Source organism: Neltuma alba, unplaced genomic scaffold (genome assembly GCF_004799145.2).
Source record: "Neltuma alba isolate B1F8T4 unplaced genomic scaffold, ASM479914v2 tig00012402_pilon, whole genome shotgun sequence".
NCBI classification, from domain to species: domain Eukaryota; kingdom Viridiplantae; phylum Streptophyta; class Magnoliopsida; order Fabales; family Fabaceae; genus Neltuma; species Neltuma alba.
The window spans coordinates 1-60421 of record NW_021636895.1 but is presented as its reverse complement, the minus strand read 5'-3'; the positions used below and the strand labels follow the sequence as shown (position 1 = coordinate 60421).

Sequence of the window (60421 nt, the reverse complement as noted above, 5' to 3'; positions counted from 1 at the left end):
AGCGACACATTTTTCCTAAAACACCATAATCATCTTTTTTAATACCCTTCTTCCTCTTCTACTTGATTATAGTTGGGGGAGTATCCATAAGAGTAATTTAGAGAAAAATATGAGAAATGAGTTTTATATTTAGAACCAAAACCAACTCAAGAATTGGGTCTTATATTAAAGACCGGAGGAGTACATTATATAATAAATAAATGATTATAATTCACAACAAGATGAATGAACTCTTGGCTCAAATGAAGCACGTGGCTCGTCAACATGGGGCTTCCCCACTTCCCTACCAGAAAGGATTTGAGAACCTTTCTAAGGGTGGTCAAAACGCAGCGTTTGGAACCCATTCTGTACATTTTTCCCCCCAAATAAAAAAAAAAAGGGTCATTGTTTTGGATCAATTTTTCATTTAATGGGTCTGGACTTCGTTTTACATGGGGCATAAACTTGCCGCTGTTTTCATTCTTTGGGCCGTGCAAGATTCCTAAAAGCCCACAATTTTTTTTGTGGCAAGAACGAGGGCTGAGCCCAATATTAAATTAAAAACTCAAGGGGGATTGAATCCCATACAATCATTGGACAGCAAAGTTCCCAAATAAGAAGGACAAGAGTCTAAGATAGAATTAGAGGAAAGCCCTTGCTTAGCTAGAGTATCAGCTAGCTGATTTTGTTCCCTGAAAACGTGAGTCACCTGCACCTCCCACATGAAATTGAGCATTTTCCAGATCTGAAAGAGAGGAAGGCTGCTACTATTGAGTGTATCTTTGGTTTGCACCTTTTCCACCAAGATTTTTGAATCTGATTCTAATATGATTCTTCTGAATCCCCCCCCTCAATTTGACACAACAGCAGAGAATACTGAGATAATCCCCAGCTGCCTGCTGGCATGGAACGCAGCGTGCTGTTGGTAACAGAGATAAAAAGTGTGGGGCCCAACAAATTCACTTCACTTTAAGCAATGTAATTAAATAACTGATAGTACCTCGAATATGATTGTTTTCAATAAGAGGATATCTATACTCTAGCACAAAAATTCATCTCTCTCTCTCTCTCTCCCCCTCTGACCTTATGCCACTGAAATACCATTACAATCTGATATGAGACAACAACTTGCATTAGCATAGCTAATCTATAAAAGATACGCGGTTTAGGGTCAATGATCACTTGGTAAAATTACTATCTCTCTTTTCATTCTTTTCCCGTTTCATTCTACAAGCTAAGCCAAAAGGATAAATAATCATCAATTAGTAATTATCTTTTGGCTAGTACTATTTTAGTTTTATTTATAAGTCACTTGTAAACAAATAATTGGTTCTTAAATATAAATTACTTGTAAGGTAATTAATAAGCTTTTTTCAATTTTATTCTTGTTAATGTAGAGAGAGATAAAGTAAATAAGTGAAAGAAAATATAAAACATTTTTAATACTATTTTTTTGTGAAGATTTTTTTTTTAATGAGAGTAAATGTGAAAAAAGTTACCTATTTAACACGTTTATTGGTTTGTGGGTTTGTGATATGAACATCTCATTAATAGTAACAAAGTGGTAGTTAATACTCTTCTGTCCTAAATATAAGACTCTTATATTAATGTGTATAAAGGCTTTACATTTAAGACCGGAGGAGGAGTAATATTATTTCCTACTTCTTTACCGCGGCTGAAGATCTACAGGCAAATAGTGGTCTACCCTGTACCAGAAGACAGGTTTGGCACATGATTCAATGGAACAAAATTGAAGAAGAAATCTATGTACGGAACTTTCTCCTCAAAACTGCTAAATATAAACAAGAGGTAGTGGGAATGGGAAACTAGTTCAGTGATTTTGTAGCCAGTCCTGAATTGCACTGCGAAGAGCGTGGTTTGGCACAATTTCACGATGTTTAAGCTTTGCGTTTGTCATGGGTGACGTGTCCTGACCACTGTCGAGCCATCGTCGTACCGCCTCACCGTCATATGAAAAACCATCCGCTGCAATATGCGGATCCAGCATCAGTTCCTGTAAGGTTTGACCATGGCAACAGTTGCAAGTTTTTAGCTTTTAATTTTCATTATCCAGCTCTAAAGCAACCTCTCTCAAAGAATCAGTATGATTAAAAGACGTGTTATCAAAGTGAAAAGTTACCTGAAGGATTGGACAGATAAAACATGAAGGAGGCTGGTCAGACCCTTTATAACCCAGTTTAAAGGAAAAGGAATCCGTGCCTCCACAAAAAGCAGTCATTGCTTCCAGTATCGTCCAGACATCTGAACGAAGATCTGGTCGGTTCTTTCGATTCCACTCACAACACCTTAGAGCCACACGAGCCAACTGTTCAGCTTGCACATATGGCCAGTCTCCAGCCAAAGGATCCAAGAGGGATTTAAACTTTCTAGTGTCTAGTGCGTATTGCACTTCCTTTGCTATCCCCATGGCTGGTCTCCCAGTCAGCAATCTTAATAATATGATGCCAAATGAATAAACATCTGATTTTAGCGTAAGATACCCAGAGGTGAGAAATTCGGGGTCCATGTAGACTAGAGTACCCTTTGGAACAGTTCGACAACAATCTGTAGTATCATCACCTGAAGTCCCAATATTGGATAATATGCGGCAAATTCCAAAGTCACTAAGCTTGCTAACAAAGTTAGCATCAAGTAGAACATTAGAGGGTTTCAAGTCTCCATGCACTATGGAGTGAGGTCTATGGCAATGAAGGAAGATGAGAGCAGAACAGAGCTCAGCAGCAATGCGAATTCGAGTTTGCCATAATAATGGAGCCATGTTATCCTTGCAATTGAGACGGTCTTCAAGGCTTCCATTTGGTAGATACTCGTAGACAAGAGTCCAGGATTCTGGGCAGGCTCCTACGAGGGTGATAAGGTTGGGATGTCTTAGCTTACTCAATACATCAACCTGATACAGAATCATAAGTATGATCAACTTAACTGCCAGTAATATTTGCATTCAAGAATAGTAAAGGATAGGTTCATTTCAATGTTGGATACCAAAACCAGCTTTAGATATTTCAAAAGGTTACCAAAAATGATTCATCATACCTCCTGTTGAAACTCTGCAGGTCCTTGCGATTTGTTGTCTGCGTGCAACATCTTTATGGCCACTTCGGTTTGACGCAAGGTACCTTTATAGATATTTCCATATCCCCCTTCTCCAATCTTTAGGGATGAATGGAAGTTTCTTGTTGCATGTTCAATCTCTTGAAAAGAGAACTCTGAAAACGACTCAGGCCCATTGACGCTTGAAACCTCTCCTTGTTTTTTCCTCAACTCCTCAGCCTCTTTCAATGCATCATTGCGCTGCATCTGTAACTCATCTCTTTCTTTCTTGTATGTTGTCAACAGATCCACCATAGATATAATCTTCTGCTCTAACTCCCTTACCATGAATACAGATGATTCAATTTGACTCTCTAAAGACAGCTTTTGATCAAGGGCAAGTCTTAGTTCTTCCTTAACTTTGTCTCTGTTGCCCTTCACCCCTTCAAGTTCTTCTCTTTCTTTTTCTAGCGCTTCCTCGACTCGTTTCCTTTGTTTGAGTCCTTCTTTATACAAGCTTTCAGATGTTTTGGCCTGCCAAAGTGCCAATTGATCAGTATAAGCAACAGACTAGATCAAAATCTCATATAGGCATTTAACATGAACTGGAAAGCAACCCAAATTGATGCCAGGGCATTTAAATGATCTTTATCATCGACTCTTTTTCGGGTTAACATGATTGTTTTATATGCCTAAGAAATGTTACGCCTTATTTTCATTCCGGCCCAAAACATGCCCAAAAAAAGAATGTGCAAACTTCAGAGATAATGAACATTTAACTACACACATTATGCAGAAGACCATTTGGTCTGGTGGCACGAGATGTGCCCTTGGTGGCACAAGGCTTGGGGTTCGACCACGAGCTATTAATCAAGCTCTTTGCCTACTGTCCAAGTCCAAAAAAAAAAAAAACTACACACATCAACCGTGAAACAATCAACAAAGGCCCCAAAAAAGAGGGGAAAAGCTCACCCTCCGCATAGCATCAAGTGCATCTTTTTCAGCTCTCCCACGCCTAAGTGTTTCTTGAAAGGCATTCCGCCTAGCAGTCTCAGCTTCATACATGGCTTGTTCAAGTTGATAGTAGAGAGAGTCATCCATTCCTCCATCCTGTCAGTGTTCAATCAGATAAAAAGTCTCAGGCTGTTTCCCCCATGTGTCAACGCAATGCACATTCTCCACAACAAACAAGTATTGGTGGAAAAGAGTTACATATAGGATTACCAGTACGCTAACAGGAGATGGACGATGGAGACTTGCTTTAACTGGAGAAAATTCACTTGATTCTATTACATTTTCACTCCCCTCATAAATCAATTTAGGAGTCAATGCTGCTTCAACAGCACCACTTTCAGAACATGTTGATAAAACTGAAGGACTCTTTCTTGACAGCCCGTCTGCTTCTATACCCAATATGTTACTTGGACTGGAAAACCGTTCTGTGTCAGGAGAAGAAAAGGTCTCTATTCTCCCTTCATGCCCAGAAATGGCAGACCTTGCTCTGGGAAGTAACTCCAGCCTTTTCCGATCATTCTGCCCCACCGTAACAGATTGAGACCTCAACTGAGGTGCACGCACAACTTCAGGGTTTGGCCTCTGTGGCGGCAAAGGTGATGCAACCTCTTCATTACCATCATCCAAGCAGCGATTTCTGCGTTGATATGGTACTTGATTCAGTATCCAAAATCATAACAATCAAGTAAAAGATAAACGTAACCATAGGAAATTATAAGAGCTTTCTGAAAAATTTAAGCTTTAAGTTCTTACGTAACTAAAAAGTTTCTTATCTAAACTGAATTCTGCATGTGACTTTATATCCTAAGCAGTAAGCACCCATCTAACACCAGGCTTCATTAGTATTTAAAATAGGACAAACCTAGTGTGTATAAGGCGCCCTTTGCAGACAAACCGTATCCGACAATAAGCTGCAGCATGTTCACTTACATAAATGGCTTTCTTGGATTTGAGGTCCGGCATTTTCCTGCAATGTCAGAATATTAAAGATCGTTGATATATTTAACCTAAACAACACTAGTAAATAAAATTGGATCTCTATCTCAGATTCTCAGCAACCTTTGTCACATACAAACTATCACATTTCCCCACTCATCATGAAAAACTAGTATACTCTCTCTGATACTAATATGATATCATCAATGGCTTTTTCCAGCACAATTAACAAAAAGTGGCGTGGATAAGGTTTCCTACCTAGAATAACGATTATCAGATGCTGCCCCCATCACAAGCTCACAGATACCATGCTCAGAGACAAGCTGTACAATACCTTTCTCGATGCATTCCATTTCCATATGCAACTCCTCTGCTTGCACCTGAATCAGAATGTTGGGAGTGGAAAGTAAATAAGTTTCAACATTCGTATTGCACATATATATATACATGGACAGAAAGGCCAAAGACAGTACCCCCATTCGCGAACAGAAGAGAAGATGTTCATTTAGATTCTTATGCATGTTTTGCCTTTCAAGCTCCCTGTATGCTTCAACTTCCTCTTCTTTCAATGAACTTGCTGGAAACTTAGTGCCCACTACAAAACAGAATATATCAAATTGTAAAGGCCAATTCTAGGTACTGAAAACTGTATTATTAATTATTCGTTTCACAGGAAAACTAAGAGAGATTAATTAGCATTGCCTAAGAAATCTGCAGAACAAGGCAGTGTAAAACCATGAATATATCAAACAACAAGTCCATATACGCAAGTACTAAACGTAAATATATTGCAGACTTACTCAAGGGGATCTTAGTTGCAGGCACATGAACATGGAGGATGCAAATCTTGTTTCCTCCAGAGTTTTGTATAGCCCATGTCAGATTTAACTTGCTCTCTTTCAAATCTTTTGCCACAGTAACATAAATAGTGTCATTAACCACACTTTTGTTAGGCTCCTCTACAATTTCTTCCACCCCAGCCATGTTGCCGGTGACCCCAAAGTCCTGAGAAAACCCCACAGACCTGAAACCTCGTGTAATTGCAGGCACAGCACTCGCCACAGCCATGCTGAAAGATGAAAGATGAAAGATGATAAGTTAAACCACTAAAGAAATCTCAAAGACTTCAGTTGATGACTTGTTTTTCCATTAACCGCCATCACCTTCTATTCAGAACAAAATTATTTAGAAGCTCACCAAGCAATTCAACTCTCTTCCTCCTTTACCCCCAAACCAAGAATATAGTACTTTCTGACTGAACCAACATGATCAAACGGTGCCTATTCTGTCTGCCATACTAAGAAACTTAATCATCAAAATCTGTCAAAACCCCAAGAACCTGTCTCTAAAACCATGAAAACCCCAAAGAAACACTTTTTCTCTCACTTCCATAACGGAAATTCCTCCCTACGCCAAAAGTACCCGACAAATGCAAAACAACAAAAGCAAACGGGTTCTCTCTCTCTCTCTCTCTCTCTATAGAATTTCCCAGACCAAAAAAAGTATAGCCGGGTCTCTGTCTCTAGATTTTTCCGAAACCTGAGTCGACCCCAAAGCTCTCAACTTACTACAAAGGAATCGGAGGAAACCTTGTTTGCCGGTGGGCGTAAGTGGAAGGTTGTGTAAGCTTCAGCTTCGCTTTACAGAAAATCACTCAGATTGAAAAGAGCATACTTGTCTTCAGCTCCAAGCATTCGCGCGTATAAGCAAAAGAGACCCAAATGATGGATATACAATTCCATGACTTTTAGATGTAAACTACAGAAACAATTCCAGTGGGGTCATCCTCCATTTCAACCTGTAAAACGACCCATTTGTCTCCTTTCATCTGGGTTTCTTCTTCATTTCATTTTTGCTCCTTCCAATCCCTTCAGGACGAAACTTCCCAGAAGGCGAGTGGACCCTCCTGCATCAAATGCACATAACAGAAACTAGAAGAAGGCGCCAAACGGGACTTCATCGATGCAATATACTCCTCCGTCCTTAATATAAGACCTATTTAACTAATTTGATTAGTTCAAAGAAGTTAGGTAAGTTAGTTAATTATAAGAAAAGTGACACATTTTTCCTAAAACATTATAATCATCTTTCTTAATACTTCCTTTTCTTCTTCTACTTGATTATGGTTGAGGTGTATCTATAGGGGTAATTTAGATAAAATTGATAAATATGAGAAATAGGTCTTATATTTAGGACCAAAACCAACTCAAGAATTGGGTCCTATATTATGAACCGGAAGAGTATATTTTGTTTTTCAGTTTAGAAATCATATGCTTGCTCCTCTTCGGATATTCAAAGCTTGATTACCAACGTGTGTCTATTAAGTTGTAGGAAGTAAATATTGCTGATCATCTCATATTTTACATAAAAATACCGCACTCAATATAAAATAGGTGGGCTTGCATCATGCCATCTAATATACTCCCTCCGTTCCTTATTATAAGAGACAAATAACCGAATTACGTTGATAAAAAAAACAGTTAAAATTAGTTAAGAACAATCAATGTATAAAAAGTACAATTTTTTTCCAAAAATGCCCTCATTAATAAGGAGAGAGAGCATGAGAGAGAACAATGATAAATTATTAAAAGAAAGAGAAGTGAGAAGGAGAGAGAGTGTGAGTTAAAAACAATAAATATGGATAAAATAGGAAATCAATATAAAAAAGTAGAGACAACTTTTAAGTGTCTCTTATATATAGAAACATGTCATAAGCATCAAATGTCTCTTATAATAAGGAACGGAGGGAGTATCTAGTTAGTACTTAATAACAACTATAACAACAATAATACTCCTCCGGTCCTTATTATAAGACCCAATTTGACTTTTTATTTGGTCCTAATTATAAGACCCAATCCATTTTGTCTCTTATATTTATGCATTTTTTTTCAAAATAATCCTTCTAATAATGATAGTTTTAGCCAATATACTTAATTAGCAAGGATATTTTAGGAATGACAACACTTATTTATTATAAATAACCAACTTAACTTACTTCCTTAATCTCCTCAAATAAGTCAATTGGGTCTTATAATTAGGACCGGAGGAGTATTAAGGGAATATTAAAATATGATATAGAGAATACGGCGGTCAAATAAGAATATGCGTCAGAGATTCCTCATTCCCTAGCCACATCATCGCATAAAACGTCATCAACGTCGATGTCAATGGCCGTGCACATATATTTTATACACGGTAATGTTTGTCTTTAATATAAAATTAGAGTGGATTTTATGAAATTCAACAAGATTTTCTCTCACTTACAAATAATACTCTCTCCGATCTTAATTATAAAAACTAGTTAATTAATTTGAGGAGATTAAATAAGTAAATTGAGTTAGTTATTTGTCCTAAATAAATATTATCTTTCTTAAAATATCCTTGCTAATCAAGTGTATTGGCCAAAACTATTATTGTTGAAAGGACTATTTTGAAAAAAATATCTAAATATAAGAAATAAAGTGGGTTGAGGTTTTATATTTATGACTAAAATAAAAATCAAATAAGATCTTATATTAAGGATCAGAAATAGTATATATGGTTTTTATTTTTTTTAATATTTATAAGATATATATGACACAATAGCTATTGTTGTTAAGAAAAGTGACAACATGCTCATTTTACAAAATATTATAGACACTCGTGCATGAACACACACACACACCCATGTATAATATATAGTAAGAGGCGCAAGTGGGTACATATGTTCCTTTAAATAATCAGTTGGACGTCAGTAATATATTCCTTAGAGAATTATGTAGAAGAAGAGTAGCATACAGAATAATAACAATACTAAAATGGAACTATATTTTAATGCAAACCATATCATTGATGTATGGGTATGTGATGTGAATGCGAAATTTTTTTATACTATTTCATGATTTATTCATGAATAGTGCATTTTAAAAAATAATATCATCATATATGTATAATTTATATAACTAAAAAATATTTATATTATTTATGAATTATAAAACAATGCATTTTATTTCTAAATTTCATTTAACATATAATCACGTCCTGTTTATTGTCACAGAGAACAGAAAAACAAAATATAATATTTTTTAGAGTCACTAAATTTATTTTTATTTTAATTTTGATCCTTCAAGTTTTAAATCATAAGGTTTGATTTTTCAAATTTCTTGCTATCTAAAATATTGACACTTATAATTTAATAAAAGCCTAGACCATGTTGTCTTAAAAAAGCAACAAAACTTATAATTTTAAATTTAAGAGACTAAAATATAGATAAACTCAAAAGATCAAAAATTATACTCCCTTCGTTTCTTATTATAAGAGACAAATAATCAAATTACGTTGATAAAAAAAATAGTTAAAATTAGTTGAGGACAATTAATGTGTAAAATTATACTCCCTCTGTTCCTTATTATAAAAGACATTTGATGTTTATGGCATGTTCCTATATATAAGAGACACTTAAAAATTGTCTCTATTTTTTTGTGTTGATTTCCTGTTTTACCCATATTTATTATCTCCAACTCACACGCTCTCTCCTTCCCACTTCTATTTCTTTTAATAATTTACCATTGTTCTCTCTCATGCTCTCTCTCCTTATTAATGAGGGCATTTTTAGAAAAAAAATTATACTTTTTATACATTAACTGTTCTTAACTAATTTTAATTGTTTTTTTTATCAACGTAATTCGGTTATTCGTCTCTTATAATAAGAAACGAAGGGAGTACTTTTTACCAATAATGCCCTCATTAATAAGGAGAGAGAGTATGAGAGAGAACAATTAAATTTTAAAAGAAAGAGAAGTGGGAGGGAGAGAGAGTATGAGTTGGAGATAAAATAATAAGGTTAAATAAAAAATCAATACAAAAAACTAGAAACAACTTTTAAATGTCTCTTATATATAAAAATATGCTATAAGAATTAAATGTCTCTTATAATAAAAAATGAATGGATGGAGCATTAATCTCTTTTTTTTTTTTCCATGTAAGAAATGAAAACATAACATGGTGACTATTTGCTCGCGGGAGAAGCAAATTTCTAGGAAATGAAGTTCATGGTGCCGACAACTAGTCAGAAATGGGATAACATCGTACAGGATGGCATTCAATTCCTCCCACGCGCTTTCTCGCCCTTTGATTTCTGGCATCGTGTGAAGACTATCCACAAACGACAACTACCTCCCTGTCACTCCCCTTGAATTCATGCATATATGCATATTAAATGCTCTGCAATCATCCTGGCCTACATTATACTACCTCTTCCATCGAGTTAGTTCACAAAATTCAATCTAGTTTTAAATATAAAATATTAATATATTTTGTTATGTTTTTTAAAATATTTTTATTGATTGTAAAAGATTTTATTAAGAAATAATTTCGATAATCCAATATCCATAATTGGGTATAATAATTTAGAGAAATTAACACATATTTTTAACAAATAACCAGTTTAATTAATTTTTTAAATATCATGTTCGTACTACTTATGGAAAATAATCTGGTCTGAGTCATTCTCAAGGTCGCTGATGTTCTTAAAAGTTACTTGCAAGCCAATGGTACTGCATAGAATTGTATTAAACGCAACGCACGTTTTCTGAAGAAAATATGACAGTAGAACAGCGGAGATATAAAACCCAACAGTGGTGTGCTCTAAACCCTCGTCACTTAGGCGTCACACATAAGAATGTTGGGCAGTCATTTGATGACCATTAATTAAACACCAGTTTCTAAATGCTAGAAGAAGGCCATCACCTTTTGAATATTAAAGTCATCAGAATTCATTGCATTTCTTCTTTCTGACTCATTTAGTAGCCTACTATCACATATCGGTACTATAACAAGATTTATCATACTAACATGTGAACATATGTTTAAAATAGCCAATACTTGTGTGCGGAGGCAATAATCACGTTGGGATTGTCAATTGAATGCAGAGACGTTATGTTATATAGCGTGGATTGACTAATAAGCTCAGTTATAAGCCCTGATATTTGATCTTTTGCATCTCTTTCCCAGTTTCTGCCTTTCATTTGTGTTTGAAAAACGTTATATCTCCAAAACAATGCTTGAATCAAAATTTTTTTAAAAAAAGTCAATATTTATTGTGATTTTATTGGGACGTGTGTTGAAAATTTTTCATATACGGTTTCTTAATCAACGGGGGATAATCATCATTGGCTGTGTTGCCGTCTCGTCTCCGATACTGCAGGTTTAAGACGGCAAATGTACCAGCTAAGTGGCTTGCTTATGAAGGTAATGCTATGAAAGTTGGATTTAGTTTCCCTTCACCGTCCGTTGATCTGTGAAATCGGCTATGTGCAGGAGGCGAGATTGAACTCACCATCTCTCATTTGCAAGAGAGTTTTTATATTATCAGGTTACAAGGTTATTGGTCTTTGGCCTTTGCTTTTGTTCCTTTTTCTCTGCTCAGCCTCTAACCATATATAGCATTGGGAGAATTGGTCCCAATGAAAAAACAAACTCATCCAGTCCTAAATATAAAACTTGTTTTGTAGTGTAAATTTAAGACCGGATGAGTACTACATACATCTGATTCTTAATATAAGAACTAGTTGATCAATTTATATAGATTAAGAAAGTTTGTTAAGTTAGTTATTTGTAATAAATAAATATTTTTTTACTAGAATACTCTTGCCAATCATGTATATTAGCTAAAACTATTACAATGACTATCTTAAAAAACATAAATAATTATGAGAGACAAAGTGAATCTGAGTATTATATTTAGGACTACTAGCTCTTATATTAAGAATGGGAAGTAGTTATTACTAAAAAGTTTTAGTGACAACGGCGAACTCTTTTTTTTTGATGAGTAAAAAAACCACATGAGCCTATCACGTCAGATGATAGCTGTCCCTCCTCACAATATCAACGATAAAAGCAGGAGGTTGAGAGAAATAAAAGAAGCCGTTAACACTTTTCAAACCCTCCTTAGCGATAGCGTCTGCGACCTCATTCCCTTCACGACAGCACCATGCGAGGTTGGCATCCCACTCTCTGTTCATTAGACTCAAGATCTCCTGCATGATGACATCTTCCGCTTCCCCAGTCACGCCGCAGTTATGTACTCGCTCCACTAACTCCAAGCAATCTGTTTCTAGCACGATACGACGATACCCACGATCCCATGCAACCTTCAGCCCCCATAATACACCACTCAACTCAGCCATGTAGCTGCTACCTGCATCTAATTTGTACAGGAACCCACCCAGCACATCCCCTTTACAGTCTCGTATCACTCCTCCACAGGCTGCAGAAGCCCCTCGGGGAGACGCGGCACCGTCAACGTTCACCTTCACCACGCCAGAAGGTGGTGGCACCCAACAATTCATGGCCTCCATCCTTGCATTCGTCGGTATTAAAGGCTTGGATCCCCATCTGGCCAAAGCTTGCACCTTTGCAATAACGCAGCGAGGAGCCTCCAGCGCATTTTCAAAGACCCTCTTATTTCTTACCAGCCAGATTTGCCTACACACAATCCCAAACACCACGTTCCAACAGGACCCTTGCACCTCGAACCTTTGAGTCAAGTTCCAGCGAACCCACCCCTTCACATCTGTAAAGGAATAGAAACTCATAGAATAATTACTGGGTAGCATCTGCAGCCAAACTTCCGATGCCTCATTGCAGTCCCGAATTACATGTAGTGTAGTTTCTAATGTACTGCTGCATATTGGACAAAGTAATGAAGAGGACATTCCCCTTCGATGGCGTTCAACGTTCGTCAAGATTTTGTCTTGAGTCATTAACCATAAGAATGACCTGCATCTCTGGGGTACTTGTAGCCTCCAAATCTTCTTCCATAACCACTTTAACGAGGAGTCACCACGTTTACGAATACAATCGTACGCAAACCTTGTCGTAAACTCCCCAGAAGACGACCATTTCCATGAAGGTATATCAGACGTGGCAGTATCAATAGGTAGAGACATAATTGTCGACACCACATGCTCTGGTAAAAACCTCAATAGACGATCCATGGCCCAACGACCACTTCCGTCTGAAAACTCAGACACAGTAACTTCCAACATACTCTCGGACATTGGCACTTTAGCAACCGAACACAGTTGATCAAAACCTGGACACCAGTTATCTCACCAAAACTTTATACTCTTACCATCACGCAATGACCACTTCAGACCTGAAGAAACAGATTCCCAACAGCGCTTTATCCCTCGCCAAGCACATGACCCTGGCTTCCTGGAAACAAACTTGGGAAGGACATCTCCCCCACATCCATACTTCTCTCTCATGAATTTAACCCATAGAGAATCTCTCTTCTTAATCATCCCCCATCCCAGTTTCATCATATACGCATCGTTCTGCTCCTTTGCACTTCTTATGCCTAGACCTCCCTCCTCTTTCTTTAAGCAAACCTTGTCCCATGCTAATAAATGCACTTTTCTATCTGCTGTAACACCACCCCATAGGAACTTCCTGCACCTTTTGTCTATATCACCACAAATCGATTGTGGAAGAGGAGCCGACTGCATGGCATACGCTGGGATGGAGGTCATAACTGAAGAAACTAGCGTTGACCGAGCTGCAAACGAAAGGGACTTTGACTTCCAGCTGCTTAGTCTAGTGTCCATTTTGTCCAAAATATATTGGTACGTGGATTTGGCAACTCTTTTATGATGAATAGGGACGCCTAAATATTTACCCAGATCCGCCGATCGTGTAAACCCCAAGAAACCGCTAATTTCAGCAGCTCTGTTATGGTTTACGTTAGTAGAGAAGAAAATTCGAGATTTGAGATTATTAACCTTCTCTCCGGATGCAACACAAAAATCATCCAAACAGGCTTTAATAAGCCCCGCTTGTTCTAGTGAAGCCTCTGCAAATAGGAACAGATCATCAGCAAAAAATAAGTGCGATACTGGTGTGCCATGCTTACGTAAGCGGAACGGCAACCAACTCTCATTTTCCACTTCAGTTTGAATCAAATGGGCTAGTTTCTCCATCACCAAGACAAACAAAAAAGGGGAAAGGGGGTCGCCCTGTCGTAGCCCTCTAGACGGACTAAAACTGGTCCCATGTCTCCCATTCCAAAGAAGCTTCATGTCAGCAGTAGTTAAACAGGCCTCAATAATATTTCTTACCGTTTGTGGAATCCCAATCTCCATTAAACACTTGGAAACAAAAGCCCATTTCACACGATCATATGCTTTTTCTAAATCTATTTTGATAGCCATGAACCCTTTCTTCCCTTTTTTATTCTTCATTGAGTGAAAGATTTCTTGGGCTAGTACAATATTATCCACCCCCTGTCTCCCCGGAACAAAACTGCACTGGTTTGGAGAAATTATTTGGGGCATAATAGCTCTAAACCGGTTAGCTATAACCTTTGTCAAGGTTTTGTAGATCACATTGCACAAACTAATTGGACGAAAATCCTGAATTGTTTCTGGGTGTTCAACTTTTGGGATTAGAATAATGTTCGTACCATTCACACTCCTAATTTCTGAAGTTTGAGTTGACATTTTACGCACCATATCTGTGACCATATTTCCAACAATATTCCACTGGCTTTGGAAAAACAAAGGATTTAAGCCATCAGGTCCCGGAGCCTTCAGAGGTCCCATAGCAAACAAAGCTTGTTTCACTTCAAAACTACTAATATTGCTCGCAAGGTTTTGTAATATTTCCTCATCAACCTTAGGGAACGTCCTACCAAAGTTGATATCCACACAATCATGGCCATCCTCAGTATACAAGCTTTTAAAGAAAGTTGTACCTGTTTGCATAATTTCCTCAAAATCATACGTCCATTCTCCGTCCTCCTTCTTTATGGCTTCAATGTAATTCCTCCGACGCCTGGTATTTGTCATCGCATGAAAATAACGAGTGTTACGATCCCCATCTGTGTACCATGAGCATCTAGAACGTTGCAACCACATCACCTCCTCCTGCACAAGTAGTTGCTCAAATTCATCCCAAACTCTTTGTCTCTCGATTTCAAGCCATGACGCTACATTCTTGGAAAGTTTCTTGTCCAGTTCCTCCATTCTTCTAAGCAAAACACTTTTTCTCTTATTTATGTCTCCAAAGACTTCCTTATTCCACTGGGACACGTTCTTTGTAAATGAGCAAACATTCTCATTCCACCCACGTGAAGTCACCCAGGAGTTTCGAACACACTCTGAGAAATCATCATGAGAGACCCAAGGGGCAAAGAATCTGAATGGTTTCTTAGCGTTATCGAACTTCTCCCTTTTCTCCATTTTGATCAAAAGGGGGTTGTGATCTGAGTGGAACCGGGGAAGGTGCGCCACAGTTGCATGGTCAAAAGCATCCAACCAACTTGTTGATGCCACAACTCTATCAATTCTGCTAGCACTTCCTCCCCTACTCCAAGTGAATTTGGGTCCATAGAAATCAATGTCAACCAAATGACTGTTCAAAAACCAGTTACGAAAATCCTTATCTGGAGCCGAACGTCGTCTAGCTACCGACACCCTCTCGTCTTGCCGAAGCGTTGCATTAAAGTCCCCAGCAATACACCATTTATTAGTGCCACTACCGGCTATATCAACCAGATAGCCCCATAAACTCCGTCTTTTGGCGACAGACGGATTTCCGTACACTATCGACAAACTCCACTCCTCGCGAGTTCCTTCATTCATGACTCCATGCAAGACCTGGTCATGTTTCACCTTTACCGTAAACTGTACCTCCTTCCTCCACATACACCAAATCCCACCACTAAATCCCTCACATTCTACTATTGCCACTTCATCAAACCCAGTCCGTCGAGCGAGAGTCACTGCTTTTTCCCCTTTCTGCCTGGGTTCCAAGATTGCAATAAATTGTAGCTTATACTTCCTACAAAGTTCCATAATTAACTGTGCAAAGTATTTTTTTCCCGACCCTCGGGAGTTCCATACTAGCATGTTGATCATCATGACAAAACGTTAAAAAAATAGAGAACTTATTGGCACAACGAGGGGCCCACCATGCTCTCCCCTTGATTGTCTATATGCATCCCGTGCTCCACGCCTACTCCAACATTTGAGAGTGGATTAGATCTAACCAAAAATCTATCATTCCCAAGTGCACCCGGATCCAAAAGATCGTCCTCTTTCACCATATGCTCCCCCTCTGTAAGCCCATGCGATGGTGTTTTAGCTCTAAGAAGCCCATTGCTTTGCGGTTCTGAATCAACCTCCATCACATTACAAGCCTTACTTGGCCCCACTTCATCTTTAGTAACTTGATTATTGAGACCCAATTTCTCTTTAGCCCGTAAATACGCCTCCATGGGGTCAACTGTTGTTTTTGGTGGGGCCAAAACAATCTCCTTATTGAACATAGATGGCTCATGATTTTTCTGCACAATTAAGTCCTTCCTCGATCCTCTCACTTTCTCCCTTAAAACTGGCGTGACAGCTGTATCAGTAATACTCACCGGTGTCTTCGCCTTATATTTCTCAACTGGGACCATCTCTAGCGCCGCAAATCGTGACCCCGTATTAGTGCTCTTGATGTCGCGTCCTTCATGCCGCTGGTCTCTCCCCTTCCCATCCAAACCCCCTGCCCGTTTTCCCCTCCACGGCCTTTGAGCCACCATCCAGCCGCCGTACTGAGGGCTTTCCTTGCCTGAGTTCCCTACCTCGTCCACCACCGTGGCAACAACTTCCTCCTCTCTTCTCTGCCTTCCCTCCGAGCAGTGACTTGAGTCATGACCATATTTTCCGCAATTGAAACAAATCCAGTGTAGCCCTTCATATTCAACCTTTTTCTCCTTCCCGTTGAAAAGAACACATGGCTGAAGTGGCTTCGTAAGATCAAGATGGACACATATTCTGGCAAATCTCCCTTTTGTTCTTCCTATGGTATTTTTGTCAATTTTCAGTACCTTCCCTATTTGGCTTCCCACCACATGAAGAATCCCAGTATCATAATAATCCATAGGTAGTTTCGAAATTCTGACCCAAGCTGCTGCAGAAGTTATCACCTCATCGTCGGGGTCAAAGTCTTCCTTCCATGGCTGGACACTGATATAGTGATCATACATGAGCCACGGACCACCCGTTAGCGCACGATCATAAACTTCCCGATTACCGCATGTAACCAGAAAGAATCCAGCACCAATACCTACAGCCTCGACGTCGCCCCACAGTTGCTTTGCCTTTGCCCTCAAAGCATCCTCCCGAACCATTCTCCCTAACACCGTGACAATGAGGGATCGACACCAACGTTTAGCAATTGTGGCCCTGAACTCTGGAAGTAGAACAATATTCGGTCCTTTCGGTGTCTGCTCCACCTTAATCCGTGCTTGCCGGCCCTCCTCGTTCATCCACCACTCATCCTCGTTCTCCTCATCCATAACCTGAGCTCCCACACCCTCCAAACTCTTTTCCTTCATACATGCATCCCTATAAGTCTTCCGCTTTTCCTCCTCCAACTCATCGTCCATCACCTCAACTGTTTCCATCCAACCCTCAACTCGTGGAACAACCGGTCTCCCCTTCGCCACCACGTCTGGTCCCGTCCTAACCTTCTTTCGACTTCGTGCTAAAGCGTCCTCCTCCTCTGATGACGAAACCACCGCCTCTCGCATTCTCTCCGGCTTCGTGACAACGGCGAACTCTGCAATAACAAGTTTTCTACTCATTTGTTATTATATTGAGATTTTTTTTATAATTATTTTTTTGCTTAAAATCTCATAGTAATTCTCCCTGTAGTATTTGGTTTTTCAGAAAAAGAAAACTTGGATTTGGCATCGTATTTGATAATTTGATTCGACGGATCAGGCTTTGAAGTTCCTAGGATAATGATAATAGACTGCTGATTAAGGGTCCGTTTGGATCAGCGATTGGAAAAGCGGCTTATAGAAAAAGTAGCTTATGGAAAATTGAAGTTGGTAAAAGTTAAGTTGGATAAGCTGAATTGTGTTTGGATTGGAGTTCAGACAAGCTAGTTTACAAAAATGATATTGGAAAAAGCTTGTTTGGATTATAGTTGAGTAAAAGTAATTTTGAGGCATGAGTTTTAATAAATAATGAAACATGATTAAAAAAATAATTTCACATAATACGATGAAATTAAAATAATTTAATATGAAGAAGTCATAAAAATTATTTTAAATATAAAGTGAAACATGAAAAAATAAAAATATATTTTTAGGAGCATATTTAAAAATAAAAATATATTTCTAACTTATTCATTACTTTCAACTAATTTTAATTGATTTTTTATTATCTACAAATTAGTTATTTGAGGCTTATAATAAGAACCAAAAGAAGTAATAAATTTCTTAACTTTTTCTCTCTCCATATTTCAAAAGCCATAAGCCATAAGCTATAAGTCATAAGCTGTTAATTTTAGCTTATAGCTTATTGTAGCTTTTCAGATAAAAGCTCGATTGCAAAAAAGCTGATTCAAACAGACCCTACTTTTGTCAATCGAGCTCATAGAGCTTATAGAGTTTATAAGTTACTTATAAGCTCCAAATAAGTGTTACCAAACAGGCACTCAAATATCAACGTCGCTTGTTGGTCCCACGGCTTGCGTGTGGCCCCGCACTCTTGCAACATACTACAGTGTTATTAATCATCAGAATATTCTTCAATGCTTAGATTTACAAATCTAACGGATTTCTTACGTTCATGCCTGCAAATCAATGTCACTGTGCGAGATTTATCATTCTATCAGAATTATAATATTAGATAGATTGTTTGATTTGATGTTAATATTCATGAATTGGCCCTTAAACTGTAATAAATTAGTTGATTTAATTATTTATTCATGACCAATTTTACCGCCTCCTTTTTATCCTGCTTCTTCCGTGATGGCATGTGTCAGTCTAATCAGTTCAGCTTGAATTAAAAAAAATTAATAAGATTTTTATGCTTTGTCGTCTAGTTGATTATAGTAGTAGTTTGTAGCTGTCATAAAAAATTAGAATTTTTCTTCAAGCTCAATAATTAAATAGAATGAAAAGAAACGTGGATGTCGTGTGTGCGTGTGTACATAGACCGACGCAATCATAAGAACATGCCAAGGGAATATGCTGATGACACAAAAGTCAAAACTATGTGGGGATTCATTGTAAACTGGAAAAAGAAAACGACAATGTTATACTCTTTCTTTCTGTCTTTAATATATGACTCGATTTTTAAGTTAGTTTTGATTCTAAATATAAGACTCATTTTTTATATTTATCAATTTTTTTTAAATTACTCTTATAGATACTCCCCCAACCATGATCAGGAAGAAGAGGTATTAAAAAAAATGATTATAGTATTTTAGAAAAAATGTGTCATTTTTTTATAATTAACTAACTTACCTAACTTTCTTAATCTGATTAAATTAGTTAAATGAGTCTTATATTAAGAACAGGAGGAGTATTTAGTACTCCTCCGGTCCTTATTATAAGACCCAATTTGACTTTTTATTTGGTCCTAATTATAAGACCCAATCTATTTTGTCTCTTATATTTATGCATTTTTTTCCAAGATAATCCTTCTAATAATGATAGTTTTAGCCAATATACTTAATTAGCAAGGATATTTTAGGAATGACAATACTTATTTATTATAAATAACCAACTTAACTTACTTCCTTAATTTCCTCAAATAAGTCAATTGGGTCTTATAATTAGGACCGGAGGAGTAGTTTATCATCCAAGGGAAAATTAATTTGTTCGCACTTATAAGTTTAAATAAAATGATGAGATAAAATTTATTTATTATAATAAACAAATATTATGCCCGTAACCATCTCCTTACATCTATACATGATACTTAATTTAGTTTATTTTTATTTTTAAATCCATGTGATAAGATTACTTATTTCTCTCGCAAATTACTAAATTATGTGTAAAAACCAATATATAGAATTGAGAAAACTCTCCGGTGTTGAACCTTTTACTTGCAGCGCGCAGGGCGTTGGGCTCTCCAGCTTTGCTTTTGTCTTTCTGAGATTTATGTGTTTGTTTGGGCTTTCAAGCTTGTGTTTTACCGAAAACTTCGGCGTCCTTTTGTCCGTCGTTTATAAGGCCTGGGCTTCTCCGTGGTTCAATTTCTATTCAGTGTCCTAAAGAAGCCCATCAGTGTTCTCTAAGCAAATAAAAAATAGAAGCCCATCAGTATTACCAACAAGCATTGGTCCAACCAATAAGAGTTGGGTCTAGTAGAAAGAGCTAATTTATCACAATATGATAAACCAATATTTGAATCCTCACTAGAAGAGGTGCTCATATTTAATGCCCGACAGTGCTTCGAATATGATTGTTTCCAATGGGAAGATACCTATGCTTTAGCAAAAAAAACAAGAATTGGTCCAATTAGTAAGGAGTCAGCTTATAATCCACAAGATTGTGAGTTTAAATCCCTCCACCGATATGATGACCTTGTTGGTAGGTAATTTGTAATTGTTCTTTGAGCCTGAAGGCATGCCCGACCCTAGTGAGCTCTCAGGACCCAATTCACCTTTTTTTTTAACAAAAAAAAAGAAGCCCATCAGTGTTCAACGGGAAAAAAAAAAAAGGCAAAATAAAGAAGCCTATCAGTGTGGATCGTTTTATCCTTGCTGGAGAGAATTTCTTCTTTCATGAAAAAATAGGGTTAAATGACATCTTGAGTCCATGAATTTTGATCTCTAAAATTTGATGTTAGTGATTTTACTTCTTAAAATCTTGTTTTAGGAATTGGAAACACTATTTTGGGAATAAAAAATATTTCAGGCAGATTAAAATAAGGTCAACTTTTAAAAAACAAAATCACTGATATCACTTCTCTTTATAAAGAATACGTGCACGCATATAAATAAAAGGATGCGTAAATTCAAGATTTGTGATTTCACTTTATGACACGGTGTTGAGTGCGTTTGTATAAATCTTTTTGTTGATGCTGGCTCCAACTGAATTCTCACGACATGTTCAGTCGACTCGGCTTGTGGCATTAGAGCCTAATTATAGTAGGCATTTTGTGAGCATGGAGCTAGTTAGATTCTCTTTAGGAAAAATTAAGGAAAAATCCTCGTTACAAATTTAATTAACAAATAATTCCTATCAAATTTGATTATACAAGGAAAGATTAGTTGCATATAAAAGAAGATAAGTTACACACAAAGGGAAGATGATTTGCATAAAACTACTTGGATATAAATGATTAGTTTGTGCATAAAGAAGATGCAAGTAAGAGAGTTTAATTTGTACCAAAAAAAAAAAAAGAATTGCATATCGTTCAAAGAAATATTATTGCACACAACTACACAAGAGAAGATAAGTTGTACAGGGTCCTTAGATCTTATTTTCTAGTTAAATTTTTAATGAGAGATTTACCCCAATTTCCCCATCTCGGACTATCCTCAAACCCGAAAATGGCGTAAAGTAATAAACGTATCGCATACAATGCTCATCACATCTCGCCCAGTGTACTGCATCCATTAAAAATGTTAGGACCCTAACCGCGTTAGTTATTTGCTATTTTGGTCATGAATGTAAAATTTAATTTGTGCAAATTAGATTTTATATTCAAGATCAGAAATGGTACTAGGAATGATGAACACAACCAACACCGTCTCGTAGGAGAAATACAGTCCAAGACATGTGAAAACTGTTTTTTTTTTTTTTCAGAAAACACATACTACAATATAAGATGAGATAATGATAGCTAATAAATGATAAATGTAAATATCAGATTATTTTTTACAACACGTACCCCGTTTTACAAAACAATAATTAACGATCTCTTAATCCTTCGAGAACATAAACTAACTGCCAAATACTAATGACGAATATAAAATAAATAAGCCTAGATCTCAAGCTGAAGAAAACAAATACATGTGAGAGAAAGTTTTCAGCAACCAGCAGCTATAAAAAATTGTCCTGGTTTCCTTTTGTACCTAAGGATGTATGTTTGTATTATCATTTTTCTTCTACGCCTATTTTGATTCCATAATTACATAAAGGTGCTAATAGCTGTCAAGATAATTTTAAAAGATAAAATTCCAGAAAAATGACTGTTGAATTTGAAAATTCCTAAATGGTCATCTCGATGAGCAAAATTTCAGTTTAGATATAGTTGACCAATTGAAAATTTCAAATTTATTGAAATAACTATATTGCCCTTCATTTTTGTAATAAAAAAACCATCAAACATCCTCGCCTGCTTGCCGGTCACTAGAGCTCCAATGTCGATGACCAATGCAAGAGTTCAGGTGGGTTGCCAATTGCTGGAGCTCCAGCGATCAGTCGATGATGGATGACTATTTATTTGGAAATTTTTTCAAGTTCAATAACATGATCAATAAGTTCTTTAATATTATTAATAAATTTGATATTGCTGTTAACAAGTTTTCAAAAAAATTTAAAAAAGTGACATTTTTACAACCTGAGTAGTCCGATTAACAAGTCATGTAACAATATTAACAGCTCTCATAACATCATTAACCACGTAATACAAGAGCTTTTTATACTTGAGATAAATTAATCATGGCATCATATATGAGAAATTTTTTAAGTCCCATAATGTGATTAATATGTTCCTTAATACAATAAACAATTTTTGTATCGTTATTAACAATAGCTTTTAAACAAATTTAGAATGGAGTATATTTATGATTTTAGTAAAGCAGTTAACAAGTCATGTAAATCTCTCAAATCACATGGTTAATGACATTATGAGAGTTGTTAATATTGTTATATGACTTGTTAACCATGTTAATCAAATTGTAAAAATGCTATTTTTTGAGTTTTCTGAAGAAATTGTCGTTAATGGGAATACCAAACTTGTTAATAGTATTAAAGAACTCATTAATTATGCTACTTGACTTGAAAAATTCTCCAAAAATAATTGCCGATTGCCAAAGCTCTGGTCACTTATGATGGACCATCCATCGAAGCTTTGGCACCAATCGTCACCTGAACTCCAGTGCTGATCGCTAGTGCTCCGGCGGCTGTTGATTTTTCTTAAAAAAAATTAAAAAGCAATATTATAAGTTTACTAGCATTTCAAAATTTCAATTTAGTCAGGATGACTAATTTGGGATTTTGTAAGTTTCAGTGATCATTTGGGTTTTATAAATTGAAGTGTCATTTTATTGAAATTTTCTCATTTTAAAATTATACTTATTCATTGCAGTACATGTTTATGACTAATTTATCGCGTACACTTCCAAATCATCAACTCATATCTCTAAATCGCGTACGAAGTCCCTCATTGGCCCACCTCAGTCTTTCCCTTCCTGCCATGTGCTCTATTCCAATTGGTCCTCTATGGATGAACATTATATTTTTATATGCGGGTTTTGCTTGTGGTGCTATCAATTCCCGATGCTACTACTCCTCTTTGCTATGCGTTGTCAATCAATTGCCATTATCAATTCCCGATGTATCAATATTTCCATCTCGTGAACCCTAATCGTCCATCTACATTTCTTGCTCACAATATTCTCATGTAATTTATTACCTCTGTGGTGCTATCAATTCCCGATGCTAATACTCCTCTTTGCTATGCGTTGTCAATCATCAATTGCCATTATCAATTCCCGATGTTTATAATGTCTTCTCATGTAATTGGCATTGGATAGATTCTTAATTATTGATGACGCATCTATCCATGTAATTATTATACCGTCATATCATTTACTACCTTCAAGGAAAAAAAAAGATATGGTCTACTACACATGCTGATTTTCTTTTATTCCAAGCACATTATCATTTATTATTTTATCAGTCATATACCTGGGTGCGTTTTTATTAGACCTAACAATTTAACCATTGGCTCTTGGATTTTTTTGCTGTCAACAATTGGCTGTTTGATAGGAGCCACGGATCATGGGAAAAATTTTCTCAGGATTATGAGGGAATTTCAAAAATCATACATCCTGCCAAATTTTCAGTGGGGTCATTCTGCATAGATGAACATATATATATATCACGTTAGTTTGATCATTATCTGTACTGCCTATCACCCTGAATATCAAGTTACTATTATTGCGTCTTAAGGCACATCAGTATTGTACAAAAAATGGCTCCTACTGCAAAAATTTTTATCGAAGACTTGAACTCCAGCAAAGACACATGGAGTTTGCATGCGAAGATTGTCAGGAAATGGCCGGTGCCCAGAAAGATCCCTCCTTATGCTGTGTGGAAGGTATCCATGCTATTAGTGGATGAACAGGTATTTGTTTATTTCATTTTCACCATGTTCCATCTAACTTTTACAAATACCCTATCACAGTTTCTTCTTCTATATGTAGGAAAGTAGGATTGAAGCATTTACCACTCAGAAATCACTAATTAGACGTATCATTGAAGAACTTCGGGAGGGGGTAGTGTATCATTTTGAGAACTTTGAAGTGCTCCTTAACAAAGATGAGTACAAGGTTACAGATTGTAAATATAAGTTAAGCTTTCATTGTTCAACATCGATCGAGGAAAGTGATCTTTCAATTCCATTTGATGCATTCAACTTCGTTACAATCAAGGATGTTGCTGAGTTTAATGCCAACAATGAAGACTTGATAGGTTGGATCACATACTTATATTGCTTAGCATTTTGTCATTGTTTAATTCTTTTAAGAAAAGTTGGATTTAAAGTCTTTTTTTTTTTTTATGTTTTCCAGATGTTATTGGGTTTTTACAATCATTTGGAGATTTGAAGGATCATAAAAAAGAAGGGGGTAGTACAAGGAAGCTCAGTTTCACAATTGCGGATGAGAAGTGATTAGCCCAGTTTATAGTTTATATTTTAAGATGTTTTGTGTTTTATTTTATTAGTTGTCCCTGTTACTATGTATTGGATTTTCACAATTATTTCAACCAGTTTTCTTATATATATTTTCGTTATATGTGCCTAGAAACAGGATTTTTTTCCTTTTTCTGCAGTGAGAGATCTGTCAATGTGGTAGTATTCGGTCAGTGTGCCAATGAAATATTTAGAGCCAAAGGGGAAGACTTACAACCACCTATTGTTGTGCTCCTTCGTTTTGCAAGAATCAACAGGGGAAAAGGTACGTATATGTATCATCACATGTTATTAAAGGTGTTACCTCATTGCTATTCATGTCTATCATCAAGCTTTAACCTTGAAAATCTAGGTTTCGGACATTTAACTAATCAGTTTGAGGGGACCAAGGTAGTTTTCAATCCTGACCTCCCTGAGACCAAGAAACTACTTGACAGGTTAATTTCATCAACCATTATTAAGTTATTACTTATTAAGATTAAGGTTAGCATGAAAGTGACCAATTATTAATAATTTTCCAACACTTATGTTTAGTCTTGAAGATAATCCAGTTGCAAGTCAAAGTTTATCCCAGGTATCAAGCTGTGTCATTGCAACTGCTACAAATGAGTCACTCTTAAGTTTCCCTTGCAGGATTAATGTAGCTCAGATAATGAACTTCACTGAGGTATAATTTTATTTACATTGATCGAAAAACAACTCTGTTATCAACTTGCTTTTAATTGAGGTGCTTATATATGTTTGGTATTTAGCCATGTGAGGTTGTCACTAAGTTGGTCATTGAGAAGCTTGAAACAGCATATGGTTGGAATTACGATGGATGTCCATGTGATAAAAAACCATTCTATGTCAATGGGAAACTTAAGTGTAGCGCATGCAACACAGAAGTCAAGATGACTGAACCCAAGTATGAAATATTCTTCAAGATAAATATACCATATTATTTTACTATTAGTGACTTATCTTTATTCCTTTTTAACTACATAAGTAATATTTACTTGGTTAATACATATAGGTTCAAAGTTCATTACAAAGCAAGGGATTCCACTGGTAAATGTTCAATCATTTTTTTCAATCGCTTAGCTTCTCAGTTATTGAACTGTGTTGCTGCCGACCTCAAGGATCAAATGATTAAGGTGATCTCTTTTGGGAAATTTTGTCAAAATAAATTTGTTCTGCTGAATATCAGTACCGCATTTTAACACATTACACTATGTGATGCTAACAGATGGGCAAGCCTATGGGATTTCCTAAAGAGCTGTCCGATTGCATAGGGAAGGAAGTCCTGGTCAAACTTAAAATCAAGGACTTCAACATCGGTCACCCGAATAGTAGCATGGGTGTCTCACAGTTTTCTGATGATATGCACATAATCGAAAGGTTCACATATAGCGAATACCAGGAAAATCCTCCAACTCTAACTGAGGTATTAACTATTAATATTGATCATTTATACTTATAATCAAAGATCTTTAAGCTGTAATATATCAAAGTGAGGTACCTAATATACTGAAAATATGTTTAACAGGCTTCACCGGTTGAATCGAGTGCGTCAAAATCCTCTCCAAAAATTGTCCTTGTGGAGGCAGAAGAAGATGATGACCTGACTGATTCACAGATTGTCACTCCAGAGGACACTAATGCAAAGAGGAGGAAACTGAGCAAAACCATCTCCCAAGCAGTTGATGACGGTGGTCTCTCAGAGATGTTGACCCCTACATTCAGCTCAACCCAGCTTTTGAAAACCATAAAAAAAGAAGTTTGTTGACTAAAGAGCAGCCTCATTTTGTTTGTTTAGTCACGCCATTTCAACTTCAATTTTTGGATTTAGTCTACTATTTCAATCATCCAGGCTTTTGTGATCTAGACATATTTTAGAGGCACCAAATTAATATGGTGTCATTATCATGTTTAATTGTGAAATGAATTTCAATTCCTTATGCTGGATGTATTTAAATTCTTCTAATAGACAAATTAATTTAAAAATTATTGCCCACAAGATATGGTCAAGAAACATTAACCAAATAATGTAGAACTTTCCATCCTAATATATACTTTATAAATTATAATTCTATAGTCTTTTCCAAATGCTAAATTAATTTCTAATAATTTATTCTATGGACTCCAGTTCAGGATTTTCTCTTAGAACACTTATATTAACTCAACAAGTTAAAAAGTTTTGCATTTGATTTATTGAATATTTAATATTAATAATTGGTGCACAAAATGAATAGCATATTTAATATCAATACATATGAGTTTTGGGAGTATATCAATCAAATGTTATAATCATATCCAAGATTGCCATAACACGCTATTTTAATTATATGTCTTACCTCTCATTGACGTTAAATATATTATTGAGAGAATGTAAATAAAATCTGGCTAAAATATCTAAATCCAAATTATGATTTACACTTCTAATAAAATTCTAATTAGGCCATGCAAGTGGTCTTCATATCTTATGATTATTTTTCAGGTTGAAAAACGCATAAATAATTCTTAGAGTGTTTAAAATTTTGTGTGTGTATACATAACTAAAACTTTCAAAAATATGTTAATCAAACACTTTAAATTACATTCAAAAATATGTTAATCAAACACTTTAAATTACAATATAAGTTTTAGAGAAAAATATTTTGTTTAAAAATTTTTTTTTGTCATTGATATAAATAATATTTCACAGCAGAATAAAATAAAAAATATTTTTGACCTTTTGAATCAGATGCTTAGTTAATAAAACTAAAGTAATAAAATTATTTTTACTTATTTCATATCATTTATTCCTCACTATTACTGTTCTTTATTTTCTACGAGCATATTTCAATGTTTAGGATAACAGTGGTAGTGTCATCATTCCTTACCATGTGGGTTTGATAATGGCAGTTATTGAAAAGTTACGCTCAAAAAATCAAAGTTACAACTTTTAAAAAATAATTTTATCACCATATTTACCAATCAACATAATTCAGTTGTAGTTTAGTTTTTTTAAAAAATATTTATTTGTACATGGAACTTAGTGAGAATATTATTCTTTAAAAGTTTCCATCACTTCTTGGGTTTCGTGTACAATGACATATCGTTCTTCTGTGATCATGTTTACACATACAATTTACATGGCTATTATAGGGTGAGGTGCCAATCCTAATCATTATTGCATTTTAGAGTCCCAATGCTATACGCTGGAGTTCATTCTTCTATGCTCAGATATCTCTCTCCTTCCGATATGAATGCAGAATTAGCCTACTTTAATGATGATTCTTGAACGATTTCAAAAACCGATGGGGATGATCCTTATCAATATATAATAAAAAATTATTTTAAATGTAAAACTTTGACAATACTCCAACCATGTTTTATATTTTTTAGAGTGTGATCCAAGTGATCAACGATACAGCCAATCAAAAATCATATTTGATCTCCAACTCATTAATCACTTGTATGGATAAAGTAGCCAATAGTGAGTAGACCAATCACATATCTTGCTTCATTTTTTTGCTTGCCGAAACACATATCTAATTTATATTATAGCTCTTTTATTATAGTCCAACAACCTTCTTTGGGCAGAGAGAAAATGGTACAGCACAAGAAGATGACCAGACAACAGAGAAAAAAGAACAGTATGTTGTTAGAACTGTTCCAAATTTTCTTATGGCATTCTTCAAAATATATTTGTATATACTCTTCATACTAAAGTATTCTTCTTTACTGTAGATGATCATGATAAGGCATATCAGAATATCTCATCAGTTGAAATGCAGATGAAGGAATGCCGATCTCAACATGATGGCGCACAGAACATAATTCAGGATCATTTCTCTATAAGGTCTAAAGCGGTTTATGAAACTCCAACGAAACCAATTTTACCCGACATTACTAATTCCCAAACGCTTTACAAAGAAGGAGGCTTTGAGGTTAATCCAACTTCATTTGCAAATCATGCTCCACCGGAAGACATTCAATATTTCTCAACCAATGGGGAAAGAGCTTTTTGTCCCAAGAGACGTCGTATTGAGAATGTCTCAAGTCTTGCTGAGAATCTAACCCATGAGCTTTATCATGACACCAGAAGAGGTGTGTGCATGTTTCATCCATATATAATGTCCTTTACTATATTATTTGCATTGAATCAGCTAACATATTTCTGAAAATTTTGTGAAGAGGATATTTCAGCCTCAGAAGGTATTCAAGGAGATGACCACTTATATGATTCATTTAATATCAACCTTGATGGCTATCTTGATGAGGGAAATCCAGAATTTGAATGTCAATATTGTGGAGCTATGCTATGGTTCAATGAGAGAATAAAGAGAGCTCCATCTAATGAACGGCCAATTTTTTCAATATGTTGCTCCCATGGTAAAGTGTCTGTACCTCATTTACAGACTCCTCCTGAACAGCTCCGTAAACTTTTCTTTGACAAAGGTGATCCAAAATCCAAAAAGTTCCAATCAAGCATTAGAGCATATAATAATATGTTCTGCTTCACTTCAATGGGAGGGAAGATTAACCATTCTCTAAACAGTAATGGTGGGGGACCTTACACCTTTGTCATATCTGGACAGAACCACCACTATATAGGTAGTTTATTACCTGAAGAAGGAGCTAATCCAGTGTACTCTCAATTATATATTTATGATACGGAGCATGAAATAGCAAATCGGCTTTCAGCAATCAGGTATGTTTCTTTTACAAGATTAATAGCACCATCAGTATTTAATATATTTTTTACCAAAAAAAAAATTCAAAAAAATATAGCCAAATATTTGTGATTTGTAATAATGTATTCATTTCAATATTCTTTAATATGTATAGGAATTTATTTTATGGTTTCCTAATTGCTTTTCCATCATTTTTACGTAGTGAATATTTAACACTAACTTTTTTGTTAAAAAAATCACTAACATTACGTCACATGATTTCTTCGTTTTTTTTAACATCTCTTTTAAATCTATCTATTATAAATTAAAATAAAAAAGTACTATTGTTGATTAGAAGTTAAACCTCACAGCTTATTTTAAATCACATAGGAATCACAGTGAAGTATCTCAAGTGGATGTGACTATAGCACATGAAATCAAAGAATGTCTTGACGAACATAATTCACTGGTCAAAAAATATAGGCATGCATCTGATATACTGAAGAGGGATCGCCATGCAAATGTCAAGATTTGCTTGATAAGGCATATGGGCCCTGACAATAGATGTTATAATCTTCCAACATCATCAGAAGTTGCTGCACTAATAGTTGGTGATTTTGACAGATCATATCACAAGAGAGATATTGTTGTGGAAAAACAAGGGACGCTCAAACGAATAGATGAATTTCACAGGTCATACCTACCATTACAGTACCCACTGTTATTTCATTTTGGAAATAATGGTTATGATCCAAATATTATGCACTCTACTCAATCTCTCTACCACACAAGGAAGAAGAAAAAATTGACTATTAGAGAATATCTAGCATATAGATTGATGAACAGGAAGAATGAAGAGTCTGTTATTTTGCATGCTAGAAGGTTATTCCAACAATTTATTGTTGATGGCTACACAATGGTTGAAAGTGATCGATTGAAGTACATAAGAGATCATCAAAAGGAAATAAGAGCCGACCTATACAAGGGAATCTCTGATGCTATTACAAGAGGTGAAACAAATGCATCAATGATTGGAAGAAGAGTTGTTCTTCCATCTTCATTTACAGGTGGTGCAAGATACATGGTGAACAATTTTCAGGATGCAATGGCAATTTGTAAATATGCAGGTTATCCAGATATATTCTTAACATTCACTTGTAATCCTGCTTGGCCGGAAGTAAAGCGTTACTGTACCGATTATGAGCTTAATCAATCAGATTGTCCGCAAATTTTATCAAGGATATTTAAATTGAAATTAGATGCTCTCATGAAAGTTATTAGGGAACAAAAAATATTCGGCAAGATTAGGGCAGGTAATCATCAATTGACCAAGTCCACCTCATATTTATTCCAAAATAAAATTCTGTTATACATTTTTATTATTCACAAGGTTGATTTGGAAGTATGAGATTTTTTAATAATTGTTATGTAATATCTTATTTTATTTTTTTATATTACTGCAGAAATATACACAATCGAGTTTCAAAAGAGAGGATTGCCCCATGCTCATATCATTCTCTTCCTTGAACATGATGACAAGCCCAGAACACCAGAAGATGTGGATAAATTAATATGTGCAGAAATACCAGATAAAGAGTTAGATCCTGAGTTATATGAGCTCGTGGGTAATTACATGATTCATGGTCCATGTGGACACTCTAACAAGAATTCACCTTGCATGAAAGATGGAAAATGCTCGAAGTACTTTCCAAAAAAATATGTCGACAATACAGCTGTTGATGAAGAAGGGTACCCTACATACAGGAGGCGCAAAGATGGAAGGACTATAGAAAAAAAGGGCATACCATTAGATAATAGGTTTGTTGTGCCTTACAATCCACATTTGCTCAGATTATTCCGGGCTCATATTAATGTTGAAAAAACAAACCAGTCAAGAGCAGTCAAATACCTTTTCAAGTACATTAGCAAGGGGAATGACAGAGTTGTTGCAGGGATTTACAGCAATCCTGATACAAGTAGCTCAGAAACTTCATTCGATGAGATATCACATTATCTCAATTGTAGATATGTTTCACCTTGTGAAGCTGCATGGCGTATATTTGCTTTTGACATTCATCATAGATATCCTTCTGTCGAGCGTCTATCCTTTCACTTGCCAGAACAGCAAGTAGTCTACTACTCTGGGAAGTCATCTGTATCATCATTACTAGACAAGCCAAGGATGAAAGAATCGATGTTCTTAGCCTGGATGGACTTGAACAAATCTGGTGGGCTTGCAAAAACAATGACATACATACAGATTCCACAATACTATACTTTTGATAAGAATCAGAGAATATGGAAACCAAGGCAACGAGGATTTGCAGTTGGGAGATTAGCACATGCATCACCAACACAGGGAGAGATCTATTATTTGCGGGTTCTCCTCACCAAAGCACGAGGACCTAAATCGTATGAGGACATTAGAACTGTCGATGGTATTATCCATCCAACTTTTAAATCTGCATGTTATGCCCTTGGTTTGCTCAACGATGATCAAGAATTTATTGATGCAATCAAGGAGGCCTCAATCTGGGCATCTGGACATTACCTCAGAAAATTCTTTGTTAGTATGCTACTTTGCAACTGCTTATCACAACCACTTTTAGTTTGGCAGAAATCTAAGCAACTTATTTTTGAAGATATGTTGTATGTTGCCAGACCTCAACAACAACTATCAGGTAATGACTATCAAATATATTATCAAATTATCATTATTTTATAGCATGATATTTTTTAATTATTGGTGCATCCTTATTAATTAATCTTAATAAACTTTAATTTGTTATCATTACATGTAGGAATTAGTATAACTGATGATGAGAAGGAGGAAGTTGCACTGATTGAAATTGAAAGATTACTCAAGAGGAACGGGAAATCTTTGAGTGATTTCCCTTCAATGCCAAAGCCAAAAACAGATACACATATTGATATGAGGAACCATTTATTATTGCAGGAGCTGAACTATGACAGAGACAGCTGTAGATCTGAATCAGATAAGTTAAGAGCTTCCTTAACAGATGAGCAATTGAATATATTCAATGAGATCTTGAATGCAATTGACTCATCAAATGAAAATTTCTTTTTTGTTTATGGTTTTGGAGGTACTGGGAAGACATTCTTGTGGAATGCATTGACTGCAACTATTAGGGGAAGAGGTGAAATAGTGATAAACGTTGCATCAAGTGGGATTGCAGCAACGTTATTACCATCAGGCAGGACAGCTCACTCCAGGTTTGCAATACCAATAGATATAACTGAGGAATCAATGTGCAACATATCACACAACTCACCAATGTCTAACCTCATTAGAAATACAAAGTTATTCATATGGGATGAAGCTCCCATGGTTAGGAGATATTGCATTGAAGCTGTTGATAGAACATTTAAAGATATCATGAAGTGTGACCATCCATTTGGGGGAAAGTGTGTTGTCATGGGTGGAGACTTTAGACAAATATTGCCGGTTGTTCCAAAAGGAGGCCGTGCTGATATTGTTGATGCATCAATCAATTCATCTGAACTATGGAATCATTGTAGAATGTTTCAACTTACGAAAAACATGCGCCTATTATCAAGTGGAGATCATGGTGACAATTTGAAAGTCCAACAATTCTCAGAGTGGTTGCTTCAAGTTGGTGAAGGTAAAATAGGACTGCCAAATGAAGGTGTTACAGATATTGAGATTCCAAGTGAGATACTAATCCAATCATCTGATAATCATATTCAATCCATTGTGTCTGTTACTTATCCAAACTTAAAATACCATATCAATAATTCTGAATATCTGACCAACAGAGCAATCCTTGCACCAACTATTGAAGTGGTTGATCAAATAAATGATCATGTTTGTTCAATGCTTGATGGTGAATATGTAGAGTACTTCAGCTCAGATTCAATAACTGCTGCTGATCAAGACGTAGAGTTCCAAGAATTATACACTACTGAATTCTTAAACACCATCAACTGTTCTGGTCTTCCTCCTCATAGATTAGCATTGAAAGTAGGATGTCCTGTCATGCTCATCAGGAACATTGATCAAGCATCTGGTCTTTGTAATGGGACAAGACTTCAAACTACTTTCCTTGGTAAACATTTCATCAAAGCTATAGCATTGAATGGCACAAGTGTTGGTCAAGAAGTCCTCATCCATCGTATGGATATGAATCCATCTGAAACTAAGCTTCCATTCACAATGGTAAGGAGGCAATTCCCCCTCATTATTTCATTTGCAATGACCATAAATAAGAGTCAAGGACAATCAATGACTAATGTTGGTTTATATCTTCCAAGGCCAGTATTCTCACATGGGCAGCTGTATGTAGCAATGTCAAGGGTCAGAAGAATTGATGGTCTAAAGGTGTTGATCGTTGATTCGAATAATAAATCAACCAACATTACTACCAATGTTGTATACAGAGAGATATTTCAGAATGTTCATTGTCATTAGCAGACTAGCTGTTGTTACAGAACTTGAGTCCTATGTTCTTTTTATGCCACATGTTCTGTGATTAACATTATTCATTATTTTGATGTATCTTTTTTGTTATGTTTAATAGCTCGTAGCTCAATAACACCATGTCATTGTATTATTAGCATCCAGTTTTTTAAAATCAAAATATTATCAAATGACGATGGGAAATAAAAATTATGAAACATATTTTCTATCAGAATTTTTAGAATAACTAATATCAACTCCACCTGAAATAAAAAAATATGAAGAAGGTTATGAACTCAACTCCATCCTAACCTTCCTCATGTACAACTTGAACACGACTTCTTTAGCATTAAAAACAATATAACTCTGTCACCAAGTACGCAATATTACAAAACATAAATTCATATTTTTGTTAGAATGGCAACTTCGTTGGAATTATGGCAAAATGAAAGAATGGGCTAGGTGATCTTTATTAAAAAATTTGTTTACAAAACATATACACAACAGAGAATAATATAAAATAGATATTGCTAACACATTTCTCTTTCGAAAAAAGTCTATCACAATTGCTTTGTTTTTACTAGAACGCAGTTTTAAAAATACTTACTTCCCTTAATTACTAATGTGTTCAACGCAATTACTTACTCTTTACAATTTAAAATATTCTCATCCTCTATTGAATCAAATTACTTTGTTAGTTTACAATACACTTTAGACAAATCGCGCATCGCGCGGGGGTATAAACTAGTTATTTACATATCAATTTAATCAATTTAATGTGAATATAGAATAATTGATATATTTGTTTTATCTTGTTTATATGGCTAAGGTGTAAAATTTTTAATTCTTTCTTTTAATTAATAAATGAATAGAACACAGAGAAAAGCATAAACGAGAATGTCCTAGAGTCTTATAAGAATTAGTTTGTAGTATTATTTTTTTTCCCCCTCACAGTATACAAACATAAAAAATGTGCGGCCTCATTGATTTGTGAATATTTCCCAATTCTCTTTATATGCATGGTTGACCAAAAAGTATATATGTAATTATGTACATATATGTGTGCATAAATATTAATAATCAGTGAATTAAAAATATTTGAAGCGGGGATGTCATACAAAATTAGTTTGCAAGATTTTTTGGCCTAATTTTTAAATCTCAAAAGGAGTGACTGGTGATAGAGGGGTTGCTGGTGTTATGGTTAAAAAAAATTAATTCCCCCGTGGATGCATTACGGATTGACTCCGCAATGGATTGCATTCGTGACTCGTTTGACCATTTCAGCCCCTTTAAATTGTGCACCTCCAACTACGTTCAGGGTAATAACATGATTTTATGAGGTCAAAATTGGAATACAGAAAAGATAATCATAATGTTTGATAATTACTAGATCCAACCCCTTCGCCCTTTAATCCATCACGCAGAAGAAACAGAAGAAGCACCATCGTCGTCATCAGCAAAGCTGAGAGTCAAAGCCCTCATAGCTTGCGACCCTCCATCTCGGTGGCAACTCGTTTCCCTCTCTTACTTTCTCTATCCACAGTGCATTTCGTCTCTCTCTCTCTCAGGGCTCGAAATTTCTCACGAGGTATGTCCAGCTTTTCCTTATGTTAAATCTTATTACCGTTATTTTTCGAAAGCTCTTAGGTTTTGCGGTATTGCCAATCAAAACCCTAGCTTTATTCACGTCAAAGGCCCAATTTTCAGCTTCACAGTTAGCTCTCGTGCGCATTTATCAAGTTGAAGAATTAGAATTCGTAGAAAACCCTAGTTTTGGATCGTGCTTTGGAGTTCTAATTCCGGCGGTTATTTTGCTTTTGATTTGATTTATTTCGTTGCGTGATGATGTTTCCAGAATTTGTGGGCATCTTGGATTCAATAGTAAGTTGAAATTAATTGGTAGATTAAGTCAGTGGGTTTTTTTCCAATTTGTTTCACACCTGAATAAGTTTCTTTTTGTGCTTTAGCTACTTCAAACGTAATATAAACTACTTGGTGATATAAGCGTGAGGGAATAAGTTTCAATCGAGGTTATTGTATCATGGGTTTTGGACGTATGTACCTGGATCGGGGGCGTTTTGATTGATTTATGCTGCTTTCTATTGTCGCTTGTAATTTACTTGCCAGGATATGGGCTGGAGTTATAAATCCTGGCATTTCCAAAATGCAGGGCGTGAAGTTCAAAATTTTAGTTTAATGGTGGCGCCGTCTCTTACAAGTATTATTTAAGTGTTATAATTCCTCTGAGATAGATAATAATCGAAGGTTTTAACTCTATATGATTATACTTCATGTCCGTATCCACTCTAGTATTTCGTTAACTAAGTTGTTGGGGGTTCCCGTATTTTCATTTGCATGACAGATATGGGACATGCGGGGATATATTTATCTAATCGTGAATGTCTTCATATTTTTCTTGGAAGTGCATTTGGATTTACATGGACCATGGACTTATATTTCAACATAAAAATATTAAATTTCTTAATTAAAATGTCAACTTTTTCCGTTTATTCTCCACAATGGCGTTCGGGCTAGGTTATTATGCTGTTGAAGCAGGACTCACTTTGGGGGAGAGTTTGAGGTTTTAATTTTCCTGAGATTTTTAATTTTGAAAGTTAAGGCACCATTTATCTCTTTCTCTTTTTCGGAGGACACGGTACAAGCTTATGAATTGCTCACTCTGGATGCACGTTTCTTGATATTTCGTAATTCGTAGTGGTTCTTCTTCTGGTCCATACGTTATGCCCCATGCCTGGGATATGTTATCTCTGAGTACATTCTATAGCAGTTAAAGGATATCCAGTGACACAGATTCAAAACTTAAGGTTATTTTCTTTAATTAAGGGTTGTTCCTTGGCTACTGTGATTTGCATGCTTTGTTTTTTGTAGCCTGCGCAACTTGGTTTTTTGTTGAAAAGAACTTAAGACATTGTCAATGGTGCTTTATAGCTATCCAACTGCTTGTGTTTTGATGCTGGGGGCAGTATGCTGGTGATAGTTGGGGGAAATGCAAAGGTATCATGCTGGCAGCTGCACTAGTGCAGTTAATAACAGTGGAATTGGTGGGCCTTCAGCTAGGGACACTGGAAGATCTGAATCATCTTTACCAGCTAACTACTTGATCAGTTCAAGGTATTCTTCTCTGTCTCCTTGAGATCTTATTGCCAATTTTTTTCTTCTTCTCCTAGTTATTATGATAATATTTAATATTTAATTCTTCTCGCAACTTCTGATTTTTTCCCCTTTATTCTTTACCAATCAGAATGTTTCAATTTGTTTTTTTTATTTCTTGTTCTTATTAACTGTATAAGAATCCCATCTCAGTTTACTAAATTGTCTACTTTTGATTATATGCGATGGATGCAGAAAAGTTTCATTTTTGTTTTGTTTCTTTTCTTTTTTTTTTTTGAGTGAAAAGCTCTTTCATTTTATTGAAGTTTAATCCAAAGCCAGCTACTAAAACATGTGATCCTTGGGTTCAGTCAGCCAACCGACTAAGAGTATGCAGATTATAAATCTCTGTGTTTTAAGCTAATTGGTTAAATGCTAAGGATGACAGTTGTAGTTCATTTCTGACTTTGACTTAATATTGCTAATAACTTTAATTTCTGATTTTCTTTGTTTGATACATAGTAATAAAATAGTTTACTAATTTTGATAGCTATCCGTATTAGTGACCTAATGCGTCCAATTCCTCTCGACACCCTTGTTTTGTATGTGCAGGCGTCAACCACAGCTAGCCCCATACAAATTGAGGTGCGATAAAGAGCCGTTAAACTCTAGGTAATCCCTGATACCAGAGCAGCTGTTTTTAATGTATTGTTCAATTTTAGTTCATAGATTTTGATCATTCTATGCTTCACTTCTTGTATATTTGGATTTTGTTAATTTTCACTCTGAAGCGTATAGCTCACAGTTGTTCAACTTTGTAGCTACTATTAATTTTTCTTGCATTTATATCATCCTCGATGTATCAAATTTGAATATTAAACGTCAATATTTGAATCTCAGACTTGGGCCACCAGATTTTTTCCCCCAAACACCAAATTGCCCTGAGGAGACTCTAACAAGAGAATATGTGCAATCTGGATATAGAGAGACAATTGAGAGCCTTGAGGTAGAATGATGAAACTTCTCTTTGGTTTATTCTGTTTTGGTTGTATTAGTAGCAGATTTGACAATGCACGTTTTGTTTATACACATCCAATGATTATTTCATGGAGTTTTGAATTTATTGGGAGCGCTCCTGACCGTCCTTTTATTATATTGTACTATTTTTTGTTGAATGTATTTAGTATATATTGAAGTCATAATATATTGGCATTTCTTCTTTCTTTGCTTTGCATTTCCTCCAAACACCCTTTTCTGATTTATTCTGAAAGAGTGGTAGATGCATGCCTCAAACTTTTCTAATTCTTGTTTTCTTGCAATTTACTCCTTGCAATTCTTTTATAATATTGAAGCAGCCGTGGTATATTCAAGTTTTAATGTGTCCTTCTTTATTTCATTTTTCTGGTCCCCAGGCAATGCTACTTGTAACTTCACACTTCAATTAAAGCACTGCATTGTGGCAGCATCATTTTTTATTCAAAAGCCATATGTTGTGATGTTGTGTTCACTTGTTCTTGTTTTGAGAAGATGATTTTTTTGTAATTTAATTTCTTCGGGTGAAAAGATGATCTTGTTTTATTTGATCTGTAGTGGTATTGGTTAGATTGTTGTTACGTGTAGAATTAGATTTCTTTTTAACTTTTTCTGTCAACCGATTGTTGTTCATGATAGTTGAAGCAGTGGTACAGTCTGCATTCTTCGCTTCTAGCTTTATTTGATGAATGATTGATAATCAAGTCTTAAGAATACTTTGAAATTTAATATCCTTTTCCTGATTTCCTGTTGTCTAACGTTGGGATGCTTTCTGAGTCATCAGGAAGCAAGAGAAATTTCACTGAACCAGGTTGCAAACTTTAACAAGACAATTGTTCTAAATTGCAAAGAGGTAAATCTGTTATCTCGGTCACGTATTCGTGCTCATTCTATTTATTTTTGTTTTTAAGGAAAAAAAATAATTTGAGTCCATCTTCTTGCCAGGCCATTAGAAAACGCCTGAGGGCCATCAATGAATCTCGTGTTCAAAAGCGGAAGGTAAAAATTTTTATTCTGCTTCTGTTATGCTTGCTGAAAATATGCTGCAACAATAAGTCAATTGTGTACTCTTTTTTTTTTTTTTTTGGGTCTTCTGTGAAGTTTAGTGGATATGACTCATAGTGCTTACTATGGCAGGCTGGTCAAGTCTATGGTGTTGCTCTTTCAGGATCACATCTCACTAAGCCTGGTGTTTTCCCTGAACTAAGGCCATGTAGTGAAGACTTGCGGAAGAAATGGATTGAGGTATATGCAATTTGTAATTAGAAAAGTTACGATGCTGACTTACTTAGCTAGGCATCATCCATGTTATTTGGCCCTAGTTGACTCAGGCTGTCGACTTTAGGGACTAATCAAGGAGTGAGAGCTGAAAGATTTACCACCAAATATTTATGAGGAGAATAATATCCTGGTAAAATGCTTGCATGGATGGTTTGGGCCTCTTCTTGGGATGGGCCAAAATAAAACATTAAAAAAATATGAATCCTTCCATGTCAAACATTCGGAATGGTAATATCTTAAATATATGCTGAGCAGTCTAGGTCTATCTATTTGCCTATTTACGAACTTAAAACAATCCTTGTCCTGTAAGTTTCTGTAACAAATTGATTGAGCTCTCACTCGAGGATGATATGCCTGTCAATTCCTTGAGTGTTTTCACCAATCTTATTTGATTGTTGTCTTGTTTTAGTACATTGATGGTACAGCTATTGCTATTGTTTCAATAACTTAAACTCCTTGCATTTTTTGTTCCAGGGCTTATCTCAACAGCACAAACGATTACGTTCTTTGGCTGATCATGTTCCTCATGGTTATAAGAAGAAATCACTTCTAGAAGTTCTTATCAAGAATAATGTTCCATTACTGAGGGCAACCTGGTTTATTAAAGTAACTTACCTCAACCAGGTGGGGATACGTCAGTGTTGGGGTATATCCAAAGTACCATTTCCCAAAGTACTGTTCCTTTTAATAATGGAACCTAGGTTGTGGTTGAATTTTGCAGGTTCGGCCTGGATCTGCCTCATTATCTTCAGGGACTGCTGATAAAACTCAGCTGACTCGTTCTGAGCATTGGACTAAAGATGTTGTTGATTACCTGCAATCTCTTCTGGATGAATTCTTCTCAAAAAATGCTTCTCATTTTGCTCCTAATAGTCGGGATCGATCACCACAAATTCCTTATGCTGGTTCGCTGCAACACAGAATTGATTCATTATCATCTTTTTCTGATTCTGATGAGCCATCTTTACATTTTAAATGGTGGTATGTTGTGCGGCTTCTGCAATGGCATCACACTGAAGGGCTGATTCTTCCCTCTCTTGTCATTGATTGGGTTTTGACTCAATTAAAGGTATTAATCTTTGGACAATCAGTCGTGTGGTCTTGCTCTTTTGCGTATAAGTGATTTTAAAGGTTTTATTCTGTGAGGTTTTGATTTATGACATTTCTGTTCCTTTCAGGAAAAACAAATGCATGAGATTTTACAGCTGCTATTGCCTATTATTTATGGCTTTTTAGAAACCATTGTTCAATCTCAAGCATATGTACGCAGTCTTGCTGGAATAGCACTTCGCATCATTCGTGATCCTGCACCCGGTGGATCAGATCTAGTTGACAATTCTCGGAGGGCATATACAACGTCTGCTCTGATTGAGATGCTTCGGTATTTAATTCTTGCAGCACCAGATACTTTTGTTGCTTTAGATTGCTTTCCTTTACCATCCTGTGTGCTTTCGCATACAGTAAATGATGGGAATTTTCTACTGAAGACATCTGAAGTGGCGGGAAAGGTAAAAAGTAGTTCAGAAGATGCTGCATTTATGTTTAGAAGTAAAGGACTTGATGCGCAATATCAATCATTGGCATTTAGCCATGTTATTACATCCATTCAAAAGCATGCAGGAGATCTTGTGAAAGCTGCAAACCCAGGCTATCCTGGTTACTGTCTAGCTAAGGCTGCTCAAGTTTTGGATAAGTCCCTTATGTTAGGTGATATACATGGAGCCTATAAGTTACTCTTTGAAGACCTTTATGATGGGGTTGCATCTGAAGGGTGGATTTCGAAAGTCAGCCCTTGCTTAAGGTTATCACTCAAGTGGATCGGGACTGTGAATATGTCACTCATTCATTCTGTGTTTTTCCTCTGTGAGTGGGCAACATGTGATTTCAGGGATTTTCGGGGTGCTCCCCTATGTGACATCAAGTTCACAGGCAGGAAAGATCTTTCTCAAGTGCATATAGCAGTTAGGATTTTAAAGATGAATATGAGGGATATGCGGAATCGTCCAAGGCGAAAGAATGAAAGCATTCATGGAGTCAGCAACTTAGCAAAATGTTCTGGACAGCAGAGTACCCAGACTTTTATGGCTAACGTGTCAAAAGTAAAATCCAAATCAAAAAACGGATACAGTAGTAGAAGTCCGTCGCTTATGTTTGAAAGCCCAGGTCCCCTACATGATGTTATAGTTTGTTGGATCGATCAGCATGTGGTCCATAAAGGTGAAGGTCTCAAACGACTTCATTTGTTCATAGTGGAGCTCATACGGGCAGGTATATTTTACCCCTTGGCATATGTACGCCAGCTAATAGTGAGTGGGATCATGGATATGAATGTGAATGTGGTTGACCTAGAGAGACAGAAGAGACACTACCGAATCCTGAAGCAACTTCCTGGCCAGTTTCTGCGTGATGCATTGGAAGAATCAGGCCTAGTTGAGGAGCCGCATCTTGTGGAAGCTTTGCAAATCTACTCAAATGAACGGCGCCTTATGCTTCATTCTCCTCTTAGCGATCACTTTAATGACAATAATGGTGCTGGTTCATCTGGTCTAAAGAAAAAATTTTCAGATTCCACAAAGGATGGAGCTTCTATAGGTCCAATTGATCACTGGAAAAATGTACCTTCTAAACTGTCTTCAAAAAATATAAAAAATAACATTGATATTGAAGAACTGAAAGAAGCCATCTCAATGCTGCTACACTTACCTGGTAGCTTTTCTAATTTGAGCTCTGTGGGATCAGATGACTCTCAAGGGAGTGTTAAAAGACCTATTGGGTCTCCTCAGAGCAAGAGTGATCCGGGGGAAGTTACACCTGGGTGTGAAGAATGCAGAAAGGCAAAGAGACAAAAATTAAGCGAGGAAAGAAATTCATTTGGTCAAGGTCATTCTCCCGTTCTATCTGATGATGAAGATACATGGTGGGTGAAGAAGGGGCTGAAGTCCTTGGAGTCTCTGAAAGTTGATCAACCACTTAAACCAATCAAGCAGGTTACTAAAAGTCGCCAAAAGACTGTGCGCAAAACCCAGAGTCTTGCACAATTGGCTGCTGCTAGAATTGAGGGTAGCCAAGGAGCATCTACTAGTCATGTCTGTGATAACAGAGTCAGTTGCCCTCACCACAGAACTGCCAATGAGGGTGACAGCTCAAAGTCAGTGGATGGAAATCGAACAAGTCGATGTGGGGATATAGTTTCAGTAGGGAAAACACTAAAAAGGCTTCGCTTTGTTGAGAGAAGATCAGTAACAGTTTGGTTGATGACTGTAGTTAGGCGTCTCATAGAAGAGACTGAGAAAAATGTTGGCAAGGTTGGCCAGTTTGGTAGGCCTTTTGCTGTTGTGGATGATCGGAGTTCAATACGGTGGAAACTTGGTGAGGATGAACTTTCTGCTATAATTTATCTGATGGATATCTCGGATGATTTAGTATCAGCTGTCAAGTTCCTCCTCTGGTTGCTGCCTAAGGTTGTCATTAGCCCCAGTTCTACTATTCCTAGTGGCAGGAATGTTCTGATGCTGCCAAGGAATGTGGAAAACCAAGTTTGTGAGGTGGGAGAGGCTTTTTGCTATCATCACTGCGAAGGTTTGTGCTTTTTTAATTTCAATTATATAGTTTTTGTTTGTTAGATGTGCCCACTTTTGCTATATTGGCAAGTTCAACATGTGAATTCCATTCTATTCCTCATCTCATTTCTGCATATTTGATGTTGTATCGCCTTCTAATGGCTTAGCCTCCTATTTCTGAAATATAGATATAGATGATCTAAACAGCCTCTTTTTGCCAATAACTTGTTGAGACTTATAATGGATCTATTATGTATTATGTATTTTGGTTCAATTATATTTTTTGTTGAAAGTACCTAACTTAGTATTTCTTGCCATCCTCCTTTTTAATCTTGAGTAAATGTGGGCAGCTTCAACAAAACCTGTATTACTTTGACTGCTGCTTAGGCTTGCTCAAATGACTTGAACTATTATATTGGTAAAATGGAATGGGCGGGTTTAGTTTTAAAAATAAAATGTTAGTGGTCTAGGTTTGCTTAGTGTCTTATAAGGTTTCCACAACTTCCTTTGAGCTTGTACCACACTTTTACCTTACATTGAATCTTGTTCTTTATTATGTTCTTGTTTTCTGTCCTTTTTAGACAAGATAAAACTATTTCTTATTTTGTAAAATATTATTGAACCAGTGGTTCATAAACAACTTGCTTTTGCTTCTCTTATTATTGTGTTGGACTGTTTCCTTGTTAATTAAGATGATTGTCATGCATTATCTTTGGTCCAGGTATGAAAACATTCTAGCTGCAGCAGATCTTATTCCTGAAGCTTTGTCAGCTGCTATGCATCGTGCTGCTGCTATCGTAGCATCCAATGGGAGAATTTCAGGTTCAGGAGCACTACCCTTTTCTCGTTATTTGTTGAAAAAATATGGTAGTGTGAGTGGCGTCATTGAGTGGGAGAAAAATTTTAAGGCAACATGTGATAAGAGGCTTTCCTCTGAACTTGAGTCTGGACGGTTAGTGGATGCGGAGTTGGGGATTCCACTTGGAGTACCAGCAGGAGTTGAGGACCTTGATGATTTTTTCCGTCAAAAGATTAGTGGTGGACGGTTATCCAGAGTAGGTTTGGGTATGAGAGACATTGTGCAGCGTCATGTTGAAGAGGCAATTCACTATCTTTTCGGGAAAGAGAGGAAAGTATTTGCTTCTAGCACTTCAAAAGGTCCTGCTGTTGAAAAATGGGATAATGGATATCAGACTGCTCAACAAATAGTTGTGGGTCTGGTTGATTGCATAAGGCAGACTGGTGGTGCTGCACAAGAAGGGGATCCTTCTTTGGTCTCTTCAGCTGTTTCTGCCATTGTTGGTAGTGTTGCAAAAATGCCTGATTTTTCAGCAGGCAGTAATCATTCAAGTAGTACATCGGCTACTACTTCCTTGAACTATGCCAGATGCATTTTGCGGATGCATATTATTTGCCTTTGTTTGCTTAAGGAAGCCCTTGGAGAGCGCCAAAGCCGTGTATTTGAAATTGCACTTGCTACAGAAGCTTTCACTGCTCTTGCTGGTTCTGGTAAAGCATCCCGAGGTCAGTTTCAAATGTCTTCTGAAGTCCATGACACCAATACTAGTATTTCAAATGATGTACAAATTAATTCTAATAAAGTCGTGGTTGGTAAAGCAACAAAAATTGCTGCGGTTTCTGCACTTGTTGTTGGTGCAATTATATATGGTGTTACCAGCTTGGAAAGAATGGTAACAATTCTAAAATTAAAGGAGGGGCTGGATGTAGTACAATTTGCAAGAAGTACAAGATCTAATTCTAATGGGAATGCACGTTCAGTTGGGGCTTTTAAAGTTGATGGTTCGATTGAACTTTATGTTCATTGGTTTAGATTGCTTGTTGGGAACTGCAGAACCGTTTGTGAAGGATTAGTGGTGGAACTCTTGGGTGAGCCTTCTATTATAGCTCTTTTAAGGATGCAGCGAATGCTCCCTTTAAGCTTGGTCTTTCCACCTGCCTACTCAATATTTGCCTTTGTTATGTGGCGGCCTTTCATTCTGAATGCTAATATTGCAGTCCGTGAAGACATGAATCAACTGTATCAGTCTCTTACAATGGCCATGAATGATGCAGTGAAACATTTGCCTTTTCGAGAAGTATGTTTGAGAGACAGTCAGGGTCTTTATGATCTCATGGCTGCAGATTCAAGTGATGCTGAATTTGCAAATTTGCTTGAGTCAAATGGCTCTGATATGCATTTGAAGTCTAAGGCCTTCATTCCTCTCCGTGCCAGGCTTTTTCTGAATGCCATCATTGATTGTAAGATGTTACAATCTATGTTTACACAGGAGGATGGGAGCCGGATTTCTGGTCATGGCGAGTCTAAAATTCGGTTCAATGATAGTGAATCAAAGCTGCAGGATAAGCTTGTGAATGTTTTAGATAGCTTGCAACCTGCTAAATTTCACTGGCAGTGGGTGGAACTCAGGCTGCTTCTTAATGAACAAGCCCTCATTGAAAAACTTGAGACACACGACATGTCCTTGGCCAATGCTATACAGCGATCCTCACCTAGTTCAGAGAAGGCTGCTTCTGCTTCTGAAAATGAGAGCAATTTTATAATAATTATACTCACAAGGTTATTGGTCAGACCTGATGCTGCACCCCTTTTCTCAGAGTTGGTCCATCTTTTTGGCAGATCACTGGAGGATTCAATGTTGTTGCAGGCAAAATGGTTTCTTGGAGGTCCAGATGTGCTTTTTGGTCGGAAGACAATAAGACAAAGGCTAAACAATATTGCTGAGAGTAAAGGCCTTTCTGTTAAAACCCAGTTTTGGGAGCCCTGGGGATGGTGTAGTCCTGGTAGTGATTCATTTACTAATAAGGGGGACAAAAAGAAATTTGAAGCTGCTTGTCTTGAAGAAGGAGAAGTTGTTGAAGAGGGAATGGACTTGAAAAGGACCCTAAAGGGGCTCTCTCATGGAAATGATTCAGAGAACTTGAGCATAATTCAGCAGCATGTGACTGAAAGGGCTCTTATTGGGTTGATACTTCCTTGCATTGATCAAATCTCTGAAGAATCTCGCAATTCCTTTGCAAATGATTTGATCAAGCAGTTGTATAATATTGAGCAACAAATAACTGCAGTTACTCGTGGGCCGAGTAAGCCAGCCGGAAGTACTCCTTCTGGAATTGAAGGTCAAACAAATAAAGTAAATAGCCGCAAGAATATGAGAGGTGGCAGCCCTGGGTTAGGAAGGCGACCAGCAGCTGCTACAGTATCTGCTACAGATTCTGCTCCACCTTCCGCTGCAGCATTACGTGCTTCAATGTCATTACGTTTGCAATTACTCATGAGATTTCTTCCCATTCTTTGCACAGATAGGTAATTTATGAGTAGATTTATTATCTTCCCAGGCTTTTCCTATGCTATTTTTGAGATAGCTGTCTTGTTTCCTGAATTGTTATTACTATTGCTGTTCTATAGTTATGTTTGCAGCAGAGTGAAATAGGAATAGTCTTGGATGATGTTTAGCATGTTATATATCTGGAAAGTGTTTAGTGATCTGGCCTTCTGTATCTTAACCCATTTGCTGTTATAGATGTGGGTACCCTTTCTCAGTTTGTTAAATGCAATGTGGTTTTTCTAACATGTTGATAAGATACCTGCATGCTGCAATATGATGTGTTTGAGCTGTCAGACTGATGATAATAGATTTTTCCTTCTATCATAGTTCATAATGGTTCTGAGAACTCTTTTTTGGTGTTGGAAATGGTAGCTAACTTGGTTGTGGCCTGTGTAATTTTGAGATTATGAAATACTTGTAGCATACAAAATATCTATAGTTGGGTGAACTGTCCTATTTTAGAACGATGAATTCAATTTATCTGAGTTCATATATTGAATTTTGCAGGGAGCCATCTGTGCGGAATATGAGAAACTCACTTGCCTCTGTAATTCTTCGTCTTCTCTGTAATCGGGTCGTGCATGAGGATGCTGACATTTTGGTGGATGCCATGCATTCTTCTCTTCTGAAGAGGGAAGTGGAATCACCTTCTGAAGCTGCTTTGGTAGATTTTTCTGTTGATGGTTTGTTTGATCGTTTGTTGCTGGTTTTGCATGCACTGTTGAGTGATTGCCTTCCCAGTTGGCTCAAGTCAAAACCTTCCTCGAAGACAACTAATGAACCTATCAGGGATTTTTCTGGTTCTGATCGAGAATTGCTGGAGACTTTGCAGGTTGGGTATTCTAGTGAATGAATTTACTGCTTTTGCATTCAGTGGCCATTATTAAGGCATTTTGGCCATATTTGAGTTTTATTTAATGCTAATTTCATCTTTTCATAGAAAACTGCCAAGAAATTGCGGAGTGTTGGGGAGTGAATTTAAACTAAATATATGATGACTCATTGTGAAGTTACTATAATATTTGGGTGCTTTTGACCTTAAACTGGTTGAATGGGGACCCAAATATAGGCAACTTTCAAGTTTTTGCAAAATAAAATCAACAATGTGGGAACAAAGTATTTCACGATGTTATCTCAAGTAGGTTGGTGTATATAAGTTAAGGTCTCATGTTTGAGGAAGTTAATATAATTTCATAATAGAAAGCATGGAATCCAACTTTAATATTGCAAACTAAAGGAAATGTCTCTAATTTTGATTCTCCCTAGGAAGTTGATCATACTCAAACTTTGTGAAGAATGAACTTTCCTTGTTAATGATTAGTTGCAATACAAGGTTGCTCGAATCGTACAGCAGTACAGCGCCACATGGTGGATGGCAGGATTTTCATTTTTATCATTGCTTCCATGACTTAGTAATTGCTCTAAGATAAGGATTTTCCCCCCCCCCTTCTCCCAACTGATCGCATCAGTCTCATATGTGAAGGATGAAGTTAATCAGGTGAAAGTTTCGTTGCACATCTAATGCTCTATTCTTGCCTGCAGAATGAACTTGATCGGATGCAATTGCCAGATGCTATCAGGTGGCGAATCCAAGCTGCTATGCCAGTCCTTCTTCCCTCTCTGCGGTGCTCTTTGTCCTGCCAGCCACCATCTGTCCCAATTTCTGCTACTGTTTCTCTCCAACCAGGTGTTGCAAATTCTGGGTTTAGTTCCAACAGTTCGAATGTACCTCAGAAGAATTTGATTCCATCATCAAGAAGTGTAGTTAACACATCAGGGAAGTTGAAACAACAGGACAATGACTTTGAAGTTGACCCTTGGACACTGTTAGAAGATGGTGCTGGACTCAGCCCGTCTACTAGTAATACTGCTAGTGGTGACCATGTTAGTCTTCGAGCTGCTGGTTGGCTTAAAGGGGCCATAAGGATGCGACGAACAGATTTAACATACATTGGTGCGGTGGATGATGATAGTTAATTTGACATGATTTTTAATTGGTTTGGCTCTGGAGAAACCCCTCAGGCATGTGCACTCGATTTTCCATTATCTATGATGCATGCATTACTGGCATGAAGATGCCGTTTTGTGCTTGCCCTTCGCAGCTTGAAGAAGGAAGGTTGAGGGGTTAGATTATTTGGAAGAAACGGGTAAAATGGTGGGTCCTTTGTTGAAAAGGAAAAGCGAAGGCAATGATTTTGAGCCAGCCCGTTCTGCCGATGGCCGGTTGACTACTAACCTGTTGATCATCCCCTTCTGACTTGCTCTAATGGCACGGTTTTGGGAGATTTGGTGTATATATAGGGATATGATTTTTTTTTCCCACTTTTTATCTATTGATCTGGGCAATATATCTCAAGTAATATCTCCTGTTTCGTGCCCATGTTTCCATGCACGTTCATCTGCTGTTGCTTCTTTCTATATTTTTGTTATTATTAATTATGTGCTTGATGGAGCATGAAATGTAGCATTCCTTTGTTCAATGGCAAGTCTTGTGTAATATTTTTGCCCAGAAAACCAAAGAATCATGGCGGCTTATTTCAGCTCGCATTTATGAAGTTATTTTTTTTCGGGTAGACTTTAATCGTTCTGGTTGCAGTTTTCTAACACTAATATGATATGCTCCTTCTGGTGCTTACAAGACAAATTTATTTATTTTACACACAAAATTAGTTGATAGTTGATGTTTTAAAATTTCTTTTCTGCTTTTTCATAAACACTTTTCGTTGAATGTTTTTCTCTCACTCACTTGATGTTTTAAAGTTTCTTTTCTGCTTTTTTATAAACGCTCTTCATTGAAATTTTTTTTTCTCTCACTCACTTTCTAAATCAAGACCTCTTTAATCTCTAAATTAAAACAACTTTGGCTATTCTTTAAAATGATTTTGTCTAGAATTTGCATAGAGTTTTATAAATGAGAATTTCAAGATCTTTTAAAAGATGTTTATGCAACGGAATGGGAGGAGTATCGTTGATTCTCCTTGAATACTTCGCCAAATTCTAGTATCCCATTGCGGGCCTAAAAAAAAAAATTGCTGATATCCACGCAAGGGAGTAAGGAGATATAGTTATGGCGGTTTCTTAACAGGAGAAAATATGTAGGAAAGGTATTTGTTTAAGGAAAAACACAAGAAACACTATCAGATGAGTGACAGTTGTCGTAAATGTTTGCGGAAGATGATTCGCCGTGTTTATGAAGATTTATTTATTAGGAACAGCAACCAAAAACACTACTATTTTGCAAAGTCTTCGAGGGAACTGTCAAACTTTGTTTTTTTTTTTAAGATATAAATAACTAATTAATTTGAATTTCTTAATGTGTAAATTACTTATCTAACTCTTATGTGTGCTTATAGTCAACCATGTACTGATTAATATTGATTTTTTTCACGTGGCCTAAAAGGCACGTATAAAACTAACACCATGCATAAATTGTCCCAATTTGTTGAGGAAAGAATATTATATAAGTTGGGACTGTATAAAGTAAACCATCTGAATGAATTTGCCTCTATGAAGACATTTTATTTTTTTTAAAATCATTAACATTGATTTATTCTGTAATATTTCCTTGCAGATCCAAACTTGCCTAGTAGTACTACTTTCAAGGTTCCAATAACACGATCAAGCTTTTCATGCACGGCACTTGCCATGAACTTGTACTTTTAAAAAAAAAAAAAAAAAAAGCTCTAGAGGGGAATATGCTTTCCATGTATGCTAGAGTTTAACTCATCAATCGATACAAAACCCTTAAGTTGGCCAAAACACAAATTCCATGACACCAGAAGCGACACCATTCTAAATAGACGCAAGAAGAGTTGATTAAAATGATTGAAATGATAATACGGATAAGCTGGGCAAACAAAAATTGGTAACGTGTTCTATTGATCAAGCGGTGGCATGTGGCAGCTTTTGGCACGCACCAAGCAAACTTGCAAGGTTATTATTGTTCTTCAACCAGCTCCCAGTTCCCTGTTCAAGTAGTCAATAAACATTCTCTTGGCACTATCTGCATCTGAAGGAGGAGGAGGTCCGCTTAAACTTGTTTGCCCTGTCAACTTAATGAAGGTACGTCGCATTCTCCGTAGTTCCGGCAGCCCAACAGATCTTGATATATTGATCGGAGGCAAGTCCTTCCCCACAGAAATCCCATTCATAGGCCCTCCTAGAGCCTGAGATTGAGCTTCTACTATGGCATTTGTGACCTCCTGAGTTGCTTTATCCAGCTCGTATAGAGAATTAGCAGCAGAAAAGCGTGTGTTTTGAGTTGCAATAGTTGGCTGTAAAATCTTAACATCTCGGGTTTGGGAGTCCACGGTTTTGGTTATGTAGGATAGAGCATCTCTAATGGCCGGAGAAGATTTTTCTATTCCATCCCTATGTGGCCATAGCTCATACAAAGGTGAATCCCAACGGTTTCTTCTATCTGGTTTCTCAAACCTTCTAACCAAATCTTCAAAGATTGTATCTTCATAAGCAGCTTCTCCTTTCTCCCTACGTTCTACATTCCAATTCCTACAGTGGGTTTCTTCAACATCACAATACAGTACACAGTATCTAATGCCTGTTGCACGAGCCAAACACCATAGCTCATATCGATAGCCTTTGATGTTATTCAAAGAATCTACTATAATGATGTTATCTTTTGACACGGACCTATCTACTTCTGACCTAAGAACACCTCTTAAATTTTTTTCTGCAGGCATATTGGCATAACTCTGGTTACGATCAAGATGGAAAAAAGCTTCATCTATGACCCTCACTTGCAGTTTTGTTTCTGATTCTTTGAGGGCTTCGGCCAGACAGAGTGCAGCTTTAGACTTCCCACTGCATGGCTGTCCACATATCACAATCAATGCCATTTGGGAAAAATTTGATTGTTATGCCAAGGAAGCAATAAGGTTTATGACTTTACAAGCAATATCTGCAAGAAATTGAGGGAAGATGAATGAGTTGTCAGTAATTTTGACACAGAAACAAGCAATATTTTTTTTCAGCCAAACCATGGCTACTAGCTGTGAAATAATTTTAACACACAATTTTACAGAAAAATGGTTCTAGGCATTATTTTAAGCCCAAAACCAAATCACAAGTCGTGCATCATTTTAATACAAAGGATAAGTACAGAAGCATGGATGTATGCACCATGCGGCACTTTTTAGACCAAACAGAATCAGCAAGCGCGCAGAAGCATATATGCTGAAACATGGATACATGAAGAACTTTACCCAAAATGAAATAGAAGTATAATGAAGAGAACTTGTGCAAATACAAAGATGTATGCAGCCTTTCAAATATGAAAATCATGGAGCAATAAAAATGTAGAACTTTTGCAACAACATATTATAGCACTCTTTGGTCAAAAACAGAAACACAGCATGTGAAGCAATTAAAATGAAGAACGTTGCACTAAAACATAGATCTATGTGATACTTTTAGTAGTCCAGAATCAAAACCATATCACTTCAAAAAAAAAAATAAAAAAAGCCTTGTCCATTACATCCAAGCAAAGATCACCTTGTCCTTATGCAAGAACATCATGTTGAAACAAACAGGATAGCATGTGAAGATCTGAATAGATTTTCAACCTCAAGTTTCCAGCCAAAAATCATGTTGAAAGTCATGCTAAAATTCATTGAGAGCCAAACATCGCGTGGGCAGATTACAGCTCGTAAAAGCATGTGTCAAATCAGAATCCAAAGCAAAATTATGCTAGAAATAGCTAACTTGGTTGCACAGGGAAAAATTGAATCAAATTAAAGCCAAACCAAGTTCACGCCATTATCACTTGAAATGATTAGCGTACAAGTTAAAAAGTTAAAATTTTAAATAAAAACAAAACCAAGTTTGACTGGATTACAGTGTTAAAGATATCAGAAAACAGAAGGTCAAACCACCACTTCAAACATAGCAAGAACTCAAGTAAATTGAACCAGGTCCTGGAGGAAGACCAGCTTCTATACTCAGCAAACACTCGCAATACAACAAGGTCGAACAATCATGAGTTTAAGCCCGTCGGTCTCAATCCACACCAATTGCAAAGAAATTTAACTACAAAGGGAGGGGACTCAAATAATCAGTCTAAAAAAATCCTTCCAGAACTGGGTAATAACAGAACTAAAGAATCTAGTTATTCCTCAGCTTTGAGATCAAGAAGCACAATCCATCATCCAATCCAAGCATGAAGGGGGGGGGGGGAACTAAAATGTCAATTCGCAAGAGATAAACACCATCGGGAGAGCATGTATCCAGATTTACCCAAATCCCCAGCACGACCAGAGCATGTTGGAGAAGAATCGGGCTAGAGGAGGATACCTCTATGTGCTTCACTTCTGATATGTGATTTCTTCCTCTGCCTCCTTCAATCTTTGCGACCATTGACAACGGTCGTGCCCTCTGCTCCTCAGCTCTCTTTCTCTGTCCCACGCGACCTCCACCCTCCCGATTCTCAGCAGCCTCTGGCCCTGCCTCCTCGAGGAAGTCCGTATTGCGTTAATTGCTCTTCCATTAAACGCAATGCAAGTCTGCGTTTCCACCCCCTTCTCTCTCTTCCGTTCCGTTTGCCTATCCTTTTAATTTTTTCTCCGTCTCTATATTAAAACTATAATGATTTTTTTTCGGAACACAAAACTATAATGGTTTAATGGGTATTGGGGGTTTTCTCCCTCACTATTCCAGCATAAAAAAAATTAAAAAATCCCAATTAATAGTAAATTATATGATTCATGATTTATAAATACAATGAATTTTTAAAATAAATTATATTTTAAAAAATATTTTACAAGAGAGCCGCGGCAACTAACTGACCAATTTTTTTAAAAAATAATTTTAAATGTTCTCATAAATTAATTTGTTTTAATTAAAAATATTTAAAACGCAAATTAATTCATTAAAATAAAATAATTATAATAAATATTTTTTTATATTCATAGATGTGCCTTCATACTTTTTGGTCATATTAGGGAGAAATTCACATATTTATTATATCCTTTATATTTAAAATAAAAAGTTGGACTCACAATCTTGAGCATTTAATCATTGGATTTAAAGGTTTTGATGATATCACGATACTACTTCAATCTTAAATTTTAATCCTATATATAAGATCTCGTTTATAAATTACAAATAAAATTTTATAATTAGGATCGGAATTGTGGTACAATTTAGTTTGTAGTGATTTTATATTTATATTTAGGATCACGTACATTAGAATAAAGTTTGCTACTGAGTTTCATCACAAACAAAATAGGAAATTGGTTCGGTTGGCTTAACAATCGATTAATGCATTGTTAGCTTTTTTTCCTGTTTAAACTTGCTGTGAGATCCCAAGTGTGAGGTAGATGAAGCAGTAAGCACAACGCCGTAGTGAGCACAAACAGCACAAAGACTGCAGAGAAGAAGAACAAAGCATCAATGTGGAGATGAAGTGGAGAAGAAGCAATAATTAGAGACACCGCAAAGACGGACAAAAGAATCAATGTGGGCAGAGAGGGGGAGGCGATACCCTGATAGTAAGGAAGAGTAAAAGAGTGTGAGGGAGATAGCTAGCTGATGGCACTTGAGATTAATCTACAAGACAAAGACATGGGAGTGTTTCTGGAATTGTGAGGTGGTGAGGCAGAGGATGCGGCGTGTGAGTTTTGGGTGTGGAAAGGAATGACGGTATCTGGGAAATAAGCATCGGCTAACTCTGTGCCAACAACCGCGATAAGACAGAGGATGCAAGTGTTATCCGAAATGATTGGACGTACAACGTCCATAGGTGGCTTTTTAAGTTCGTCGTCAAATCCCAGGGCTCAATCCTGGATAGGCGGTGGAAACTACCAAGTTGGAGTAGGGTAGGGGCAGAGAGAATTTATGGTGGAGCGGTGAAATGCATAGAGATCAGAAAGAACACCAACGGCAAAAGCATTCTGCTGGGCCGATACTAACATTGAGAGACAAAAGCTAGGTGGGTTTGGTACAAAACATTGTAATTAAAAAATTTATTTTATTTAGTATAAATAATTGTTTGTTACATACGATTAGGTAAACTTATAAAGATTATAAAGATGGGATTAAGGGATATCACTTCTTCTCATGGTATTCCTCAATCACACATATGAGTTTTGCTCATTCCATATAACAAATAATTTCTTATGTTAAACACTCTTTTAATAGATTTTCTTAATCTCAATTTTAATTTCTAATTTTTAATGCTTGCTATCAAAAGCAACCTTAAAGTTTAAGATATATTGGGTTGGGTTTAGAAGTACACTTGGCCGTATTTTTGTCTTAACCAGACATACTTGGGCCTGTTAAGATATTGCCAACTTAGTTTCATAATATATAAAACATTACATACGTTGACAAAAATATTAAATATTATATACACTCATATACTACTCCGGTTTTAATATAAGATCTTGTTTAACTTTTATTTTGATCTTAAATATAAGACTTCAATCTATTTTGTCTTTCATACATATGTATTTTTTTCAAGGTAGTTATTCTAACAATGATAGCTCTAACCAATACACTTAATTAGTAAGAATATTTTAGGAAAAATAACATATATTTATTACAAATAACTAACTTAATTTCTTTCCTTAATCTCCTCAAATTAGTCAACTAACTCTTATAATTAGGACCGAAGATAGTATTTCAGTTTTTGGGTTTGAAACCAAATTATTCTTTTATTGTCGAACACCACATTAAGAAAAATAAAAACTAAAGCAAATCCAAAAATAATTTAAATCAAAAAATTAAAAATGCATTTAGTTTGATTTAGTGGTCCATTACGATTCAGTTTTATTCACCCTTCCTTATATTAACCTATCAAGGGTTATAATCCAACCAGTTTATTTAGTATATGTTAAATACAAGAATGTTATAATCCATTAATAAATGAATATTTTAAGTGAAAGATAAAAACAATTTTTATTCTTAAGATAACATCATATCATTAATTTTTTCTGGAAAAAATCATAGCAATAATTTTTAATTTCAAGCAATAAGAAAAACTTTTCTATAAAACATCATTATAACAATAAATAGTCCCCCAGTCTCCCTACTCGTGAGTGCTTGTAAGGATATCGACCACAAAATATAATTCAAGGTTTGAAATGAGTACTCAGTACGTGCAACTTGAAGAGAAAATTTAAATAAATTCAAGACAAATATGAAGTTAGCATATACTATGTCTGGTCCTTAATATAACATCTTATTTGACTTTTATTTTGATCCTAAATATAAGATCCAATCCATTTTGTCTTTTATATTTACTCAAGTTTTTCCAAGATAATCCTTCTAATAGTTATAGTTTTAGTTAATATACTTGATTAGTATAGATATTTTAAAAAAGACAACATCTATTTAGGACAAATAACTAGCTCAACCTATTTCCTTAATGTCCTCAAATTAGTCAATTTGCTCTTATAATTAGACAAGAGGTAGTACTATCTCTGGTTCTGATTATAAGACTCAATTGACTAATTTAGAAAAAATAAGAAATTTAGTTAAGTAGTAATAGTTAAAAAATAGCACTGTTTTCCAAAAATACCCTCATCAAATCTTAAAAAATATCCTGCACTTCATATTTGCAGTACAACATTATTAAACATTTAAATGTAAATAAATAATATACTATATCGGATTTTGAACAAGACTCCATCAATGCAACCGGCTCTTCCCTTTTTAATAGCTGAATAAAGTATTAAAGGCAATTTTTGGTGGTCAAATGTCATAAATATGACTGTATATTGCCATGCTGGTCAAAATATTTTATCGTAGAAAAAAAAAATATCCCAGCATTAGCCGATTTGAATTCTCACTGCTTGCATGTCTCGCTAATAATCATCCATCAATTTGATGTTTTTCAAACCCATAGATTTTGGAAGCTTTTTTTTCTTTTTGCCACATATCTCGTCCTCATTATTTATTTATTTTTTAAAGCACATGTAATCTATTAACTTACAGGAGGCAATCCTATTCACCGCACGCATATTAAATATAAATACACTCTTGCAATTATTAATCATTATATTTTCTACTAAGCGTACGCAGCCTCATATTTAAGCACAAGTCAACATAAGTGACTAAGAAAATTAATCTTTTGTTACTATATAACTTAACATATTATATCATTGTACGATTGTATACGGTTTATTAATAACACTGTTATTAGAGTTTTATTTACGTTACACATAGATAATTCATTTCATTTCAACTTCAAATGAATAGAAGTATGCGTTTCTTAACTTTTAGGGGAAAAATCAATTATGAAAGCTTGTAATAAATTTAATTTATAGTTATCCACAAAAACTCTTCAATATTGAAAAAAAAAACTCAACATATCTTTTGTCGTTTATATTTAACAATAAAAACCCGCATTTGAGAGCATTTTAGTCATATTATAGTTTGAAAAAATTGTGCATATTTTTTAATTAAAAAGAGGACTGGAATTAAAAAGGAAAATAGTAAGAATTTATAATTTCATATTAATATCATATCTAATTATAGATCACATGCTTTCTTCTCACATGGTCAACTCCTTGAAGTTTCAACTTTGGACTACATACATTGATTAACATAGAGTCACTGTTTGTGAATCCAGAAAAGGTTTTTTTTGTTAACAACAATAAATAAAAACTCGATATGCAGCCCACATGCTAATATGTAGTATCACCAAACATTTCAGATGATCAACAAAAAGTTGATATAAATATGGCTTAAATCCTTCTACTGAGTGCTAAAATTTAGGCTTCATCATACAAATGAAAGTGAGAAGCTTTTCATATCATCATCATCATCCAAAACTCTCTGCATTCTTGAAGTTTACAATTAACCAGAAAAATAGAATTTCTATGTACCTTGCTTCCTCATTGCCTTATCTTCACGAAGAACATCTTCAATCCAAGCCACAATGTTGAATGCTAGACCTTCTAACACTCTTGAGTAGCCCTCCAGTATTGCTTTCCCTACATCCTGCGCAACATAATTTTTGTTCTTACTGAAAAATTTCTAAATGGGGCATCAAACTTCCTGTCACTAGTTGAAGTATTCAACCTTTAGATTCACAGTATTTGATCAAAGAGTGCTATAGAATGTTCAGGATATGAATCTACAGATAACTGATAAAACTTACTCGGTTGTACTGAATCTTGCATATGTCCAAGGAAGTCTGAGAAAGTTCAGGATATCTTTGCTTCAAGCAAAATAATAAGTCTCAGCTCTCTCAGCTAACATGTAGTTTTTGTCAATCCGGTCAGATTCAGACATGAGTTCTTTCACTTTGCTCCATGATGATTTGGAATGGCTAAGGCAAGCTTTACGTCTCCATGCATACATTGAAGCTTCAACTCTGTCCACCAGCTCCAATGCTTCGTGCTCAGAACTTATCTTGAGATGATTAAGAAGGTGCTCAGGGGAGAATTTGTCTGGAATGCACATAAAGCGATACATCGAATCTCTCAAACTTGTTCTTCCACTCTGAACGCATCAATTTTCGGAAGAAAAATACATGCCAAATGAAGACGAAGTCAGAAATTAAGAGAAAACTAAATGCATTCTATCGACTTAACATGATTTAGTGTTCTCATTAGCTTACCAAAGAATTCTTGCACTAAAATAAGTTATCTGTCATAATTCATAAATTGGTTCAAGAAGCCAATAGAAGCTTGTCACAATGAGCATGTAAGTCAGGAAAGAAGTTACTGCCTACTGGAATTGAATAACAAATCCCAAACCATTTACTGAGTGACATCAAATTTGATGAAATCTGCTGAATAATTGCTCAACAGAAAGAAATATACAAACTCATTTTGATAATATTTTGAACCATGACTAACAGAACAAGAAATTGCAACGACTGAATCATCAATGAGGCCTAACCTTGGGAAGACCTGCCATGTATGTTTCTGGGATATCCATCTCTGCGATAATGCTATTGTTTATTGCCATGGCAGCTTTATGGACTTGGTTAGCACAATCCCTTTTCTCTCTCAAGTGCTTCCTTGACTTATCAGATAGGCCACCGGGGAGAACACAAGGAACTGGTAACCACCATTTCTCATCTTTTCTCTGAACAATCCTTCGAAATGAGCTGGCACGCGAACGAGTCGAGTCCCCTGATAGGCTCCCTTGCTCCACATACCAGAATTCAGAATCATAGAAACCATCTAAGATTTCCTGTCATAAAAATATTATGTATATGAGCCATGAGGTCAATGGAGTGAAACAGGGTTTTCATAAACTAGAAGCACTAAGAGTGAGTTTTGTCTTACAATGAGCATCGCATCAAGCTTCCGCAGAGCTGGGAGGTTGATATAAATATCTGATCTTGGTCTGCTGTCATCATCTGAGATACATCACTACCAATATATTAGATACAAAAAGATTCTAATCATCATCATGAAAATTCTTAGACTGTGTATTAAAGATGGGTACATCAAGCTGATCATAGGGAAATACATAACATGTCAGGTATACTTCTGGTACTCTTCTCCAACATGTTTTAAATGTCTTCATGATTTTTTATTTGTTTTATCTATTTATCTTTTGTTGGCTAGGTCTATCCGAGAATCTATATAACATTCTTAAATATTGTAGCTATGTTTACGGAACCTTACCTCCACGACTGTTCCATCTGCCAAGTATTGTGCAGTTGGGGCAAATTCTACTATGTAATCGCAGAGTGACAGAAGGCAATTCATTTCTCTTTCTCCACATAACCTTCTTCTCAGGCTTCAGAGGCTCCAACTTCAAATTTTGTCCAAATACAGTGGCTGTAAAGTAAAATTCCCCAATTCAAATATGTTAATGACATTGAATTAACAGTAAAATACACTTTAAACTTCATGTTTTGGTCCAGAATCAGTTTGTCCAATGTTTAAGCTATAACAGAAGCACGTTTCCAACAATGGAACTGTTCACAATTTTAAATTCATGTGGCTAAACCATAAATTTTTCTTGAATTCCGTAAAATCAATATGCTATTGCTGCTTTGAAAGAATTACCATAGAGGTTGTGATGATGGAATTTGAGATGGTTACTGCAGTACAGACGCCTTTCCACTACCAGACATGTCTTCCCCAAGCAAAAGCTTTGAAAATCTCTCCTTCATCATTTCAAGCTCTGACGATGTTCACACAATCAAGAAAACCAACATCAGATGCTGCTTATCAAGAAAAGGGAAATTTACCAACACCTAAACTGCAATATGTGCAACCCACCTGAAGATAAGAGATCTTGGTCATCATCAAGTTTATCACTTAATGAATTCCTTTGCTGCTTCACTGGTAGCCCAGAAACACCAGCTAGATTAGCTCGGGGTTTAGACGCTGGCCACCGAGAAGGCAAAGGTTCACTGGAATAGCCATAGTCAGGCTCTGAGAAGTTTGAAGTCTCAGAGTCACTTGGAAAGTATGCGAGAGAATCACCACTCAGTGGGGAGTTTTCAGGAGTTTCTCTGCTTAAGTGATCATTGTGATCCACAGAATAAACCGAGGGCCTATAGCCCACATCATGATTTTCATCATGGATTGATGATTTTGCCATCTCAGCTCAAGAACGTAATGGTGAAATCCTCAAAACCCTGCACATAGTAATCATTAGAGTTTGAGTCAAATTGGGGTTAGTGGGCTCTCAATTTGAGAACTGTATGATCACCCTGAGACATATAATTAGGTGGGACTATTTAAACGTACAACGAACATTTAACTTAAATTCCGAATAGGATGGGATAAAGAGTAAAAGTGGGGGGGGGGGGGGGGAGTTAAAGCTTTGAATTTTCTATGCTTCTGGAAATGGAAAAGCGAAAAGCAAGCAAAGAAGCTTGTAGTATTTAGATTGAGACGCAAAATGATTGACTGAAAAACGCAGTAAAGGAGTAAGAATAAAGCATGAAGAAACCGAAATTTAAAATTCGAAGACAACGGTAGCCAAAAAGCAACGGTCCCCAGTTTTTCTTTTCCAAGTTACTTTTAATTTATTTGAATTTGAAGCGAATGCCCCATTTTGAAGCAGTTCCCTCAAAAAGAAGAACGCTTTTCTTGAACAAAGTCGAAAAGAAGAGAAAAAATGGTTCAGACTTGTGATTCCCGTGATCTGTAAGTTGATTGAAGAAGAAGGAAGGCCCATTTGCAGAAACGGCTAATATCTTCCGTAGTATTGTGGAAAGAATAAGAAAGTGATTGGAGAACAGTACTATATTGGCATCAAGCTGAACTTGCAAAAACTGCAAGGCGAGAACGGAAGACGAATATCAATTTATAATAATTAATATAAGAGTTGTTTGACTTTTAATTTATTTTTACACATAAGTCTCCTTTTCTATTTTATTTTTTAGATTTATTTTTTTTTAAAA

General features: G+C 36.1%; 5 protein-coding genes and 1 pseudogene across 6 annotated transcripts; 2 read left to right on the top strand and 4 right to left on the bottom strand.

Moving 5' to 3' along the window:
* Nucleotides 1–1694: 1694 nt before the first annotated feature.
* LOC114726725 (U-box domain-containing protein 33) lies at nt 1695–6677 on the bottom strand. The gene is made up of 10 exons (XM_028913407.1): nt 6144–6677; nt 5781–6049; nt 5454–5575; nt 5239–5360; nt 4907–5011; nt 4255–4681; nt 4003–4140; nt 3034–3564; nt 2120–2890; nt 1695–1993 (listed from the first exon to the last, which is right to left on the bottom strand). Exons 2-10 carry the CDS (start codon nt 6046–6048, stop codon nt 1811–1813), a joined length of 2667 nt encoding a protein of 888 aa, XP_028769240.1. The 5' UTR covers nt 6049; nt 6144–6677; the 3' UTR covers nt 1695–1810.
* A 9230-nt stretch (nt 6678–15907) lies between these two features.
* LOC114726727 (uncharacterized) lies at nt 15908–17593 on the bottom strand. The gene has a single exon (XM_028913411.1). The coding sequence runs from the start codon at nt 17591–17593 to the stop codon at nt 15908–15910; it is 1686 nt and encodes a 561-aa protein (XP_028769244.1).
* Nucleotides 17594–23954: 6361 nt separating this feature from the next.
* Nucleotides 23955–33764, top strand: LOC114726768 (uncharacterized). The gene is made up of 15 exons (XM_028913465.1): nt 23955–24107; nt 24187–24454; nt 24553–24649; nt 24815–24939; nt 25027–25111; nt 25209–25341; nt 25427–25581; nt 25690–25810; nt 25903–26100; nt 26203–26368; nt 28389–28748; nt 28836–29352; nt 29798–30627; nt 30778–31995; nt 32116–33764. The coding sequence occupies exons 1-15, from the start codon at nt 23955–23957 to the stop codon at nt 33762–33764; spliced, it is 6075 nt and encodes a 2024-aa protein (XP_028769298.1).
* Nucleotides 33765–35187: 1423 nt separating this feature from the next.
* Nucleotides 35188–48463, top strand: LOC114726724 (mediator of RNA polymerase II transcription subunit 12-like). The gene is given in 14 exon segments (XM_028913406.1): nt 35188–35340; nt 36702–36884; nt 37476–37535; nt 37764–37869; nt 38680–38748; nt 38841–38894; nt 39033–39140; nt 39651–39800; nt 39898–40245; nt 40355–42731; nt 42734–42755; nt 43458–46061; nt 46591–46915; nt 47626–48463. Coding segments are annotated over 13 exon segments (6783 nt in total). The 5' UTR covers nt 35188–35340; nt 36702–36759; the 3' UTR covers nt 48061–48463.
* A 1260-nt stretch (nt 48464–49723) lies between these two features.
* LOC114726717 (protein KTI12 homolog) lies at nt 49724–52560 on the bottom strand. 2 transcript variants are annotated; one of them, XM_028913399.1, is made up of 2 exons: nt 52336–52560; nt 49724–51001 (listed from the first exon to the last, which is right to left on the bottom strand). In XM_028913399.1, exon 2 carries the CDS (start codon nt 50937–50939, stop codon nt 50031–50033), a length of 909 nt encoding a protein of 302 aa, XP_028769232.1. In that variant the 5' UTR covers nt 50940–51001; nt 52336–52560; the 3' UTR covers nt 49724–50030. The 2 variants fall into 2 exon arrangements, with proteins under 2 accessions (XP_028769232.1, XP_028769231.1); XM_028913398.1 differs by having other exon boundaries at nt 52393–52559.
* A 4196-nt stretch (nt 52561–56756) lies between these two features.
* Nucleotides 56757–59634, bottom strand: LOC114726789 (rop guanine nucleotide exchange factor 2-like; annotated as a pseudogene).
* Between the last annotated feature and the right edge of the window lie 787 nt (nt 59635–60421).

Coding starts and splice junctions, on each gene's coding strand:
- LOC114726725 (XM_028913407.1), bottom strand. CDS start 6,048: ATGGCTGTGGCGAGTGCTGTGCCTGCAATTACACGAGGTTTCAGGTCT. Junction 5,361..5,453: donor TCTTCTGTTCGCGAATGGGG/GTACTGTCTTTG, acceptor ATTCTGATTCAG/GTGCAAGCAGAGGAGTTGCA. Junction 2,891..3,033: donor CTGCAGAGTTTCAACAGGAG/GTATGATGAATC, acceptor ATTCTGTATCAG/GTTGATGTATTGAGTAAGCT.
- LOC114726717 (XM_028913399.1), bottom strand. CDS start 50,939: ATGGCATTGATTGTGATATGTGGACAGCCATGCAGTGGGAAGTCTAAA.
- LOC114726727 (XM_028913411.1), bottom strand. CDS start 17,593: ATGAGTAGAAAACTTGTTATTGCAGAGTTCGCCGTTGTCACGAAGCCG.
- LOC114726768 (XM_028913465.1), top strand. CDS start 23,955: ATGGCTCCTACTGCAAAAATTTTTATCGAAGACTTGAACTCCAGCAAA. Junction 24,455..24,552: donor CAACAATGAAGACTTGATAG/GTTGGATCACAT, acceptor TATGTTTTCCAG/ATGTTATTGGGTTTTTACAA. Junction 29,353..29,797: donor AATCGGCTTTCAGCAATCAG/GTATGTTTCTTT, acceptor CAAAAAATATAG/GCATGCATCTGATATACTGA.